Below are 72,089 nucleotides of genomic sequence, written 5' to 3'. Positions count from 1 at the left end.
AGTGGGACGTTACAGGTTCAAAACCCCAGTGGTAAGTTGAATGATAACTGGTGGTGGTCTGCCTAACCCCAGCTTGCCTTTCAAAAAAAACTTTGTGAATGTCACCAAGTTGAGGGGACATCACAAATTCGAAACCAACAGGTGGCATCCCTTGCCATAAGATCGAAGGTGGGTGTACTCTCCTCTGATAGAGGGACCTCAAGGGTTTTACGGAGACCAGCCAATGTGTGGTTGGTGGTTCGTGATGGGGGATCTTCCCTTGGATTATTCCACAAACAAAACATCTCTTGAGAGGGGGGAACAAAGCAAAGCATCACCGATGGACTCGCACACGACAGTGAAATATGGGATTGCTAGCTTGCCAGTACCTCTGGTAGTTTGTCTTCATGACAGAGAAATCTTATATATCACCAACAAAACCATGTTCCATTATTTGGGAACAGGTGCTTCATTTCTTTACCAACTAGAATTATAGTAAATATGTTCCCTAAATTGAAAGCAAGGTACAGGTCACTTATCCCTGTGATCCTACCATCAAGATCCAACTGGAGTTCAATTCAACCTTTTGGATCTTTATAATCCCTGGACTGTTTGAATTCTTATGGATCATTTCAGCAGCATTCAAAGAGAATTCCTGTGACAAAAATTATATCCAATGCCCAAAATTACAGTGTTTCAACTAGTACCGGAAATATAAGAATCTGGAAAGTATGAATTTCGATTGGTATTAAGATTATCAAAAAGAAGCGAACGGTACGGCTGGATGCAATTGCTATAAGCTGACCAATATCGGAAGATGAGTTAATGTTTTTTAATTTCTGTTCAATCCCCAAAGCGAAACAAATTCGATGATGCTCTTTCTCTCGATTTTGAAACTGAGTTGAAGAAATTTAACACATATTTCCATTGATAAATTCCAAGGTCAGCTCTTTCTTTGTAAACTTCAAGTCAAGGTAAGGAAATGAACTGAAAAATTGAAATGCGAGACTGATGCTAACCGAAAATTTCACATGTTCTGATGATGGGAGATGGTCACTTGAGTCATGGCAGTGATTAATAAGAAACAATGCTGCCAATTCTAGACTAGCTCTGGAAAACATTTAGACCGAGTGACCCTCCCTGTTAGATATGATGGATGGCCACTACACTACTGGCATCTTTGTGTTTGTGTGCCGCAGATGAAGCCTCTCATCGAAGTCAGGGAGGGCCCACAAGTTTGCATTGCCAATGGAATCCAGAGAAATGCATGGGGTCCCATGCTTTTCACAAACATACCCTACATGGCATAGTAAACATTTTCGCAATCATTCACCAACATAACAGGTAGTGCCAAAATGACATGAGGGCCGTGAGCCTCTAACTGAACCACTTACAAAGGCCAACCTGAATCATAACTTCCACCAAGGCCTAGTGTGATCTTGATCAATCAAACCTTTCTGACTGTTTGTTGGGTATGTCTCGCATAACATTTACGACTGAATTGAACTGATAAACATACATCCACATCATGCAACAATGATGCACAACGATCCATGCTGACAAGATCTTAATTAGTTGCTATCAAATAATCAGCCAATCTAGCTAAAAGAACAATATTCGATTTCAAAAGTTACATCTCCAAAAGCAACAACGAGTAGTTTACCGTAAAAGAGAAACAGAACAAATCGAAAAATTACAATATGAAGCTTCTGCAGCAAAAGTATAATCATAGACGGTAATTTCCATGATATAACATGGCCCTATGATGACAAGCTGGGCTAACCTGGCTATAGAACCACCAATTAGGATCATTATGAGAGATTAGAGGCTGGCCGAATGGCTTAGACTGCACATATTGTTGGACATCAGGTGCATCAGCAATACCCTCCAAGTAATTTCTGAGATCTCCTCCAGGCCCTATACATATTAAGAAGATTCAATTATTTTCGTTTGAACAATATTTAGAAGAAAATCATGGTAACAATGAGCCAAAAAACAACAATGAAGAAATGCCTCACCTAAACTAGAATCATTGTCATTATTAACATCGTACGCATGAGGGAATATTCCTGTGAATGGCTGCAGAAAAATGGCAGGCCCTTCTGATGTCATGTTCATGATGATGATGATGATGATGATGATGATGATAATAATGATGAACAGTGGCATCGATCTCAATAATCACAAATCGTAAACATATTAACTGCTCCCAACAGATAAAGTGACATCAATGACATGAGATAATACCAAGAATATCATAAGCACATCAAGTGAATGATCAATGATCATGAATGGCAGAGATGAGGATCAATAAAAAGATTCTAAGATAAAGATTGGATAAATTACAGGATTATTAAGTGCCTTGTAAGGTGAATCATCTATCAATAACGTGTTTTCACACGAGTAATAACCCCTGGGCCATGGCAATCTCTCATTGTTCCATAGTTTGTGCAGTTCCTTTAGAAAAAGAGGCTTATTGCTCTTGTCTAAAGTGCGCATCCCAGTATCAGTGCACTCGGACTGGTCCTGCAACATTCAACAGTTAAATGCAATCAATGTATGCAAAAGAACTAGATAAGTCAGTCTAAGCTTAGAAAATTGCATTTCATGTTCCCTTCACAAAATCAACACATCCTTTCCAGATTCTAACAGCCAGCACAAATGTCTATTATGTACCAGCCATTAGTTATTTTGATGTTTAATTAATTCTCGAGTGTTAGATCCACGGGGTTGTCCAGTTGTTAGTCAGGATGTTCAGAGGCCCCAGACATCACAAGTTCGATTCCCTCAAGATCAAACCTGCAACAGGTATAAAGTGCTATGGGGATGGTCCACTCTCTTGTCATAAAAAAGGAAAGAGCTCTAGTGCTAAGTTTTATTGAACACAAATTAACAGCAGCTTCCTCATACAACAGTTTATCAAGTACTGCCATTCTATACCAATTCTATTATAAAAGCAGGCAGATGATTGGCATATACAACTCTGGGGCCCTATCACTTACCTAATTTGGAGATTATTATGGTTCTTGGGCAATTTACTTGGCATTATTTACTTCGCTGACATAATTCAGTCCTTGGCACTTCTATGTGTGTGTGTGCACGCCATATGTCACTTCACTGAGTTACAAACTGTTGCTGAAAGGGAGACCACCCACCTTATCACTACAAACTTAGCAACAATCCAGGTTTCAAGGCCCACCTCTCTTGCATGACGATAGCAGCAATGCAAGTTTAGCAATACTGGATAAATTGGGTAACTAGCCCACCTCACTGGCATGCACTTACAAAGACATTCATATTTTCGAACCCCTATCAACTAGAGAGTCCCAATGAACCGAGTCAACATCTCTCTAGTGTTTTAAGATGTGAAACAATTCAAAGATAATACACAAGCATTACTTATTCATCAAATATCATCAAACTGAAGTCCAGGCCCAGAGTGTGGGCACACACACACAAGTTTATATATTATATCAAAAGAAGTCCAATTTTAATATATCCCATTCTGAACATTATCTAAATCCCAAGTTCAGAGAGGGAATGCCATATTCGGATAGGAATGTTGCTGGAAGTGAGAGCAAGATTGACATGGACAAAATGCACAGGCATTCAATCCCATGTCTTTAATGTTACCTGGAGTGTTCCCAGCCTTTTAAAGGCCATAGCCTGAAAGGGGGTGACTTTGTAAGCAAATCACACCAAATATTGATATGCGGTCCAAAACCACTAGCAACTACTAGTGATTTATATTTAAGGACAAATACTACACATAGAGAATTGCACAACAAAACAAATGAAGCATGAAAAATAGTGATATAAAGAGTTCGGTTTGGTTGTTATGTAGGTGTTGCCAAATCTAATCCAATCAAATATAGCATAAATAGATTTGGATTTGGAACCAATAGGAAGAACCCATAGAGTATGTGCATCCAAATTAGTTTTCTTTGTCCTTATCATATATGACAATCATGTTACTTTGATCTGAATTTTATTCAGATTTTAATTTTTTATCGAATTTGGATTTTGAAAATTCAATCCAGGCTATACAACAGGATCATGAAGGTGGTCGCTGTTTCTGGCTAATCGGCACACCATCAAATATCCAATCTGAACCTGATCTTTTGGCATCACAAATGAGCTAAACAATTGGAGGACATATGAATGTCACACATCAACATCCTCATAAGTTATTAGCAAATTAGTAACCAACACCACATATACACACGTGTGCTTATGTACATAATCAGCTCAGAAGTTGCACTAGCCAGTTTTGTACAACTTTGTCTTGCCGCTAAACAAATTTATAAACACAGAATAACTAAAATAAATAAATACAATATTACTGCAAAGAAATGAGGCAGACAAGAAATCAAACTGCGAAGCTTTTCGTTTCACAACGAATAATACTTGGATTGATACCAGTTCAAGAGTGCAAGTATTGGTGTTAGAATCAGTGTCCAATTGTCCATCATGAAATTACACTTCAAATTATTCTATAACCTTGTTATCCAACTTCATGAAATAATAAAATAGGGACAAGATGTTAAAATGTAAAACTGTACATATATGTATATATAATAATATTATATTATTATATATATATAAATACATTTTTCATTTCTTTCTTTTCTGTAATTTTTTCCTTTATTTTTATTTTTTGTCTTTATGTTATCTAGTTCAGTTTGAACTAGAATGATTGTTGCTAGTCAAGTCCTGTCCAGACTTGACTAGCAATAGAGCTGTTGGACTGACACAGCTCTATACTGTGCCCAACAGCTCTAAATAGAGCTGTTGGACTGTGCCCAACAGCTCTATTGAGTCCTCTTTCAGCTGTGTATGTAAAAGGGTGCAGCCCCTCTTGTATTTTACTCTTATGCTTCTTAAGCAATTGGTTTTTCATATCAATAAAGAATACATTTTTATTTTTATTTTGTTTCCAGTTATACCCTTTTTAAGGGTTATGCTTTAGTGTCATTCTTGACACTTGCTCTTGTTAATCTAAGCTCGTGTTTCGAAGATCCCCATTTCATTTCATGGTATCAGAGCCGCGGAAGTACTAAATCTTGAGGAAAAGCTGCCTCGGTTTCCGTGCCCGTTTGCAAAAGTGTTCGCCACTTGAAGAGAAGTGTTTTATCACTTCATTGGAGAAGATTTCACATCTTGTTGTATTGTTTTTTTTTCTTTCTTTTTCATTTTCCTTCTTGTTTCTCTTCTATCCCTATTCTTTCTCTCCTTGTAATCGATGGATGACAATGATAAAGTCACCATCATGCCTATGAAACTAAGCGATATGAACTATGTAACATGGGTTTCAATCATGAAGCACCATATATGGGGAAAAGGCTTATGGGGGATTGTGGATGGTTCCGATTCGGAACCTAAGCTATCTCTTACTAAAAAGGAGGGAGATAAAGAGGTCCCTCTATCGGAAGAAGAGAAAATCAAGGCTATTGCCTCATACGAGAAGAAATTGAAAGAATGAAGAATATCTCATGCGAAGATAATGTCATGGCTTATCAATAGCGTTGACATTAAAAAACGCTCAAGTCTTGCCAAATTTGATCATGCCGATAAGGCATGGGAATACCTTAAGAATATGTATTCCCTTAAAGATATTGCACACGTGTGCAACCTCTAAGAAAAAGTTCGAATGATGACACAAGGAGACAAAACTATTCGTGAATATTACAATGGGTTGTCCGAACTTTGGGAAGAACTTTTCCTTTTAGAACCAAAGTGGCATTGTGCCGAAGACATCGAGCTTCGTCAGAAACAACTCGATGCTGAACATTTTTACCAGTTTATCACTGGATTAAGGCCGGAATTTGAAACCACTAAATCGGCCCTACTTCACCGGGGAAAAATTCCTTCTATTGTTGAAACTATTGAAGAGTTAACAATGGAAGAAAATCGTCTCCGGAAAGGTTCTTTAAAAATTGAAGATGATTCCGTTTTAGCCGTGTCTAGACCAGGGAATCATGTTCGATCATATAGGCCTCCTCACTTTAACCGACAAAATGGTGACTATGATAAGAAGAAAGTTATTTGTCATCACTGTCATGAACTGGGACACTACAGGCCACAATGTCCCAAACTTAAGGAGCTGAGAGAAAAAAGAGCTGCAATTGCTGGATCGGAGCCTAAAGATCAGGATGCACCAGTTTCCCTGACCCAACTAATGGAGATTCTTCAGCCTCTCATCAAAGGTGCCTCTTCCTCATCTGAAGCTTCAACCGGCGCAGCAGCCTCATCTTTTTCTGATCTAGGTAAAATTTCTTGGCTTCTTGACTCTGGTGCATCTTTTCATATGACCCCAAATAATCAAAGTCTATCCAAATGTGTTAAAAATAAAACAAGTGTGTCAAAGGTCTTTACTGCTGATGGGACTTCTCTTGAAATAGAAGGAATAGGAAATTTTGAAAAAAATTATAAAACAAAAAAAAATTTTATTCCAGAAATTAGACATGTTCCCAAATTAAATTTAAATCTTTTATCTGTATCTCAAATTTCTGATTATGGGTGTAATATTTCTTTTTCTTCTCATGGTTGTTGGGTACAGGATCGCCAGTCAGGCAAGCTGATTGGGGAAGGCCATAGAGAAGGACTCTATTACATGAATTTTTTGGAAATGCCGAAGAAAACTTTTTGTTATAATATTCAAAAAATAGAGTTGGAACTGTGGCATAAGAGACTTGGTCACCCACATATAGCCAAAATCCAACATTTTCCAAATCTAGGAAAATTTTGTAACTCTGAATCATTTGATTGTAAAGATTGTATTCTCGGCAAAATGAAAAGATTACCATTTCAGAACAGAACCTTTTTCTCTTCAAGACCACTTGAATTAATACACTCGGATGTTTGGGGTCCTGCACCAGTAATTTCTAAAGGAGGATTTGTTTACTATGTTATTTTTGTAGATGATTTCTCCCGACATACGTGGATGTACTTTCTCAAACATAAGTCTGAAGTATTTTCATACTTTCAAACTTTTCATAATATGGTTAAAAACAAGTTTCAAAATGATATTACTATTTTTCGCACAGATTCAGGAGGAGAGTTTTTATCCACAGATTTTCAAAATTATCTTAAATTGCATGGCATCACACATCAAAGATCTTGTCCTTATACACCTCAACAAAATGGACTGGCAGAACGAAAACATCGTCATATTATAGAAACCACTAGGACTTTATTAATAGCAAATCAAGTCCCGAAAGACTTTTGGGCAGAAGCTGCCTTAACTGCCACCTATCTCATTAATAGGATGCCATCTTCTTCGTTACAAAATATCACTCCCATTGAAAAACTTATGAACATTTCTCCAGACTACTCTAGACTAAGAATATTTGGGTGCAAATGTTTCATATTTACTGACAAAAATGATAAACTTTCCCCTCGTGCGATTCCCTGTGCCTTTTTAGGATATGCTGAAAACCAGAAAGGTTATAGATGTTTTGACTTCAAAAATAATAAACTATATGTGTCTAGAAATGTTTCCTTTCTTGAAAAGGAGAGCTTCTTTGATTTTAGAAAATTAAAAGACGTCACTGAGTACTCCTTTTTGCTAGATCTAACATCAACATCTGATGAATATGACCTTGACTGTAACTTTGATGATGATCAAAGAATTATTGATCTTAATATTGAAAATGAAGAAGTTCATAGAGATACTAGTATTCAATATTTCAGGCGACGAGTCTAATCCTCCATGTGCACTTGAGAAATATTCTAACATTCCAACTAGACAATCATCCCGAATCTCGAAGCCTCCAAGAAAGTTTGTATCATACGAGTCTTTCTCACCCACATATAGGGCAGTTATTGCATTAATTCACTCATATGAAGAACCATCCACATATTTTCAAGCAAAAAATGATATCAAATGGATAGAAGCCATGAAAGCTGAATTAGATGCACTTGAAAAGGCTTCTACATGGAATATTCAAGATCTTCCTCCAAGGAAGAAAACTATAGGATGTCGATGGGTTTATAAAATTAAAACCAAGAGTGATGGTACTCTTGAAAGATATAAAGTCCGTTTAGTAGCCAAAGGTTATGCCCAAGAATATGGGATTGATTATGAAGAAACCTTTGCTCCGGTGGCTCGTATCACTGTTGTCCGAACCTTAATTGCCTTAGCTTCTATCAAAAAATGGTCTATTTTTCAAATGGATGTCAAAAATGCTTTTTTAAATGGAAAGCTAGTTGAAGAAGTATATATGGAACCCCCTCCTGGTCTAAGTATTCCTAAGGGTAAAGTCCTTCGCTTAGAAAAAGCTCTTTATGGACTTAAACAAGCACCAAAAGCTTGGTATGATAGGTTTAGTCGTGTTATGATTGATATTGGTTTTCAATTCTGTTTAACTGACACTGCTTTGTTTATTAAGAATTCTGATGCAGGGATCATTGTGCTTCTTCTCTATGTGGATGATATGATCATCACCGGAAGCGATTAACAGGGAGTTGAAACAATCAAAACACTTCTTAAATCTCATTTTGAAATGACTGATTTGGGCTTGTTGAGATATTTTTTAGGCATTGAAGTTGCTTATTCTCCTAGAGGATATTTATTATCTCAGACTAAATTTGCTTTTGATATTGTTTTCAGGGCTGGTATTACTGATGATAAGAAAGTTGACACTCCAGAAGTTGTTAATGTTAAAATGAAGATTGATGATGGAGAACTTCTTGCAGACCCTACTCCTTACAGACAGCTTGTCGGGGCACTTTCCTATCTATCCATTACCAGACCAAATATAGCACATGCTGTTCATACAGCAAGTCAATTTCAACATGCTCCTACTTCTGTTCATATGGGAGCAGTCATGCGTATTATCAGATACATCAAGTCCTCTCTTTCACGAGGACTTTTCTTATCTTCCTCCTCTTCTCTTGATTTAATTGCATATACTGATGCTGATTGGGGAGGTGATCCCAATAACAGACACTCAACCACTGGCTTTTGTGTCTTTTTAGGGGAATCATTAATCTCGTGGAGGTGTAAAAAGCAGCAGAAGGTATCTCTCTCATCCACCGAAGCTGAATACAAAGCCATGGCAACCACGACCATGGAAGTAGTTTGGCTCCGACGACTGCTTGCTGACATGGGAGTTGAAGCAACAAAGGCTTCACAAATGTGTTGTGACAACAAAAGTGCGATCTACATTGCCAGTAACAAAACATTCCACGAACGCACCAAACACATCGAAATGGATTGTCACTACGTCAGAGAGGAATATCTACACGGGATAATTGATTTGCCATATGTCACTTCAGAATATCAGTTAGCAGACTTCTTTACAAAGCCTCTCGCTGCTCCCCGATTTCACTTTCTCTTAGACAAACTTTCGCTCATTGTACCGTAAGTTTGAGAGGGAGTGTTAAAATGTAAAACTGTACATATATGTATATATAATAATATTATATTATTATATATATATAAATACATTTTTCATTTCTTTCTTTTCTGTAATTTTTTTCCTTTATTTTTTGTCTTTATGTCATCTAGTTCAGTTTGAACTAGAATGACTGTTGCTAGTCAAGTCCTGTCCAGACTTGACTAGCAATAGAGCTGTTGGACTGACACATTCCAACAGCTCTAAATAGAGCTGTTGGACTGTGCCCAACAGCTCTATTGAGTCCTCTTTCAGCTGTGTATATAAAGGGGTGCAGCCCCTCTTGTATTTTACTCCTATGCTTCTTAAGCAATTGGTTTTTCATATCAATAAAGAATACATTTTTATTTTTATTTTGTTTCCAGTTATACCCTTTTTAAGGGTTATGCTTTAGTGTCATTCTTGACACTTGCTCTTGTTAATCTAAGCTCGTGTTTCGAAGATCCCCATTTCATTTCACAAGAAACATCCAAACAAAAATCAGCAATATGAACAATAAGGATGCATCTCATTTTACACTTTGATCACTTAAGTTTAAACACAGAACTCATGTAGATAACAGGAGATGATAAAACAGCATTCATTAGATGCAACAGTATGATAGATAATGGGAATTTAGAAATAAGTTACTCATGCTGCAATTTTTTTTTCAATGGAGCCACTTATAACAACTACGCAATATACATTAACAGAGGCACACACTAAAATCAGACATATTACAAATCAAGAACACAACTAGCAAGAAATCAGTATTGAGAATACTAAGGATATCAGAAAAATTAAGGAATTGATGCTGGAAACATAGTGCATGAGGGGAACAATGCAGGGATTATGTCTATTCAAGTAGGTTTTATCCATTTTAAGTTCAAATACCAGATCCCTTTCACAGAGTTCCAATCCAATAGAGGCCCGGAATAAATCATAAACCAGTGGAATAACTGTACTAGATGGTAACCAGGATTTCCATTAAATTCAGACTCTATTCCAATTGTTGGCTGATGTCCTGAAGAAAAGAAGCATATCGTCCCCATTGAAAACTCGACGAGTCATCTCAGTGACTCAGCCATTCACTGAGTCAACCCAGTGAATGACCCAGCATTTGCACAAGACTCAACCGAATCAATCAAGTTTTCATACAACTCAGCCATGACTTGGCTAAGTCATAAGTTGACTCAGTTGAGTCATGTATATTTGCGTTATAATGGTATATGGTGACATAATAAAACATTCATATAAATTTATAAAAACTTTATGTAGATACGTATGTTGTAATGTTTATACACACACATGCACACAATATGATTTAATCAAATCATTGTATATGAATGTATAAATATGTAATGTATATAGTTTACATAAAACATATGTACTTATACAGTTGTGTATTGCATATATATATATATATATATATATATATATATATATATATATATGCAAATGGTGTATCATCGGATGCCAGAGGCATCGGACGAGGTTGGACACGTGGTAAAAAAAAAAGGTTTTTAGCAGCTTGACCGCCGCTAAAAACAGTCAAAAGTGCAATTTTTTGTGCCGCTGATCGCGTGCATGATCAGCAGCCCAAAAAGTGTCCGATTTGCATCGGACGAGATGGGTGTTTGACGATACACCCATCTCTCTCTCTCTATATATATATATATGTATATATATATGTATATATACATATACATATATATATATATATATAGCTGTCTACACTGATCCATGCCTACCACAGCCTACGGTGCTTTTGAAGGGTTCTTTTCCATGTTTTTCTTGAATCTGTCTGTGCAGATGTGTTTTACGTGTTTGATTTTATAGGAACGGACTCTTGCATCATTCGATTTTGACGTGCAGATAGATTTTTATAAGTCTTGAAAATCGATGGGGTAAATTTTTTATAAATATCATAAATATTCAAGGCTTAAAAATTTATGTTTTTCTATTGAAAAAACAATATCCAAGTGTCATTTCGTAGCAAATCAACCATGCCAAGCACATCTGTGTGGTCAGATTTGAGAGAAACAACTCATAAACCCCCCTTCGCTCGTGGTAGGCTGCCGTAGGCAGCTACTCCCTACTCTCTCTCCATATATATAATTAGCTATATATCCATAAATTTAAAAGTTGTCATGACCTTTCCCAGCAAAATAATCCTGTCAGGGTCATAAGAAGATGTCTTTGCCAATAACTCTTCAATCATGAAGATCCCAGGAAGTATTTTGCACACTAATAAAATTCCCATAATTGTTAAATACAGTAAAATTTGGCCTAGAGGCATTTAATTGTATACATATCTACATTACACGGAAAGAGCTAGATGGTTAACTTCATAGCGCCTGTAGCTAATTGTTCCCTAAACAATTATCTAACTTCTGTATCATTACTATTAATATTTTTTATTTTTTTTCTTTTAAACCGTTCAGACATCTCTCTCGTGAAACACTTACAGGTTTACAATGCTGACGTCTGCAATTAATGTTACACTCATTTATGATACTGAGTATTAATCAACCACATTTCCATTTTGTGCACCAATACTATGTCAACAGGATCATCAATCCTCAAAACATCGGACAATGATCGAACCATATGCTAACTGAAAAAGAAGGGAACAAAAAAACATCTCAATTCAATCAATATAACAATCATTAAACCACAGACTTTGAGCTTTTCATTTCGGATTATGAAGTTTTGTCACTTCCCCTCCTCTTGTTCCATAAATAAATTTGGTATCAATATCCTTCAATTTCAGAATTTCTGGTATTGCAAAGATAACTAATAAGCATAGCACAGAGAGTATGGTCTGACATATTTACCCAGCAAAACAACAGTCTCTGTCTCAAATCTCCCAACAGAAGAAGAATGACCCCCTCCACGTTGTTCCTTCAACAGTGACAATTGAGACTTAGTAAAAAGAAAAAAGAAAAGAAAAAACCTATGTAAATTCTTACATAGCAGCTCAAATAGGAAGACAGAGGAAAATTACACCCTGATCTCAAATTAGGGAGCACAGGCAGAGCACTTACTTCCTAGCAGAAGACCAAATTCCCACATCAAATCTTTCAAAACAGAACCTCAAGAAATCATCACAGAAGGGCCTCTTGAAAACTGAAACAAAAACAGAAACAATAAATCTCACCAACATGGTAAAAGATAAAGCACCTCCGAACAAAAGAACCAGAAACCTTCACAAAGAGAAAGAGCAGAAGAAACCCGAAATTCCTTCACAAATAATGCGATACCTCACCTAATTTTTTACCAACAAGGCCGTCGGGCGGCCGATTTATCGGCATGGCCGCGACATTCGTTTCAAAGACCGTATGCGCCAGCAAGCCATTGACATCGAGAACAAGCAGCTTCCTCTCTGAACGACCAACCAACTGATGGTTGTACAAACCGGGCTCGTAGAAGTACCTCTTTGAGTAACCATCCTCAGTCGTCTTTTCTTTTATTCCTCCCTTCGGACAGAGGGATCGACCGGAACTCGAACTCATGGTGACACAGGGCACCCCAAACAACACCAATCTAGCATCACCCAAGAACCTAAAGTTTCGCTTACTCCCTTTATACGAACAAAGGGGTCACAAACTATCAAAATTCAGAGAAAAACTCACCACCAAAAGTCGTGAAACCGTCTCAGCACGAGAAGAAGCCACTACTCTCTCTCTCCCCCTCTCATTGCGATGTGGGTGGTCCAATGGTTGGATGGGAGTTGGAAGATGATGGCCTTCATTATTACATCTCGATTTGAAGGTGAGAACCGACGCTTTCTTTGGAGAGATGGGGATCTTTCTGGGGAAGGAGAAAAGCAAAAAGAGAGAGCAAACCAAAGCGTCTCTCTCTCTCATCCAATCCCTTCATCTCTCCACCTCAAAAGGGACTCTTAGGTTGTTCGGGTACGGTCCGGATCAAAACTATGACTACCCTCGTACAACTGGATCCGTTTATAACAGTTTGCCGCATTGGGATTCATACTTTTGGGTGAGAGGATCAGGTCCAAGGGAGTGACATCACATGGTACACGTACACTTTGAGTGTGCCCTCATCAGTTATGAGCCCAAAAAGAAGATGGAGGGAAGTTATGTGATGAAGCACACTCAAAGTGTGCCATGTGATGGCACCTGATCCCGGCTCATTAGGGGCGGATCCCTACAGTGACACTGACACAGCCTGTGGCATCTTAGTTATAAACAGCATCCAAGATCCACCTTTTACAACAACTCGACATTTCGGATGCCGTTCATCTGAAGATGAATGACATATGTTTAATTTATTTTTTAATCGCTATTTATTATGAAAAATCATGTATCTCTATTTGTAAATATATTTTATTTGTATTTCTTAATAAACATTTTTTTATTATTTCTTTTTTATTAGTTTACTATTGCTTACCATTCTCTACCTAATTAGGGTATTATTACACATGGAAAAAAAAATCAGTTAAGCAGACCACGTGGAGATTACTTTCGAGACAGAGAGAATGCACGGATCAAGTCGAGGAGCACGGATCACCGAAAACGTCCAAGGCACATTGGATGCCCTTCATCTGCAAGTGCAACGCATAAAAAAAGTCTTGTGGGGCCCAGTCCTTTTTTTGGGAGTCTCACTTTAGCCGGGATCAGATGCCATCACATGGCACACTTTCTGTCTCTGCACCCGGCTGCCCTCCATCTGCTTTTGGGCTCAGCAACTGACAGACTGTCAGCCAAAGATGAAGGGCACCAGGTGCAGCGGCACACTCAAAGTGTGCCAAGTGAACCTGATCCGGGCTCGCCACTAATTTGATCCGGGCCATTTTGACTGAACAGATTAGTTAAGGCCGTGTCAGCGGGTTGGGTTTGATACCCGAGCATGGCCTTGTAAACTTCTAACGTGAATGTTGTGCAATTGACCGGAGCAACCTGTGGGTCAGGTTTGGGAAATAAATTTTATTTGGATATTCAACCTGACTTGGCTGACCGAAATACTTTACATGCACCTTTTAGTGTAATTATGCATTTTAAATACTCTTTTAGCCTATGCAGGTCGGGTTTTGGATTCATTTTGATAACTTGACATTATCGGGTACAAACAGGTCGGATTAGAGCCGGATCTGCTAAATGTGAATATGAAGTATGAATAATAAATCTATGTCCAAATTCGAATCTGAGTCAGATCTGATGCTGGTAAAGTTGAATCCGAATCTAAAATACATGTGGTAATACTAGATCCGAAAAATATAAAGAAAAACAAGCTATTTACATGTAAAAAATACAATCAGGTCAGATTTTGATTTTAATCAATTTAGGGTCTGACTTGAAGTGCTGGTCCAAATCAAACACGAATCTGAAAATAATCCTATTGAACAAATCCGAATTCACATTCAATTTTTTACTGAAAGGATCCAAATGAACAACTCAGAAGACGGGAAAAAATGCTCAGAGGAAGCAGGAAAGTCTGGAAAATTCGGACAAGTCAACTTGTCCAAATGCTCTCAATTGTCGTCAGAAGGGTTCAACAAAAGGAAAACTTTCCTGAAAAACTGACTTGTCGTCAAACAACTTTGGCTGGAAATGAATTGTTCTCAAACTTGTAGTCCAACAGAAATAAAAAAAAATTTCCCGAATGAACAGCATCTTCCGAATTTATAACTGACGACATGGCAACTCTCATCCCACCTGGGCCAATTGTCGTCCGACCAAGTCCCACCTTGTCGTTAGACTTGGCTTGTGGAACATGTTTGGCACTCTTTTGTCCTGCATTTTAGGTCTTTTCACATGCATTGCATGCATCTCTTATGTATTTATAAATTTTCATGTCACTAACTTATTCTTGGTGTAACGCCCTAAAATTTTAAACTTGCAAACCTTTCACAATTTATAAGGCAACTGTCGTCCCACCTGGGCCAAATGTCGTCAGAAGACGAGGATGAATTGCCGTCCGACCAAGTCCCACCTTGTCATTAGACTTGGCTTGTGGAAGATGTTTGGCACTCTTTTGTCATGCATTTTAGGTCTTTTCACATGCATTACATGCATCTCCTAGTATAAATTTTCATGTGATTCCTATGTCACTAACTTATTCTTGCATCTGACATACTCAATAAAAAGCCTACCCAGACTCATCTTAAGACTATCCTATTAGATAGATGAAAGTGGTTCATAGGTTGTTTCACAAATTGATGGAGCAATTTAAAACCCATGATATTATTCAAAATGAGCGCATTCCTTACCTATTACCTCAGGGCTTTTCTAAGTTTCCCTCATTATTCATGAAAAAATGACTTTTTGAAAGATTTTTTTCTTATATGCCATCTCCTTTCCAAAACGAGTTATATTATTCAAAATCGTCTATTGTTCCAGCTGCAATGCTATACGATAAGGCACTTGTTTTGTCTCTTACCAACTTATACTCATCAGAGACCTCCATTCATTTACAGAGTTCAAGGGTGGCCCTCGCATGAAACAAGATATTAGTTTAGTCTCTAGCCTAATGTCGTTTGGCCTAGACCTCTCTACTTATATAGAAAGTCACCATAGAGACTCTTGCATTCAATTACGTACATGCCTTAAGCTACATATTTGCACTTTTATCATCACCTTTGTCAAAAAGAAATTTTAAAAATGGATTTGGTTTTGGAGTCAATCTTATCATTTTTAAAATTGGTGTGTCTACTTCTTTGTCATCGATTGAGCTGCGCATGCTCGATAACAAAGAATGGGCAATTTTTGGACAACTCAATTTTAACCTAGTAGTCCTATGTCAAAGGTTGCCTTTCGAAAAGCCAATTGCCGTGAATCTTTTTTGACATATTTCAACTATCACTGTATTTTTAGCATACACAACAATGTTCTAAAGGTTTTTCTCCAAAAAATAGTTAAAACTAGAGAGTATTAGCTTTCGAATGTGACAAAAATCAAGTCATTTTGATACCAGAGTGCAAGGTTATGACAAAAAAAACCTATTTTATATAAGGTCTACTTTGATTCTAATTTCGGCCACTAAATCAATCAAATTTGGTTTTTTACTAAAAGATAAATTAAATTAGAGGATGTTAGCTTTTAGATTCAACAAACCACACCTCAAAAGGATGCATGGTTAGAGTTAACCTATCGAAGTATACTCAACATATTTATCTGACGATAAGTCACATGTCGGTAGACCATTTATCTATTTCTTTGACGAAAAGTCAATTGTTATTAGACAACTTTTTGTTAGACCTCAATTGTCATAAGATCTAGACCAAAAACTTCACTTGTCGTCAGACAAATTTATTCGGTTTGACCTAAGACGTATAGGAATGACGATAAACCTTATCACCTTTCTAAACTCAAAACCTATCCTCTTAGCTTGTCAAAAACCTCATTTCTTAACTCTTACCAAACCTAACAACCAATCAGAGCCTGCCACCTCAAATCATTAGCCAATAAGAATGAGACAATAGGCAGATCTAGATATTCAGATCCAGAATCCCACCATTTAGCATTCAGATTCAATAGAAAACCTATAAATAAGGGTCCTCTCTACCCTTCTCAGCATCTAGAATCTAGCATCAAGAGTTTAGAGCCTACCTATAAGAGTGCTATTGCTGAAAGAAATCATCCTAGTCCTGACCCTCACCATATTCAGTCAACTAGTCATCTTCTACATCTAGATCCATTACCCCACAGAATCCACTTGCTGGGTCCAAACCCCTTTAGACTCGATAAGCTTCTCCTTCTATTTATTTTTATTTTATCTTATTTATCAAGGTGTGTTTATCTTTAATTTTTGCATTTATGTCATTTTTCATGTTTTTCGAGTGTTGGTGGTGCCCCCACACCATCAACCTGATGTACGTCGCATGCCAGGAATCATAAGTCAAAAAGTTACACCCCTAAATCGATTGATCCTTGCTCACAGAAGGAAGAAAGACTCATGTTCTTAAAGAACGAAACCATTGTCTCTCAATCAAATATTTGAATCCATCTTCAAAAAACCCATTTAAAAAATATTTTGAAAAATAGGGATCAGGAATGCCCTACAAATTTAGTGGCTAAAATGAAAGGTTTAACTGAATAATATTTGGCTTAATATTTTTATGCCCAAATCTGAAAATTCATATTTGGGTTGAGTTGAATACTTGAACAAATCAATCCATATCTGGCCCTAGTTCTAGGTAGGACTATCAACGAGTCCAGTTTGTATGGGGTACACAACTTGACCCCGAACCTGCATTTCTGGGTTTGGGCATGGAAAGTACTGAACCGAATAATATTTGGGTCAACCCAAAACCAGCCGGCATAAAAATCGACCCGAGCAATATGGAGGCTGGTTTGAGTCATGATTTTTGTCAGGCGCCCTACAGACCTGGCTTTTTTGTGGGGTACTTGACATGACCCCAGTATATATATATATATATATATATATATATATATATATATATATATATATATATATATATATATGTGGGTCCATGTTTGAGATTCTATTTTTGTGACTTGACAAAACCAAACCTGGTTATTAGTTATATGGGCTGGTCCGGTAACCCATTTACAACCCTAGTTCTAGGGTTGCAAAGAGGTTGGATGTGGGCTAACCAAAGATGGGCATCGAGTTGGTACATATCATATCTATATAAGAAGTCATCCACTAGATCTGACTCATTATATGAATATATGGAAAAAGTGTGTAAATGTTTAAGTGTAAATATGAGTTAGTTGTTGGATTTGGACTTGGGTTAAATAAAACTGATAAACATCTTTCGGATTTAAGCCATTTCTGGCTGAGGATGCATAGGGATTCAACGGCTCAAATATAGTATGAATCCAATTATGTTTGATATGGGGAAAATGGTAGTTGGAAAAGGTTACCTCTTTTCACGTATGGAAAGTAGATAAAAAAATATTTGATTAGACAAATCTAAGGATGGAACGAGATATATATTCACATGGATCCTATTTTAGGGCACGTTTGGAAGCAAGAAAATATCTCATAGGAAAAAAATTTGCCTATGAAAAGTTTTGATATTATAAGTTTTTTAAAAGAAAATTTTCTATTTGTCTATGTAGCATGAAAAAAATGGGCTGAAAAAGTACGATTTTTTTTTGCTTGTTTGTGTGTTAAATTTTTTTCCTAAAATATTGTTAACAAAATAAAATATGCACTGATAAAATTTTGATGGCATATGGAACTTTGGCTTTTGGTACGCACAGAAGAAAGTAGGATGACCATTTGTTACGGATCACTAGAACTGACCAAGAGAAGTTGTCCCAGATCCGATCTAGAGGAGGTGTCCAGCCTAAAGTCCCATCTAGGCTGGGTAGGGGTGGCAATCGGGTTGGATTGGCGGGTCGGGTCAGCGGGTCAGCATACCTCAACACAAACCCAACCCGTTTATTAAACGGGTCGGCTATGGCAAACACGAACCCGACCCATTTATTAAACGGGTAACCCGACACAACACAGTTAACCCATTTAATAAATGGGTCGGGACGGGTAAACGGGTTGGCGGGTCGGATTCGGGTAAACGGGTTGGCAGGTCGGGTTCGGGTAAACGGGTTGACCTGCCCGCTTGACCTGTTTATTAAACGGGTCAGCCGGGTTGGCATACCCCTAACACGAACCCAACCCATTTAATAAACGGGTTAGGCAGGTCGACCCGTTTATGACACGAACCCGTTTAAGCCAAACCCGAACCCGACTAAGAAGCGGGTTGGCAGGTCAGGTTGGTGGGTCGTGTCAGATTTTGCCACCCCTAAAGCTGGGGTTGTGGGAGTAGTCTAGCTAAGCTTGGGACTGTGGGAGACATCTAGCCTAGAGTCCCATCTAGGCTTGAACATCCCTTGAGCTTTTACCCATTTTCCCCTTTTGAATTCTATAAATAGATATGTACATTGCTTAATTATTTTTTAATAAAGTTTATTGAGTGAATCTCTATTCTTTATTATTATTTTCAGGTCCTAGATATCGAAATTCTATCTCCACACGCCCCTACCTTCGTCCCTATGCAGGATGTTGACCTAGAGAGATCAATATTCTCCTTATGCCCCTTATTGAGACTCATGCCTATAGCCCTCTCCCACACATAGACCTACCCAAACTGCCTCTCCCTAAAGTCGGGTTATCACATTTAATATAAGCCCAAGGCCTTCTGTGGAATTAAGATCGACCATATTAGACTCTTTTGCATATCAACAAGGGCTCACACCCTTCATATATTCTGACCAGGTGCGATCTATACCCTTTCTTGTGAATCTTGTTGGGTCTAGACCTTAGGCATCACCTGATATTCATATTCATATTCATTTTTAGTATCGATCAATCTTTTTTGGCGACGTGCTAGGTGTGAGGATGATTTTTTTTGCAGCCCGCACCAATATCGAATTCTTGGAATGCTAGTGGATTAGTCAAAGCTGTTAGAAGGGTGCTAAATTCAACATAAGGCCCTAACGATCAATCTTGCGTGCATAAGCCTTGCACCTAGCAGGTCATACGGGTGAGGTGTTTTTGCTTGGTTAAGAGTTATCATTACTCATTTCTTGAATCTGGATCTGCCATGAAAATTTCAAGCATGACATGGGCTCAAGATCAGATTGGCGACCTTATGGATCTTCGTCATGCTCACCTTTTGAAGAATTGTTTGTCATGGAAAGCATCTTTCATTGGGCATGATGGCTTTGGTTTGTTTGTAAAGGGGTCTAAGCTCTTTCGCTTATTGTTGGGATAAGGGCTTTATTGGCAATAAAGTCCTCTTAAAAATTTGGTTCTATAAGCACATCACTAATCTTTGACCTTCTCAAGTCCTCTCAACGGGAAACTTGCGCCATAGAAATACACTGATTTCACGGGATCCTTGAAACATCGATCTATGAAAGTTCATTGCAAAGAGCTTGAAAATTGGTCAGAAGATTGTTGATCTTGAACAAGTGGTTCCCATGGAAGGAGTGGAAATTAAAGCCAACATCTACAATTCTAATTTGGATCAGGCTCCCTGATTTATCTACTAAACTATGGAGTCATGCTTTTTTAGAGGTATAGCTAAATCTCAGAGTGGGAAACTGTTGGAGATTGATAAGATCACAAAACCAGAATACTCTTTGCAAGGTTATGTATTGATTTTCACATATCAAGGAAATTGATATAATGGTAGGGAACAATAAAAAGTTATGCCAAACAATGGAATATGAATCTTTGATTTCCTTATGTTCGGTTTGTGGGTCGACGTACCATAGAGATGGTGGATGCATAAGGAGAGAATCTAATAAGCAGGATCTAGAGAAGGAGCCTCATCATGGCTGGCAAAAACCAAAAACTAAGGTGTGGAAGATGAAAAATGAAGAGATGATGGATAATGAAAATCAGTTTAAGGTCCTAGAAATTGAAGAGATGGAGATCGAGTGTACCTTGCAGAAGATGCAAAGCCAAATTCAACATGTAAAATCTATTGCAAGCGCAATGTTGGATGGTGAATATCACGCTGGTGATAAAGTATGCATGGAGGGTGATTCCAAAAAATCTAGTGCTACAAGAATGGTGAACAATGAAATAGAGATTCAAGCTGCAGATGAAATAAAGTTGAAGACGTCTATAGAGGTCAGGGTTTCTGACAGAAGGCTATCAAAATCCGATAGGGAAGTTGCCATATTTGCTGCTAAGAGTCCAGCCATGATGGATGGAACAGATAAATGAAGTTTACTTAAAAATAGAGATGGTGTTGGAAAGCACATCTCTCAAAAAGCTATCTCTAATGAAGTTGCTATCAAGAAATCACGTTCTTCCAAGAATAAAGTCTCACTCAGAGTTATCTAAAATGCCTAGCCAAGTAGGGAAGCGTGCTTTCTCGAAGCCCATTTCGAAAGCACGAAACATCGCGCTTCCGAAACGCGCGCTGGGAAGCACCAATTTTTTTTGAGAGGGAGCTTCCCTCTTCCTTCTCTCCTTTTTTATTTATTTATTTATTTATTTTTATTTTTTTCTCTTTTTCGCTTCCTCCTCGCTTTTTAGGTCGCTTTCGAGACTATTCTTGATTCGCTTCTAAGTCGTCCTCCGCTTCTCGCTTCCTAAAATTTTGAAAGTGTCTCGCTTTTTGCTTCTGCTTCTTGTATCGTTTCTCGCTTCTTCGATTGGCAACCATGGTCTCACTCTGCTTGGGACCCAGCATAGAAGGTGGAGATCCTAATGGAGAGGGTTCAAAGCTGGCCCTGATAGAATCACCTGGAGCAGGTAAGCCAAATGGATCTCCTTTGGATCACGATTCCAATGGGAGGAGTAGGAGACACAAAATGAATCTGAAAATTCAGAAACTTGTACAATTTTTTTAGATGAGTTTCATACACCTCAAAGTAAGAAGGTAAAGTTGTGATGAAGGACGTTGGGGTGATGCCTAGTACAAATGAAGATGAGAAAATGAAAGAGGCCCCAGGTATGAATTAAGAGACTACATTTTTGAAGTTTTTATTATCTTCCTCTATCGTTAATTATCAATGAAAATTTTATCATGAAACTTTAGAGGCTTTGGCCGTGATTGGGCAAAGAAAAAGATTTGTGATTTGATGCTGAAAAAACAAGCATATATTGTTTTCTTGTTAGAAGTGAAAATAGTGTTGAGTCCAATGGATAGAATAATGAAGACTTTTAAGAAATTCAATTTTGTTGATTTTTTTTTAGTCTCCTCTATGCAGAATTATGCGTCTTTAGATGAAGAATGTGATTAATGTTAATGTTTTATGCATAAAAGACCAGTTTATCACTATCCTTCTGCATGTTTCCTTGCGACTTACAATGTACAATTGTGCTTAGAGACTGTTTTGCTTTTGTTGAGTCTGATGTGAGCTGCCCGGTTCAGGTGAATCAATACCCCGAAGGGGCAGCTCGTATACTTGAACTGTAATGGCCTGCGGGCAAAATTGTGAATGAAGTAAATGCGTTGAGATTTCTTTTGTTCACCCTCGTTGTGATTGCTTCTTGTGATTGCAATTTCTCTCCCTCTATTCTCTCTTGCTCTCTTGCACTCTGATTACAAGCTTCCGTGATCGGCAAGCGAGCTGACGAGTAGGCTTGCGGCAGTGAGAAAAGACTATCGCACCGCGCTGGCCCATTGAAGGAAATAGGCCTGTGACAAGTGGTACCAGAGCCCGTTCTCGTGCTGGAGAAGGGACTCTAGAGTCGGTGTCGACAAACACGCCGATAGGCTGCGATTTGTGAGCAAGACATCGTGGCGCCTTATCAAAACTTGCGCAACACCAAAGGCAAGGCAGTTGCTGAAGCTGAGGAGATGGGTTCACCTCAGGGCCAAGAAGAGTTGGCTGCAACTGTTAACAAGCTGGTGGAAGAGGTGACTTCGCATAAGGAAGAGATTTCACGCGCATGTGAATCATTCAATGAACCGAATGATGTGGTGGCGAGTCTGCAAGAGCAGGTAATATTATTAATGGGGCAGGTCACTTCGTTGACGACTATAGTGACCGACTTGCAGACTGAAGTAGGGGAGCTTCAGTTAAAGAACCGTACGTTGCAGTGGACGGTGACCCTAAATGGCGGAAATGGTGAGAGGCCATCAAGGATTGATGTGCCAAGATCCACAAAATTCAATGGTTCTCATGACAACAAAGCCATTGAGAACTTCTTGTTCCAAGTAGAAGACTACTTGGATATCCAGAATGTGACCCTCGAAGATCTGAGGATTAAGGCTGCAACGACCTTACTTGATGGAGATGCTATCGCTTGGTGGAGGCGGAAGCGCAATGACATGGAGATGGGTCAATGTGTGATAGACACCTTTGATGACTTCAAAATGGAGTTGCGCAACTATTTCATGCCAAGAAATGCGCAGAGACAGGCTTATCGGATGATTCACGAGCTCAAACACACTGGTTCATTGCAGGACTATGTCAGAACGTTTCAGAAGCTTATGCTGGAGATACCTAACATGCCAGAAGACGACATGCTCAACTGGTTCATTGTGAGACTTCAGCCATGGGCACAATCTGAAGTGAAAAGAAGCAACCCCCGTATTTTGGAAGATGCATATATGGCGGCTCAGCGCTTAGTTGACACTCAACGCAAGCCTTTCACCCCATCAACCAAAGTTGGGAAGAAGACTGACCACAGAGGCAAGAAGGATAAGCAGCGCAATGATAAAGGTGAAGCGTCGATACACCATCAATCCGAAAAGAAGCAGAACTTCACAAAGCATAACAACAACAATAAGGGTGTGGTTGTGACATGTTGGTTATGCGGCGATAGACATATCACCAGGCAGTGCACAAAGCGCCTTGTAAAGGACGACAGGCAAGCCAATGCTGCACAGGAAGAATGCAACGATACTGAATACAGTGACACTGAAACCATGCAACCAAGGATGGGGGCGATGTGATCAATTAACGCAGCTAGAAGTTGCGCAACTAAGAACATGCAGGCCAGTAAGAAACTTATGTACGTAGAAGTCATTATGAATGGAAAGTCTACTTCAGCAATGATAGACTTCGGGGCCACACACAACTTTGTCTCGCAAGAAGAAGCAGAGCGGTTGGGCTTGAAAATTGGGCCAAAGCAGAGGACTATTAAAACAGTAAACTCTGAGGCCAAGCTCATCCTTGGTGAAGCAAGAGATGTGGCTACTCAAGTGGGGAGTTGGGTCGGCAAAGCCAACTTCTCTGTGGTGCCCCTGGACGATTTCAAGGTGATTCTGGGTATGGAGTTTCTGCGAAGCCATAATGTTATAATGTTGCCAAAGTTCAACATGTTGACGATCATGGGGTCAGACCTGTCCCATACAGTACAATGCCTTATGCAGAAAGACAAGCCTTCAGTGTTATCGACAATGCAACTGAAGAAGGGTGTCAAGCATGGAGAGTAGACATTCTTAGTTACAATGCGTGCAGATGAAGGGAAGGTAGAAGCAGCAGTGCCGCCAACCCTAGCCCCACTATTGAAGGAGTTTCAGGGAAGTGATGCCTCCAGAATTGCTAAAGCGTCTTCCGCCAAGACGTGAGGTCGACCACAAGATTGAGTTGACCCCGGGAGCGAAGCCTCCCGCAATGGTTTCATACCGTATGGGGCCAGCTGAACTGAAGGAGCTGCGCAGGCAGCTAGACGAGATGTTGGATGCAGACATTGTTTGTCATTCAAAAGCTCCATTTGGTGCCCCAGTCCTTTTCCAGATGAAACATAATGACTCTAAACGGTTATGTGTGGATTACCGTGCTCTGAACAAGGTCACGGTGAAGAACAAGTACCCATTGCCATTGATAGCAGACTTGTTCGATCAGCTAGGCAGTGCCCGTATCTTTTTCAAGCTAGATCTGCGATCAGGTTACTGGCAGGTGAGGATTGCCGAAGGTGATGAGCCAAAAACAACTTGCGTCACCCGCTATGGTGCTTACGAATTTCTAGTAATGTCATTCGGGTTGAAAAATGCTCCAACCACATTCACGACTTTAATGAACCAGATTTTCTACCCTTACTTAGACAAGTTTGTGGTAGTCTACCTGGATGATATCGTGATCTACAACAGCAACATGGAGGAACATGTCGAGCACTTGCGAACAGTGTTTCAGGTGCTGAAGGAGAATGACCTCTGTGTCAAACGAGAGAAGTGTCTCTTCGGGCAGGAGAAGATCAACTTCCTTGGCCATATTGTGGGGCGTAGTGTGTTGCGTATGGATGGGCAGAAGATAAGGGCCATCTAGGAATGAGTTCCGCCAAGCAAAGTGCCAGAATTGCGGTCATTCCTCGGTTTGGAAAACTATTATCGACGTTTCATCGAAGGCTATTCCCTCATTGTTGCGCCCCTCACAGATTTGTTAAAGAAGAATCAGGTATGGCTCTAGACAGGAGCGTGCCAAGATGCCTTCGATGGCTTGAAGAAAGCCTTAGTGAGGGAGCCAGTGCTGTGACTGCCTGATCATTCGAGACCCTTTAAAGTCCACATGGATGCCTCAGACTTTGCCATTGGCGGAGTTATTATGCAAGATGGTCATCCAATCGCATATGAGAGTCGCAAGCTGAAAGATGCAGAGAAGCGTTACACAGTGCATGAACGTGCAATGACCGCCATTGTTTATTGCCTCAGGACCCGGCGACACTATTTTTTGGGTGCTGAGTTGGTCGTCAAGACAGACAATGTAGCCACGAGCTATTTTCAGACGCAGAAGAAGTTAACGCCTAAACAAGCTCGATGACAGATGTTTTTGGCTGAGTTTGACTTTGCCTTGGAGTACAAGGTTGAAAAGACCAATATTGTGGCAGATGCCTTGAGCCGTAGGGCTGAACTGGCAGCTGTGTGCGTGGAGCCTTTTGAAGTGCACTTGGAGGGCGCATTGCGGAGCCACATTCGTGAAGGTACGCAACAGGATCCGACCACACATCTTATTTATCTGGCGCAGGCAGGGAAGACTCGACGATTTTGGCTACAGGATGGCCTCCTCGTAACAAAAGGGGGACACATCTTCGTACCGCGGTGGGGAAGCCTCCGCCGAGAATTGCTTAAGGAGTGCCATGATACACTATGGGCCGACCATCCTAATCAGGAGCGGACCTTAGCACTTCTTGAGCGTGGCTATTATTGGCCGTAGATGAGGGACGATGTTGAGGGGTATGTGCGAACATGCCTCATCTGCCAGCAAGATAAGGGGACAAACCAGAAGGTTGTCGATCTCCTTGAGCCTCTACCAATTCCAGAACGTCCTTGAGAAAGCATCTCTATGGACTTTATTGTTAGTCTGCCAAAGGTAGAGGGCCTCAGTTCTATTTTGGTCGTGGTGGATCGTTTCTCAAAGTATGCCACCTTCATCCCAGCTTTCAAGGAGTGCCCTGCAGAGTTGTTCGTAAAGCATGTGGTGAAACACTGTGGCATACCAAAGAGCATTTTGAGTGATCGCGATGCTCGCTTCACGGGCAAGTTCTGGCGTGAAGTATTTCGGCTACTTGGCTCTGATTTCTTGTTTTCAACAAGCTTTCATCCGCAAACAGATGGACATACAGAGCACATCAACAGGATACTGGAGCAGTACCTTAGGCACTTTGTTAGTGCCAATCAAAAAAATTGGGTGAAGCTCCTTGATGTGACACAATTTTGTTATAATTTGCAGAAGAGCGAGTCTTCAGACCACAACCCGTTTGAGATAGCCACGGGGCAACAACCACTGACCCCGCACACTTTTGCCGCACAAGAAAAGGGAAGGTCATCTTTCGCCTATCAGTTTGTTCGCGACTGGCACAAACAAAATGAGTTGGCGAAGGCATTCTTACACAAAGTGGCAAAGAGAATGAAGAAGTGGGCGGACAAACACCGTCGGCTCGCAGGGTTCCAAGTTGGGGACCAAGTGTTGGTGAAGCTATATCCTGGTCACACAGGCATCTTCCGCGGGCGGCACCGTGGACTACTCAGAAAGTATGAGGGACCCTTCACCATCACAAAGAAGGCGGGCAAGCTGGCATACAAGCTGGAGTTGCCCCCAGACTTCAAGGTGCACCCGATGTTCCACGTGTGCAGCCTCAAGCAGTTTCATCCAAATGATCGAGACTCGGAACACAGTGTGCCACAACGCGCTCCCATCATGTAGAGGGCCCCAACAGCACAACGGGCCGAAAAACACCTCAGTCAGATCCTTCGCCACATGGTCAACTACTTGGGGCAAGCGAAGAAATACTTGGTGCAGTGGGAGGAAACAACGAAACCAACGTGGGAGCCTGCATTTCGAATGAGCAGCCGCTACTCGGCTGAAGTCAGGGCTTACCACGAAACAGATGGCGCCGAGGGCGACGTATGATTTAAAGGGGGGGGGGCATGTTCCCTTGCGACTTACAGTGTACAATTGTGCTTAGAGACTGTTTTGCTTTTGTTGAGTCTGATGTGAGCTGCCCGGTTCAGGTGAATCAATACCCCGAAGGGGCAGCTCGTATACTTGAACTGTAATGGCCTGCGGGCAAAATTGTGAATGAAGTAAATGCGTTGAGATTTCTTTTGTTCACCCTCGTTGTGATTGCTTCTTGTGATTGCAATTTCTCTCCCTCTATTCTCTCTTGCTCTCTTGCACTCTGATTACAAGCTCCGCGATCGGCAAGCGAGCTGACGAGTAGGCTTGCGGTGGTGAGGAAGGACCGTTGCGCCGCGCTGACCCGTTGAAGGAAATAGGCCCGTGACAGTGCATGCCTATGGGAAATGTATAATAATCACTAGGGTTTATGGCCATAATTAATATATGGACATGTGTAGCTTATGAGTGACCTGAATAATCATGTTTTAGACTCTCCATGGTTGTTAGTGGGAGATTGGAATGTGATCAGCGACCCTTGTAAGCGGAAGGGTGGCAATGTGTTGCAAGTGAAAATGGATGATTTTAACGAGATGATACACAAGTGTGGTCATACAAAAATTCCTACTACTTGTCACCTATTTACTTTGCACAATTGCCAAAAGGGCCAGACTTTCAGAGCAAGACACATAGATTGAGCATTGTGCAATGCCTATATGATACATGGAAATCTAGAGATGTGGTTGGACGTCCTTTTGAAGTTGTGTTCACACCATAATGCTCTTTTCATTAACATTGACCTGACTAAGGTGAAATGCCAAGTTTCATTTAGACTCTTCAAAATGTGGACCCATGTTAATCGATGCAGAGAGATCATCAATGAATGCAGGAGCATGAGAGTGGGTGGGTGTGCCATGTTTAGAGTCACATCCAAACTGGAGGAGTTGAAGATACGTCTAAAATGATGGAATAAAAATGAAGTGGGCAATATCCAAGAGGGGATTAAGGTATGCCAAGGAAAGTTGCAGATAATTCATGAGAGGGCTAACCAGGGGGACTGGATAACAACTAGCTAGGAAGTTGAGTTGAGGAACAAGTTGGTGGATCTAAGGTGATTAGAAGAAGCTTTCTTGAGACAGAAATCAAGATGAAAATGGGATAAGGATGGAGATCATAAGACAACATATATTTCATGCTAAATTTAAGAGTAATGTGTTAAAGAATAGCATCATGGTCCTTCATCAACAGGATGGTTAGCAGATTACATATCAGAAGAAGATCATGAAGGAAGCTACTATGTACTTTAAGAATATTTTCAAGAAAGAATATATCAATGAAGAGGTCCTTAAAGGCGTGTATCTGCCCAAAGTGAATCAGGTGTAGAATAAGTGTCTTACAGATAAAGTCACCAGAGAAGCAGTTAGAAGGGCAGTCTTTCAGATAAAAGGGAGATGGTGCTCCGAGTCCAGATGGATTCTTAGGTATGTTCTTTCATGCTTACATGGACATTGTTGTAGAGGACGTTAGCAAAGTTGTTATTAATTTTTTTGATACTGGCAAGATTTTGAGGAGAATAAACACCACCAATATTGTACTCATCCCTAAATCCTCTCAGGCAAATAAGCTTTTCGAGTATAGGCTCAATAGTTTATATACTCCATTCTGATTATTCAGAGGATCATCTCGCACAATCAGAGAGCTTTCTTAAAAGGGAGGAACATTCAAGAGACCATCATCATTGCTCATGAGTTAATTGAATACGTGGCACAAAGCAAAAAGAAAAACATTCTTTTTAAAACTGATTTAGTTAAAGCTTATGACCTAATAGATTGGTGTTTTTTAGAGGAATCCTTATAATTTTTTGGCTTTGATAAATCACGGATACAGAGGATCATGGTGTGTGTTAAGTCTTCTAGTTTTTCCATGCTCATCAATGAGCATCCAAGTCCCATGTTCTCCGGTTCCAGGAGTATAAAACAAGGCGACCCTCTTTTTCTGTATCTATTTTTGGTAGTGATGGAGAGGCTGACACATAGAATCCAAGTTGAAGAAAAGCAGCGTAAACTCCAATCATGTAAAATAAGAAATTTTCAATGGAGTCATAACCTCTATGTAGACGATGCATTGTTTTTCATTAGAGATGAAAAAATATTAATATCTTTTTTGACATAATCTTTGATTTTGAAAGCAAGTCAGGTATATTGGTCAGTATTGAGAAGTCGATATTCATCCTTTTTAATTTGTCTCAAGATAGATGTTTGTATATTCACAGCGTATGTCAATAGCAAAGAGGAATCCTCCCACTAAATATCTCCCATATTCACAAGGAGATTTAGATCAAATTTCTGCAACAATCTGATTGAAAAATTTCAGAAGCGTGGAGTGGCCATTCCTTGTTAAAAGCAAGTAAAAGAGTGTTAATTAAGGTGGTTTTTTCCTCTTTTTTCATTTATTGGATGATGAATTTTCGACTTCCAATTATTAAGGTTATCAATTAGATAGAGAAAATCATGAGGATTTATTTGAGGAGACTCCAATTCAGGAAAGCACATTCATTTACTCAGTTGGAACTCAGTGTGTCACCCTCATAAAGAAGGTAGTTTGGGTATTAGAAGCTTACTGGAGGTCAATAGAGATCTTCTCTTGAAGATGGGATGGTTACTGGCTAGCAAAAGAAGTAACTCATGGGTAGAGTGTTACACCAACCTTGTGAAAATGGATTTCAGAAAAGAGATCTCAAGCCTAGAGGCACGTTCTTAAGATCGCTATCTTTAGAACTTCAATCGCCCCACTCTGGGAAGACCGAAGATGCGAAAAGGGGTTTGATGCGACTGAGTTCCCAGGATACAACTAGGCTTGAACCTCCAGAGAGTCACTGCTTCGCAAGGACAGATGATCTTTACCACACTTGTACTTTGCAAGCCAAATCGAGAAGAAGGAAGAAGAAGATTTTGGAGAGTCGGAAAATTCTTGTCCTTTTCAAAAGACGAAAATAGAAGATATTTATAGACTTTTAGAGAAGCCAAAACGTTTTGTGATAAATGAGATTAATGGCCATAAATTTGACGGTTTGAAAATAGGACGAAAAAGTACCTGAACGGTCACCCACCTTTGACTGTCAATCAAAGGCCTCCAAAACCGCCCAACAGTCACAATGTTACATTAACTCGATATGCATGCAACTTAAAGCTTTTCAAACGGCCAAATAACTCAAACCGAAAAGCAAAACGGATATTTTCACCTCATAAGCACCTCGCACAAAGTGCAAAGTGCAACATTACGCCTCAAGCGCCCTTGCGCACGCACGCGCGTGTGTGCGAACGACACATCCGTTTCTGCACGATGCGCATCAACGTCCGCAATCCACTTAAAGAATCAAGGCTTACCAAAGTAAAGAATAGATAACAAATTCTCTATTTAAACCTCTTGAAAAACTTTTCTCTTAGATATGGGACTAAACTTTTTCAAAACTCTTTTGGTAGTAACCATTAATATTTTAAAACTTTCCTAACATAGAGTTGTTTTAGAACAAGTATTTATACTTTAACTCGGTATGGATTGAGTGAAAGAGCATAACTGGATCTTGGGGTTGAAAATCATTCAAGTATGGCTATTATATCATCAAGGGAAATGCAATCTAGCTAGTTGGATAACATAATTCCATTGAATTCTGTTTTGAACCATGGGTTGGTCAGATGTCCCTCATAAGTCTCCTACATTTTGCATTATTTATCATTGTTTGATGTGCAGGTACCTATGGATATTCAACAGATGTGTACATAACTTTTATTGATTCTGACAAAATTACATGGAACTCAAAATACGAGTTTGATTCAAGAGTTTTTTTTTATAATCAAGCTGGGAGATTAAGGCCCCCTCCTATACCTATAATAGACGTCCTACTATGGTTGAAAATAAAAACTCAATCTGGCAGTCTATCTTTCCACATTACAATTTGAAACAAAGTTTAAATGTAAACACACGTTCAGATCAGGATCTCTGAATCAAAAGACACACACTAGCCCATGATGGTGTTCAAAGTTCTCGCATGGTCCAGGGATCTGATTCTACCTTCCTGCACAACCTTTATGCGAGTTACCCATGTTTTGTTGTTTGAGTTAATCCAGATTCTGTAACATGTGCCTTGCACCAACTGGATTAACTCCTCTAGAATCGAACTTTTTTGGAAACCAGCAGACCTGCTGATTATTGAGTGGCCCCTATGGCCAAGTGATGGTTCGTGGGATCCCGCATGGCACAAGCAACTCTAGTACTATCGTCCTATATGTAGGAGAGTAATTGAAGGTCTATGACATCGTCGGGAGGTGGAATCCAACGAATAGGGATAAAGTTATATTGCACCCAACATAAAATGAGAGATCATATGTCATCATCCCACTGCATTTTCAGGAAGTTTTCCTTGCGTGAATACCATAATGTATATAGCTAGGCCGACTCAGATAATGTCTCCTCATTATGAACAATCTGGTTCTTCAAACTTCTAAATATGCCACACCACTCTATGTGAAAGGTTTGTCTCCATTAAGTCTGCAACCAATCCTGTTTGAATTTCACTTGGAACCACCGTCGAAGCTCATGGACTAAAGTGATGTGTTAGAAAAAGTTTCAAAATATAGCATATTTGTAAAGTTTTGGTGATTTATTGTTTCTCACCAAAAAGTGTTTTGAAAATGTTTAGTCCATATGTAACAGAGAGAAATTTTCCTGGTGGTTTAAATAGAGTGTTCTCTATTCTTAACTTTAGTAAACCTTGTGTGTTAGGGTGACTTGAAGATGTTGCTACGCGCAATGTGGCATATTGATAGCGCACTTTGCACTCTCGCAACAGTGCAAGGCGCATATGAGGTACTGAGGACCGCTTTGATCAAGCCATTTTTTTACTTTCATTTTTTGAAAGGTCTGGCCATTTGAAAGACTTTAAAAATACATTTATATAACGTTTATGGGGCATTGTGATTGTTGGACGGTTTTGAAAGTCCTTGATCATTAGTCAAAACGGGTGATCATTCAAGGTCATTTTCATCCAATTTTCAAACTGTTAGATTTATGGCCTTTAATCTCATTTATCACAAAACGTTTTGGCCTTCCTAAAGTCTATAAATTTCTTTATTTTTTTGCCTTTTGGATCATAAGAATTTTTTATTCTCAAGCTTTCTCTTTCTATTCTTTTTGTTTTCGATTTGGTTTGCCAAGTTCAAGTGTGAAAGAGGTTACCTGATCTTGCGAAGTAGTGACTCTCTTGAGATTCAAGCCTAGCTAGTTGTATCCTGGAAACTTAGTCGTAACAAACCCTTTTCGCATCTTCAAAATTCCCGAAGTGGGGTGATTGAAGATCTAAAGATAGCGATCTTAAGAACATGTCTCGAGTCTTGGGATCTCGATTTTTCTAAATCTTGTTTTTGGTCACTGATTGTACCAACAATTTTAGAACTTCAATATGGCTTCTGGTTCGACATCTAACTCCATCAATCTACTTAGCCGTGACCTTGAGAAACCCGATCGATTTGATGGGTCAAACTTCAAACAGTGGCAATAGAATGTCTCTTTCTTCTTATCTGAGTTGCACATCAACTATGACCTAAAAAAGTCCTGTCTCACTATTGTTGTTGGAGAACTTGCGACGGAAGAACAGAAGAAAGAGTGAGAGAAGTGATACATAGACAACTATCAATGCAAAGGGCATATCCTGAACACTTTAACCGATTCTCTCTTTGACTTGTATTCTCCTTTGGAGTCAGCTAGAGAATTGTGGAATGCTTTGGAGATCAAGTACAATACATAAGACGCTGGTAATAAAAAGTTTATTATAAACCAGTATGTTAATTTTTTTATTGTTGATGATAAACCTATACTTGCTCAAATTCATAAGATGCAAATATTGACTTACAAGATCAAGGAAGAAGGTATGTATCTTGATGATGACTTTTATGTTGATGTAATCATTGGAAAAATACTTGATTTCTAGAAAGAATATAAGAATCACCTAAAGCATAAAAATGAGAAAATCACTTTAGATGGTCTTCTTAAGGACATCCGAATTGAGGAAGAGACTCGTCTTTGTGATAAAAAGAATTCGAGTCCTAAAGAAGGTTATCCTAAAGTAAATATTTTTGAAGAGTATAGTGATGCAAGCTGAAATACTCAATTTGAAGATTACAAATCTAAGAGTGGTTGAGTTTTTACCCTTAGTGGAGGAGCGGGTCTAAGAAACAAACCTGCATAACTCATTTTACAATAGAATCTGAGTTTATTGTTTTGGCATCTACTTGTAGAGAAGCTGAATGGCTTAAGAATATGCTAATGGATATTCCACTAGGTGAGAAGCTCATATATGCTATTTCAATGTTTTGTGATAGCCAATCAACTATATATAAATCAGGTAATATGAAATACCATGAAAAGTCTAGACATATTAGTCTAAGATACAATTTTATAAGACAAATGATTGATGATAATATTATATCATTAAAATATGTGAAGTCATGTCAAAACTCGGTAGACCCATTTACAAAAGGTCTTTCGAGAGATGTCAACAGTAAAACATCGAGGGAATGTGAATTAAGCCAATTAAGTCATCGTTTAAGGATACCCAACCTAGAGAATTGGAGATCCCACATGCCTAGGTTCAATGAGAAACAAATTAATGAATGACAGATATTGAGCATATTTATGTGAACCTATTACTGATGTATGCTTATGAGTTGTAACTAATGTGAGGGTTCAACTAATAGCTCTTAATGAGTTTGTAGGCCTTAAGGCTATGATGTGTGTTACAGTATACCTAAACAAACTCACCTATGTGAGTATAGAAGCATGAGCCGCTTCTTATAAGAATTGGCAATTCTCTAGGGAACTCATAAATCCATGCAAGTGCAAGGCTCTAAATGTGTCAAGTTGAAATCCACACAATTAAACTTTTGAAAACCTATGTGTGATTAAAAACTCAGTTAACAATATAAGGAACTAAGTTCAAAGTGAGTTCACTTAGCACCTTGGTTAATTTAGGTTTTCTTTCATTAAGTGGGGGTTCAAGTCCTGTAGACACTCTCACTAATATATAAGTTTTTCATGCAAGCCAAATATATTTTGAAACTAATGAGAGATTGTCAGAAAAAGTTTTAAAATATAGCATAATTGTAAAGTTTTGGTGATTTATTGTTTCCCACCAAAAGTGCTTTGAAAATGTTTAGTTCCATATCTAAGAGAGAGAAAATTTTTTGGTGGTTTAAATAGAGTGTTACTTCTCTATTATTTACTATGGTAAACCTTATGTGTTAGGGTGACTTGCGGTTGTTGTTGTGCTTCACACAAGAACAGGCATGCTCGCCGTTCGCACACACTGCATGCGTGTATGCGCAAGGGCGCTTGAGGTATAATGTGGCCTTTTGATGGCGCACTTTGCACTTCGCACACTCGCAGCGACACGAGGCACATATGAGGTGCTGAGGTCTTCTTTGACCAAGCCATTTTTTGAATTTTCATTTTTCAAAAGGTCTATCAGTTTGAAAGACTTTAAAAATGCATTTATATAACGTTTATGGGGCATTGTGATTGTTGGATGGTTTTACAGGTCCTTGATTATTAGTCAAAGGCAGGTGATCGTTCAGTGTTATTTTTGTCCAATTTTCAAACCATTGGATTTATGGCCTTTAATCTCATTTATCACAAAATGTTTTGGCCTTCCTAAAGTCTATAAATTTCTTCATTTTTTGGTCTTTTGGATCATCAAAATTTATGATTCTCAAGCTTTCTCTTTCTATTCTTTTGTTCTCAATTTGGCATGCCAAGTTCAAGTGTAGGAGAGGTCACCTGATCTTGTGAAGCAGTGACTCTTTTGAGGTTCAAGCCTAGTTGTATCCTAGGAACTCAGTCGTAAGAAACCCTTTTCGCATCTTCAAAATGCTCGAAGTGGGGCGATTGAGGTTCTAAAGATAACAATCTTAAGAACGTGCCTCTCAGCTTGGGATCTTGATTTTCCTAAATCCTGTTTTGGGTCACCGATTATACCTGCACTATAAGAAAAATGTGACGTAGCGATGGGTTTTTTCTGTTGCAACTTTGCGTTGGATTAGTGAGAGAATCTAATCTGCCACTAAGATTTGTAATATTGACGGATGTAGCGACCAAAAACCTTTCGTCGCTAAGTAGAGACGAATTAGCGACGAAAGGTTTTTGTCGCAAGATACACGACGATTGGCGACGGAAGATTTCTGTCGCTACTTAGCTACAACGTCAGCGACAAAAATATTCCATCGCTACAGGCTCCTGTAAATTTACGATGGCTTGGTGACGGAATAATTCCATCACCAAAGCCGTCGCTAATTTTTGCGTAAATCCCTAACTAAAGCCCTTTTTCCTTTTTCTTGTTTCCTCTCTCCCGCCCTCCCGACGCCGCCCTTTGCCGCTCGACGCCTTCCTCCGCCGCCCGACCCGTCGCCCCTCGTTCCGCCCGGCCCGTCACCCCGCCGACCGACGCACTCCCCGGCCCGCCGCCCGTCGTTCCCCCGGTCTGCCGCTCGTCACCCCCCGTTTCGCCGCCCGTCGCACCCCGCTCGCCGCAGGTAATTTTTTTTCCCAGCAGGGGGGTCGCCCCCCGTCTGCCCCTTCTATTTTTTTCCGGCAGAGGGGTCGCCCGTCGCACCCCGCCTGCCCCTTCTATTTTTTTCGGCAAGGGGTAGCCCCCTGCCGCGTTCATTTTATTTTTTCTGGCAAGGGGGTTGCCCCCTGTCCCTTCTATTTTTTTCTGACAGGGGGGTCGCCCGTCGCACCCCGCCTGCCCCTTCTATTTTTTTTTTCTGGCAGGGGGGTTGCCCCCTGCCGCGTTCTATTTTTTTGGCAGGGGGTCGACCCTCCTGCCTCGTTTGTTTTTTTCCGGCAGGGGGGCAACCCTTGCCGCATTTTATTTTTCTCGGCAGGGGGTGTGGACCCCCTGCCTCGTTGTTTTATTCGGGCAGGGGGTGTGGTCCACCTGCCTCATTGTTTTATTCGGGCAGGGGGGCGACCCCCTGCCTCATTTTTTTTTTCGGCAGAGGGTCGTCTTCTGCCTCATTTTTTTATTCGGGCGGAGGGTCGCCCCCGTGCCTCATTTTTTTTTCTGGAAGGGGGTCGCCCTTCTGCCTCATTTTTTTATTCGAGCAGAGGGTCACCCCCTTGCCTCTTTTTTTTTCGGCAGGGGAGCGACCCCTGCCTCGTTTGTTTTTTTCGGTAGGGGTCGCTCTCATGCCTCATTTTTTTATTCGGTAGGGGGACGCCCTCCTGCCGTTTTTTTATTCGGGTAGGGGGTTGCCCCCCAACCCCCTGCTTTTCCGGCAGGAGGGCGACCTTGCCTCGGTTTTTTTTTTGGACAGGTGGTGACTTCATTTTAACACAGTATCTCTTGCAAATTTCTCAATGGAACCCGCTTGAGCTCTGCCACCCGTGGTAAGTAAGTGACAAAAATAATGCAAATCGGGTAAATACCTGTGGTGAGTAAGTGATGCAAGCGCATCACATGTTATTTAATTTATTGGATGTAACACTTTACTGTTCAAACACTCACTTAGTTATTGATATCTAAGACTGCTTTGTTGGCGTTTGAAGATCATGTTGAGCATGATTTTAATGTATGAGAATAAAAGTGTTCTTATTTTTGGAGTACGGATTTCATGCTAGACATGATAGTAGTTAGCGGGATATTGAAATGTATTTGCTGCAGGTACATGTTTGACGTTTGTTTGATATGAATGCTTTCGATGTATTGCAATGTTTGATGTGATTGTATTCATGCTTGCATGTAGTTACTTTCAATTTGATTATGACTTTCATGTTAAATTGTATAATGAAAGCATGCTTCAAATGAATGTATTATGTCATGAATAGTTTGCACATGAAAATATTAAGTTATCAATGCATGTGTCATAATTCTTGTGATTGTATGACATCATATATTGCATGATAAATTTGATATTTTCTTCATCATAGCATTCTGATGGTTCTCTTTTAACTGATTAGAATACTATTCTTAACTTCATACAACAAAATGACTGCAAACCGTGAATGGATGTACCGTAGGATAGTTGACAATGAGTTATCGCATGAATATATGGATGGTGTTGAAAGTTTTATTGAATTTGCAATGGCAAGTGTCAGTACAGTGGATCCCACAGGTTGAATTAGGTGTCCCTACAAGATTTGTAAGAATAATCGATTTGTAGAACCTCATGATGTTAGACATCACCTATACAAGAAGGGTTTTTGAGTGATTATTAGAATTAGACGTTTCATGAAGAAGAATTTAGAAATAATTTTGATGCATGGGTGAATGTGGTGCACGATAATCCATATATGAATTTGATATTTGATGTCTCAGGAACAGAACTGGGTTCTGCTATGAGTCCTAGTGATGTAAGAACTGTAGTAGATGAAGAATCACCAAATGATGCAGCTAGTAGATTTTATGATTTACTTAGAGATGCTAATGAGCCACTTTGGAACAGTTGCAAGAGTCACACTATCTTGTATGCAATTCTTCAACTAATGAATTTGAAGTCCGAGTATAATTTGAGTCAATCATGTTTTGACTGTTTGTGCATGATTGTGAAGAGTATGTTGCCCAAAGATGAGAAATTGCCATAAAATTTCTATCGTGCGAAAGTTATGATCAACGCTCTAGGTATGGGGTATAAAAAAATTGATGCTTGTCCAAATCACTGCATGTTGTATTTCAAGGATAAAAAAAAGAACATATCATGCTCGTCATGTGGGCATTCTCGGTTCAAGCCAAAGACAAGAGGCAATGGTAGCATGAGATCAAAGGAAGTTTCATACAAGTCGCTCTGCTACTTTCCTATCACTTCTAGATTGCAACAATTGTATATGTCTTCAAGGACAGCTAAACACATGAGATGACATGCAAATAAAGTTTGACACGATAAAGATAAGATCACGCATCCTGTTGACGCTAAAGCTTGGAAGCACTTTGATCGTACTAATCAGAACTTTGCAATGGAAGTGAGAAATGTTAGACTCGGTCTATGTACAAGTGGATTTAATCTATTTGGAGGTAGATCAACTCCATACTCATGCTGGCCAGTATTTGTAACTTCATACAACCTTTCACTAAGCTTGTGTATGAAGCGTCCAAATCTTTTTTGTCTCTGTTGATCCCTGGTCTGACCTCACTTGGCCAAAATCTTTATGTATATTTAAGGTCATTGATTGATGAACTAAAAAGATGAAGAAGAAGAAGAAGAAGAAGAAGAAGAAGAAGAAGAAGAAGAAGAAGAAGAAGAAGAAGAAGAAGAATATGAAAGTCAAACAAATGATGAGAAAGAATTCTCAAGCTAGTGAGCAAAATCTTGTAATACAAACCTCTATTTGAATGTATTGCAATACTTGATGTGAATGATTTGAATATATTGTAATACTTGATGCGAATGAATGAGTTGTATTGCAATACTTGATGTTCTTACATTTGAATTATTTGAATATATTGTAATACTTGATGTGAATGAATGAGTTGTATTGCAATACTTGATGTTCTTATATTTGAATTATTTGAATATATTGTAATACTTGATGCAAATGATTTGAATGTATTGCAATACTTGACGTGAATGATTTGAATCATTTGAATGTATTGTAATACTTGATGTGAATGATTTAAATGTATTGCAATACTTGATGTGAATGATTTGAATTATTTGAATGTATTGTAATACTTGATGCGAATGATTTGAATGTATTGCAATACTTGATGTGAATGATTTGAATGTATTGCAATGATGCGAATGATTTGCAAGTATTCCAATGATTTGAATTATTTGAATGTATTGTAATACTTGATGCGAATTATTTGAATATATTGCGTGACATTTTTTATTTGTTAGAATATGGTTCGTGGAGGTTACAGTGGTCGTTCATCCAGTGGTAGCCAGGCTCAACCTTCATCTTCACGGGCTCCTTTGATAGGTATATCATTTAACTAATTGAATGCTTGATCAGTTGAAATGTGCATTCTGAGAATTTCTAACATATTTTTTTACAAATGATATTTCTCCTGTACATGACCCACCTACACCAGTTGATCATACAAGTCAAGAGCCAACACAGAATGCAGAGTCTTCTCAGTCTGGCATAAGAGGACTCATTTAAATAGTGTATATCGATAATCGACCGTAAGTATTTTGTTTTCACTTATTGCATATCTTATAAATATTTTTATATTGATATTTACTGTGTACCAATTCATGTGCAGTACGAGGTTTGAGCTACAAGAAGTAGTACACGAGATTAAGAATTCACTTCTTCAACATCTACTAGGACCGGTCGCTCAATGGAAAGAGTATCCAAAAGAGGTGATAGACAGATTGTGGTCCTCATTCACGTTATACAGTTGTTTGTCATAGTTAATGTGTTTCATATTTTTTTTATAGTCATGTCTACTAACTTTCTGAAAATATATATAGGCTTCTAATCGCTTCGCGACTACGGTGGAGGAACATGATGCAAGGAAGGTGTGGCAGAGGGTGACTGCCAATCGATTTGCAGACATGTTGTACAATATGAAGACTGCAACAAAAAAAGCATCTGGCGGAATAGATGATCCATTACAGTGGAAGGGCCATGGCCCTATTATTATCAGGAGAGATTATTGGGAGAGAATGTGCGACAAGTGGGTGGGGGATGCATTTAAAAATCGCTCTGCGAAGGCTGCATAAAATCGAGCGAAAATGCCTGAAGCACATCTACACACAGATGGATCTAAGACTTTTGGGAGCCACCTAAAGAAAATGTATCAATTTTATAAGTATTGTTGCAAACCTGTTAACTAAATCTTTTATCATTTAACTTCGCAGAAAGTAGAAAAAGAATGCATTGTACCATATAAGGATGTGTTTGTTGAAATACATAAACGGAAGACCACGATAGACTTTGTATCAAAGAAGGCGAAAACGAAAATGGTATATATTTATTCTATTAATAATCATTGTAATATACACGTTATCATAAATATTGTAATTCTTAATTATTAATGCATATTGTAAACATTATTTTGTAGGAGGCATATGAGCAACAAATGATAGAGCGATATGACGATGACTCTACTCAGCATCCATCATTTGATCCTGCAACATGGGTGACTGCAGCAGGTGAACCCAAAAAGGGTCGTGTGTTCGGGTTTGGGAGTAATATGAACACCTCACCTGTCGTTGCTTCCTCCAGTCATGGCTCACAAACTTCTTCCGTCGATATAAGCTCCAAGCATCCTATTTTTTTCGGTGATGATGTACGCCAGATCGTTAAGGACACAATGCGTGACTACTTCCAAGCATCCTATTTTTTCTGGTCGGGGTCTACCTGACCCCAGCTTACTAATAAAAAAAATCAAGTTTATATGAGTTTTTATCCATCTCGATCTCAATAACTATCCAAAATCATTTAGCAAATATCTTATTAATTGGATCTGGTGGCCAAATTCAACTAGAATCTCAATTCTTTGCATCAATTTTCGGTTCCAACTAGGAGATGTTAATCGATTAGGTTTGACTTGGACCTGACCTATATAAGATCCTATAAGATTAGGGTTTATTGACAATAAAGGAGGTTCAATTAGAAACCAGATCAATGTACAAAAAACAGAAAACTAGAGTTTGAGACTCTGGGATTCCTTTAAGATTAGAGTTTTCTTTATTAGGGTTCTTAAAAAACTGGGGTTTTTTGGACGATCCAAAATTAGAATTTTCTTCAGGTTTTAAAATCTGATCGAAATTAGGGCTGCCTCTAAATTTCAAGATTCTAGATTCAAAATTGAGATTTTGGGCTAGAGTTTTTGTGATGAGTCAGAATTATGGGAAATCTGAGAGGAAAAGAAGAAATTAGAGTTTCACTTGAAGGTTTTTAGGGAATATTTTCAAGGTCAGGTTCCAACTGGTTTGCATCAAGAAATGAAGGCCATGGTTTCTAGAACTTGAGATGTGTTTATAATGCTTTGTTATATACCTATAGGCATATATTGTAAAAGAATTTATTATATGCTTGTTTAATTTACAATACCTTTTAAACGTATGTATATGAAATTTTGGACTATTATGTTGCAGAAAAAAATAATAGATTGTTTAGAGGAAAACATGAACTACACAACATGAATCTTGTGGAGTACTAGTTTATTATTGCATTCATTGTTATTTATAAAATTAGTTATATCTATAAATTAACAATGATGCCATATGACGGTTTCCTGCAATATATTATTTTTTATATGTTTTTGTTATAACTATTTTTCTCATGTTATTCATATATTTGCATATTATAAATATGAAAATAGGGATGATTGAAGATATATTTAACATTGATGAGAGTATATATACCTGAGACACAACGCTCTCAAAAGAAAGAGAACAATACATAGACTAAAGCACACGATAATGTTATTATTCAAGCAATGAAAGACCAAGTAGCTAATGGAAGGAAGACACCCAATGGATTCACAAGTAAAGGATATACTGATATGGAGAATCAATGCATAACAATTTTTGGTCCAAAGTACAACAAAGATAGCATAAGAAATAAGATGAAGACTTTGAAGGCCAACTATAAGATTATAAATTAGATTAAAAATTTGAGTAGTGTGGTATAAACCCTAACACAAAGCAAATTGATGTTAATGATGATGTATGAACTAAATACGTTATGGTAAGCAATGAAAAAATAAATTGATTTTGATTTGTATTATGTCTTAATTTATAATTTGATTGACTAATAGATTTTTGCACTCATATGTAGGCATATCTCAAGCCTAAGAAGTTTAGGTATACATCATTTGGTGAGTACGAGTATATAGCTCTTTGTTTCCGTACTTCATCTGTGATGGGGTCCTAATCTTTTACAGTGTGTGCTCGTAAAGTTCTACCATCGACAAATCTAATGCAAGAGCAAGTGAAACAAGATATTCCTATCATATTTGATAATGATGACTTTATTTTCTTATCTTCTAAAGCAACAACTCAGGTTGATATACCATCTAATTTTGATAATGTTCTTGAGAAGGATGCTAGGATTGAGGGACAAAAGAGAAAAAGAAAATATGAAGATTTCATTATATATGCAGTTAACAATGTTGATGAAGTTGTGCGAGAGTTAATTAGAGTGCGGATGACATCAAAGATAGAAAAACACATTGAAATTTTGGAAACTATGAGTTTTGACAATGTAACCTTTTGTAAGGCAGTTAGGTTATTTAAAAATGAAGGGAAGGATCATGTTTTTTTTGCCATAAAGAAAGAATACATGTTCTTTTTGTTGTTTAACGAGTTAGGTGAGTGAACCCATTGTTTGAATGAGTTAGAAGACATTCTCATCATTTTGCACCTAGCTATTAAGATGAAAGAACTTGTCTGTTTTTATATTAGTCAGGGTGAAAATGAAAAACATTTATATATATTTTGTATTATGGAAGGCACTTCCCTTCATTTTGCATATTTGATGACTCATATTATGTGTATGATTCAATGCAATCTATACATGTTTTCTTTGCTATTATCTTTCAAATGTATGTGTATGCTCTTTTTTCATCATAAGAAATTGATTTATTTGTATGTTTGGCAAACAATTATGTTTTCTTTCATTAGGGAAAATGAGACATGAAGATAAAGACATTATACTTGTATTATTATTATGGATTATGCTACTTCTTCTTGTGATCTAATACAAAAAGAATTATATGAAAAATGTTGTTCATGATTTCATTTATAAGGGAGTGGATGTTGTATAAGACTTGTTATATGAAAATCATCGAAATTGCTTTTATTTACTATGTATGGAGCCCGAGATATTTCAAGAATTATGTAATATATTACGAACAAAGGGTTTGTTACATGATCGACAATATGTAATGGTTGAAGAATAAGTTGCCATTTTCTTGTTAACATTGGCACATAATGAATGCAATCGAGCTATTAAATATGTATTTCAGCATTTTGGTGAAACTATTAGTAGATATTTTAATAAAGTATTATATGCAACTTGTGTACTTGGATCAGAGTAAATTTAAATGCCAAGCACTAGAATTCTACAAAAAATAAGTGTGACTCTCGATTCTACCCATATTTTAAGGTAAACATAGAAGAGATAACCCGTTCTGAGTACCTCAAGGTATATTTTCAAATCTAAAAAAGTTGGTATACTGACATGATTTTTTATATGTTTTCATATGTATAGGAAAGTACTACATTGTAGATGAAGGTTATCCCGATATAATAGGATTCCTAGTATCGTTTAGAAAAACGCAATACCATTTGCAAGAATACACAAATCTTGGAGCTCATCCACCCAAAAAAAAAATTCAAGTATTGTCATCATCATTGAGGAATGATGTGAAACATATTTGGTTTATTGAAATATCATTTTCCTATGCTTAAAACACCTCAATGATACAAGTATGATACACAAGTAAATATTGTGTCTGTAGTGTGTGTGCTTCATAATTTTATTCTTGGATAAGACCAAAATACTGACTAGTTTGAACCAAATAATGTTACAAGTAACAGAAACTTAAGTTCATCTTGACAAAGAAACTGAATCCATCTCTTGAAGTGCCGAGAGAGGAAGTAATAAAGATCTTTGTTTACAAATTGCAAACATGCTTTGGAGAGAATACTATCGTACTTGATTTATAAGAAAAACTATAATTATAATAATAAGAGTATGGATATTACATTTTTATTTGTTTAAGTTTGTATGATTATGATTTTAATGCTCGTACTATGTATGTGTTATGGAATGAATTTGATTTTTTCTTCTGTTTTTCTTTCACTTGATTAGTGGGGTGAATTTTTGGATGATGGGTGATAGAGTTTCATTATTGCATGCAGTCATCAAAATTTTATTAGTGTATATTTTGTTTTGTTAGCAATATTGTAGGAAAAGAACTACCATTTTTTACCACTTGATATGAGGATTTTTTTTTAAGCACAGATAAACGAACAAAATTTTTTCTTATACTATTTTTCTGATACTTAATGTATGCATGAGATGCATTTTCCTAGGTATAATGCATGTACCAAATGAAGAGTGCACATGCATACACTAATAAAAATGCATATAGAAGAAGCTTGTTAAACAAAAAGAAAAATGCCTATGTGAATATACATGCAATGTAGAAATGCACAGGAGGATGCCTTCATTTTCAATGATGAGATCTATGAAAAGGGACTTATGCAATGCCAATGCTAATAAAGATATATACATGAGAGTGTATGTGAGATGCTGACATGGACTAATATGTAGATGAAGATTAGCAAATGAAAGGTAATGACATGATACACATGATATAATGCAGAGATGATTTGAATGAGTCTAATGAATCCAATGAGTAACAATGGATAACACCTAGATGCATAAACTATACCTTGCCTAAATGCTTAAATTGTAAAAGACTTGATTGTCAGGTCATGTCAGCAAATTTCACCATACCGGACAAATGTGAATGAGCTTTTGCCTTAAGCAATTACCTTTATCAGGTTGAGACCCCACAACTAGCATTGCTGTAACTTGATTTCACGCAACAAGTGTTCAGATACTGATAGTTAGCAGATTGATGCGAGAATAAACATGGGATGGATACACAGGGAATGGAACAAGTGATAGGTTGTGGCTGCAGAGGTGGATGTGTGTGAAAGTGTAACAACAGTGTAGGGGACGAAGGTGTAATGAAATGCTAATGAAGCCACATCAATGTAATGAAGTGCTAATGAATGTATTAAGTGATATGTGAGTTGCAACAGTGAGATGGAGTGTTGTGCACAGGGGAGGGGCGAGTGTTATAGTGCAGGTGAGATTGAGTGTGCAACAAGGTGAAGATGGTGTGCTGTTGTAGGTGCTGCAGATGTGATGATTTAGCAGGTGAGTGCGCAATGATGGGAAAATGATGTGAAGAGCAGAGGATGTTGTGTAAATTACAGTAGATATTGTTGTGAAGGAAGCTGCAAATGTTAGTGAAGTGCAGGTGGATGGTTAGGGCATGTGTAAAAGTGTTGTGGTGAAGATGCAACAAGAGTGTAGTGAGGTGCATAACACTATAAGTGCAGTTGGGCGTGAAGCACATGGTGCTATGTGCTGGAGGTTGTTGTGGGTGATGGTGGCAAGAGTGTAGTGAGTTGCGCACAGGGTGCTGTGTGCTGGAGGTTGCTATGGGTGATGGTGGCAAGAGTGTAGTGAGGTGCATAACAATATAAGTGCAGCTCAGCGTGAAGCACAGGGTGCTGTGTGTTGGAGGTTGCTGTGGGTGATGGTGGCAAGTGCAAGTGTGAGTTGCAAAGGGGTGTGTGTGAAAGTGATGTTGTAGATGCGCACATAATGAAATGTATTTCATGAATGTGCACTTAGCACATATATATGGTGTACACGCGTATGGTGCATGTGTTGTGGCAGTGAAGAAATGTGAACTGACATTGCATAATAGGTGAATATGCACTCAATGAAGTGAATCGGGTGAGTGTGCTTTGAAGGTTCCGTGGAGAAATGCAGGGTGTTGCAGCATGTGAGGAAGGGTGCAAGTACTGTCAGTGGGAATGTTGCAGCTAGCCGCAGCAGCCCACAGGGCTGCTATGTTATGATAACACAACAACAAAACATGAAGTAATGGTTTTGACTATTGTGGAATGCAAAACAAGAAGCCATGTAGAGGTAATGTGTTGTGAAAGTGCAGAAGAGTGAGGGCCAAGGGATGTTGTGCGCATGTGAGTGTTGTGTAGCAGGTGCAAGTGGTAAGTGGAGTGATGTACTGAGGTGTGCTGAGTGCAGGGGTAAGCACTATTGTAGTGCAGTGAGGTGGTGAGATTGGGTAAGAAGTGGAAGGATGTAGGGGTGTAGAAGTGATAAGTGGTGATGTAGGTGTTGTAGGTGATGGGAAGCAAGTGAAGAAGTGGCAAGTGGAGAAGGTGCTGGTGGAATATTGAGATTTTGTAAGAAACATGATGTTGTAGAATGAGGTGCTACAAACTATCAAACAATTGATCACAAGGCAAATTTTATCAAGGCAACACCATGACATGATGACAGAATGGAAGGATCTTATGCTTCAGCGCCCCACATAAATTACCTATCACGCCACTGGTAACAACACAGATTTCAGGATCTTCAAATTTTTGAAGACCGATTTCCAGAAAATGGGTTGAGGTCCTGTATACAATTTATGAAGCCCGCACCTATTAGGTATGTCAATATCCTAATGGCAAGCATTGCATATCAGAACTTCTGCATGAAGGAATTTTGATGAAAGGACTTATGAACCAAATTATATTTGACATCAACAAGGGTTGTTAACTTCTGGACCACAACCTGTAAACGCCCACATATGAAGCCTTACAACTCATTTTGGGTTTCTCCTTCTTCAAAAAATAACTTTTGCAGGTTGGGAAACACCTCTGAACTGAATGCCAGACACTGAAACTAATTGCATGACCACTGATGTAGGCGATGCAAATGTTCCATTAAGCAACCTCAAAGGATGGGATTGGAGTAGTAATTGGTGATGAGGATGGAACTGGGTTTATTAACATATTTCCAGCTAATAATCCAATTCAATTTGCAAGGGTAACTATTAACCACACTATATTACAGATAACATTGGGAAATATATGACAAAAGGAGAGGGTTTTCTCAATATAATGTATACTACATAAATTACAAGCAAATAGTCCTAAGAAAAATAACTACATAGCTAAGGCAAAGATTCAAACACATTAGATTTTGAGAAATGCTTCAGAATTTTTGGATTTTTCCAAGTGATTTCGAAAATAGATTTGAAAACCTCTTTGAAGAAATGGTTCAGAGATTGAACTTGTTTTGAAAAATTGGAATTTGAATCCAAAACTTGGAATTTGCAGTGAATTGAAGATTTAAAAAAGGAAACTTTGAAACTCTGAAATTGAAATCATAATTAAAATCAAAGATTGAAATAGATTAAAACTTGAATTGAAGAAGGAAGATTTGTAAAAATGAAATTTGGAACTTGAAGTGAAATGGAAATTGAAAATGGGAGTTGAATTTGGAATTGATATTAAAATTGAGATTTGAACTTTGAAATGGAAATGGAAATTGGGATTAGAAATAAAATTTGAAATGGAAATTGAATAGAAATTCAAACTGAAACTTTAATTGATTTTGAAATTGAAATTTAATTTTGGTCTTGGAAATGAATTTAGAAATTGAAATTGAATTTAGACTTTGAATTTAAAGTGAAAATTGGATTTTGAAATTGAGAATAGGTTTTGAATTCAAACTTGAAATTCAAAATCGGACTGGGAAGAATTGGATTGGATTTCAAAGTAAATCTCAAAATTTTTGATTTGGAATCTTAAAATGAATTTCAAAACTTTGATTTGAAGTTTGAATTAAAACTCAGGATTTGAAATAGAATTCAAAATGGAAATAATGAATTTGAATGAAATTCAAAATATGAAATTCAGAAAGGTGACGTTCAGAATTAAGAATTGAAAGTTAGAATTTTGAAATAAGATTTAAAACTAAATTAAAAATAAAAGATGAATTTAAATTTGTAAATGAAAGTTAAAAATGATTTTGAATTTAGAAATGGGAACTAGGTTTTTGAAAGTTTATTTCAAAATCACTTAGATTTTGAAGATAATTTGAAATGATTTGAAAAAGAATGCAATTCTACCCTAAATGATGAAATGCTTTGAAATTTATTCAAAGATTAAAGTTTTTAAAAGCATATTTTATTCTTTAATAGAATTAAAATAAGATTAAATCGTAATACATTCATGACTATGGTCACAAATGTATTATAATATAATCTATATTTAAATTCTAATAAAGAATAAAATAATTTTTTGTGCCTTTATAGGTTTTAAAATGAAATTAAATTTTAATATATCCATGACTATGGCCACAAATATATCTTAAGTTAATTCACATATTAAATTCTGATAAAGGGAGAAAAGAATATTTCAGAAAAAATATGATGATTTTCAAAAGAGACCTAAGTGGAGGTCAAATGTTATTCCATAAAAGATAAAAATCCTAAGTATTGGTCACATTTTGACTATGGCCATAAATGTGAATCATTTACCTAGAATTATTTACCTCTTATTAGAAAGGTGCACGTGCCAATCGTATTCCACCATTGTAAATTTTGAAATAAAAATAAACATAAAATGAGATGTCACAGGCAATTATGAGATTTAAAGCATAACTACATGATCATATGTTCTATTCTAAGCTAAACAGTAAAAATTCTCATTAATATCAAATTATTACAAACTTTAAATTGAATTTGAAATAATAAAATCCCTAATCTAAGAAGGGAAATAAGAATTTTCCATGTTTTTTCTGTAGAAACTGAATCAGTACAAAGCCAAATGCAAAACATAGAAGCAAATGGAAGATGTCATGGCAGAATCAATATGCATATGGCTACACCTAAACTATAATGGAAATGCTCATATTAATGAAGATATGATACTTAATGTATGCATGAGATGCATTTTCCTAGGTATAATGCATGTACCAAATGATGAGTGCACATGCATACATTAATAAAAATGCACGTAGAAGAAGCTTGTTGAACGGAAAGAAAAATGCCTATGTGAATATACATGCAATGGAAAAATGCACAGAAGGATGCCTTCATTTTCAATGATGAGATGTATGAAAAGAGACTTATGCAATGTTAATGCTAATGCTAATAAAGGTATATACATGAGAGTGTATGTGAGATGGTGACATGGACTAATATGTAGATGAAGATTAGCAAATGAAAGGTAATGCCATGATACACATGCTGTAATGCAGAGATGATTTGAATCAGTCTAGTGAATCCAATGAGTAACAATGGATAACACCTAGATGCAGAAACTATACCTTGCCTAAATGCTTAAATTGTAAAAGACTTGAATGGCAGATCATGTCAACAAATTTCACCATACCGGACGAATGTGAATGAACTTTTACCATAAGCAATTACCTTCAGCAGGTTGAGACCCCACAACTAGCACTGTTGTAACTTGATTTCATGCAGCAAGTGTTCAGATACTGACAATTAGCAGATTGATGTGGGAATAAACATGGGATGGATACACAAAGAATGGAACAAGTGATGGGTTGTGGCTGCAGAGGTGGCTGTGTGTGAAAGTGTAACAACAGTGTAGGAGATGAAGATGTAATGAAATGCTAATAAAGCCATAATGAAGTGCTAATGAATGTATTAAGTGATATGTGAGTTGCAGCAGTGAGATGGAGTGTTGTGCACATGGGAGGGGCGAGTGTTATAGTGCAGGTGAGATTGAGTGTACAACAAGGTGAAGATGGTGTGCGGTTGTAGGTGCTCCAGGTGTGATGATTTAGCGAGTGCGCAGTGATGGGAAAATGTTGTGAAGAGCAGAGGATATTGTGTAAATTACAACAGATAGTGTTGTGAAGGAAGCTGTAAATGTTAGTGAAGTGTAGGTGGATGGTTAGGGCAAGTGTAAAGGTGTTGTGGTGAAGATGCAACAAGAGTGTAGTGAGGTGCATAACAGTATAAGTGCAACTGGGCGTGAAGCACAGGGTGCTGTGTGCTGGAGGTTGCTGTGGGTGATGGTGGCAAGTGCAAGTGTGAGTTGCAAAAGGGTGTGTGTGAAAGTGTTGTTGTAGATGCGCACATAATGAAATGTCTTTCATGAATGTGCACTTAGCACACATATATATGGTGTACATGCATATGGTGCATGTGTTGTGGCAGTGAAGAAATGTGAACAAACATTGCACAATAGGTGAATATGCACTCAATGAAGTGAACCAAGTGAGTGTGCTTTGAAGGTTTCGTGGAGAAATGCAGGGTGTTGCAGCATGTGAGGAAGAGTGCAAGTACTGTTAGTGGGAATGTTGCAGCAAGCCACAACAGCCCACATGGCTGCTGTGTTACGATAAATCAATAACAAAACAGGAAGTAATGGTTTTGACTACTGTGGAATGCAAAACATAAAGCCATGTGGAGGTAATGTGTCGTGAAAGTGCAGAAGAGTGAGGGTGAAGGGATGTTGTGCACAGGTGAGTGTTGTGTAGCAGGTGCAAGTGGTAAGTGGAGTGATGTACTGAGGTGTGCTGAGTGCAGGTAAGCACTGCTGCACTGCAGTGAGGTGGTGAGATTGGGTAAGAAGTGGAAGGCTGCAGGGGTGCGGAAGTGATAAGTGGTGATGTAGGTGCTGCAGATGGGCAGCAAGTGAAGAAGTGGCAAGTGGAGAAGGTGCTGGTGGAATATTGAGATTTTGTAAGAAACGGGATGTTGTAGAATGAGGTGCTGTAAACTATCAAACAATTGATCACAAGGCAGATTTTATCATGACAACACCATGACATGATGACAAAATGAAAGGATCTTATGCTTCAGCGCCCCACATAAATTACCTATCACGCCACCGGTAACAACAAAGATTTCAGGATCTTTAAATTTTCGAAGACCCATTTCCAGAAAATGGGCTGAGGTCCTATATACAATTTATGGAGCCCTATCGGGTATGTCGATATCCTAATGGCAAGCATTGCATATCAGAACTTCTGTATGAAGGAATTTTGATGAAAGGACTTATGAACCAAATTATATTTGACATCAACAAGGGCTGTTAACTTCTGGACCACAACCTGTAAACACCCACATATGAAGCCTTACAGCTCATATTGGGTTTCTCCTTCTTCAAGTGATAACTTTTGCAGGTTGAGAAACACCTCTGGACGGAATGCCAAACATTGAAACTAATTGCATGACCACTGATGTAGGTGATGCAGATGTTCCATTAAGCAACCTCAAAGGATGGGATTGGAGTAGTAGTTGGTGATGAGGATGGAACTGGGTTTGCTAACAGACTTCCAACTAATAATCCAATTCAATTTGCAAGGGTAACTATTAACCACACTAGATTACAGACAACATTGGGAAATATATGACAAAAGCAGAGGGTTTTCTCAATATAATGTATACTACGCATGAGATAACAATTTCGTTTGAGGATATCTGAATAACCCTCTTTTCTTTTCTTTTTTTTTAGCCAGACCATTATTATAACAAGATATTTTACCCAAATCGCCAATTGATAGCAGATCAACTAATGTTGATGTCCATCCGTGAGATGAAAATGGGGACAAGCTCTGTATGTATGAGAGCTGACATCTACACAAGGGAATCAAAGTTTTTTTTTCCTTTTCTTCATGAACTGCTACTACAAACACCAACTGACCAAATTCTACCATATGCATGTACGCAAGAGATCGAGTCTAACACAGGGTCAGATCTGATCTTGTTGTGAATGTAATGGCAACAGGGGAATGCAATGAATGCATGGTGCTGCAAATAAGCTTTACAAAGTTCTGGAAGAAAGTGATTAAAGTTTCAGCTGAACCTTTGCTTGATTGTTTCTCTATACTTCTGGATATATAACACAACATCACTGATGCTTACTTTCTTGGAAAACGCATGCAGCAGACCCTGCATCAGTGATTTCCTGAACCTGTGAATCACAATTTACCCCCGTTCGATTTTTAGTATGACAGCTATGACAAGAACCTTCTGCGCCATCTACTTTTCAGCCATGGAGGATTCGTTGCTATGTTCATTGGGAGGCTATCTCGTCTGGCATGTTTATGTTTGCAGGGTCGACCCCAATTATCAAACAAATGAGAAGATTTGGATCTGTCTGAATCATTTATAAACCAGGATTGCCTTACAGAGGCAAAGGGGATCCTACGTATTCCAAAGCCCCTTTTGACAAAGGGTTTTAATGATCATGTTGGTGAAACAGGGATGAAACCTTGAGACATAATGAACATTGTGAATGGTTTTGTACATAACTTACTACAACAAGGCAACATGTGATATGTAATGCATGTGATGAGGTACCAATGAACTGTAACACATATGTAGATTCCATATAAACAGAGTGAAAATAATTATAGAAAGAACAAAATTTAGTGATGCAAGAACTTGCGTGATGCAAAAATATGAGAAACTAATGATGCAAGTAGATAGAATGAACATAGATAAGATGCATATCAGAAACCTTTTGAAATGCAAGTGCAAATACCAATCAGATGAGAAAAGTAATTCCAAAATCGAATCAAATTGTAAAAAGACGTTAGATGGGTATGATACAACGACAAAATGAATGCAACACTATGCATAGAACCAATGTTGTGAAGACAAATGCAACGGCTATTTATGAAGTAAAAGCAAAGTGCAGATGCTGGAAATGAGTTATAATTTAAATGTAGATAGATCTATGATGCAGAGGAGATGAACATGATGAGGTTGAATTAAAACATGAAATAACATACACAAATGAAATGACAACAAAGAACGACATACTAGAATATAAAACATAAAAATGAAAAATAAAGAAAATGATACGATAAACTGCAAAGGAGTATTGAACCTAAAATAACATAAATAGATATTTAAACTTATATAAACTGAAGAAATTCAACAAAATAAATTGTAAAAACAGAAAGTAAATGTTGGAATCTGATCCTTCCATTGATATTGCACATATGTGGATTGATATTGTTGTAAGCAAATCAATACCACAAGGAGTGCTTTAATGGGGCGATGAGAAAAAAAAACCAAGAAAAACCGAATAAAAAAAAGAGGAGGAACTCTTACCGTGGCTGGGCTTCACTTGAGAAGAAGGAGACGTTGTTTGAGCCGATTTGGGAAGAGGACCAGAGAAATCAAGAGGAGAAGGAATGAGAAGAAGGAGAAAGGGGAAGAAGCAGGTGGGGGGGGGGGGGGGGGGGAGAAGCGATGATCGAGAGAAGACTTGGTGGGGTGAAAAATGGGTGGATCATCGACTCCCCTACGACTTGATTTTATAACAGAAGGCCGTTAGAGTTTTTTCGAATCGGGTCCTCTAAGTTTTTGAAAAAATTCAAAAAGGTGGTTCTTTTTTACAAGGATTTTCAGAAAAAGGGGATGAAGCCTTTTTTATAAAATTTTTCTTTTGCAATTTTTTTAAAAGAAAGACCTAAATCTATGAGGGATTTAAAATATTTTGTTTTACAATTTAGAGGTTTTTACAAAAAAAAAGGGTTTTGAATATAGTGAAATTGATTTAAAAATTGGGTTTCAAAACAGATCTGGATCCGAGATTTTTGAGAAAATATCGAATTTGGATCTCGAATTAAGGAAAAGAAAGGAGTGGATCCAGATGGATATTGGATCTGGACAAAATGTCTGAGCTTTTCAGAAAATTAATTTTGTATTTTTAAATTTTGAAAAACAGAGAAGCAAGCTCAGAACTGGATTTGGATATCAGGATTCAAAATTGGGTCAGATATGGAAATTGAATTTGGATTTCGGATTTTCAATCAGTGAATCCAAGAAATGAATGAAAATTTACATAATTGCCCTTCTGAATATCTCAGAAGGTGAATGCTAGGGGCAAAAAAAGAATTTTTGAATTTTTGAAAAATTTGGGGTGTTCACACTCATGTTATACAAATAAGCGAAAAAAATTTTAAATGAAAAAGTTACATATCAAAACTTCTCTTAGGCAAATTTTTCTTTTTCTATGAAAGTTCTTCTCACTTTCAAACGTGCCCTTAGAATTAATATGTATTATATTTTAGTAATCTAAACTTTAATTCATTTTTCAATATACCTCATATTGTCCTTTTATCGTAGAAATTGTGGAATTAAAGTGAATACCAGAATAACACTCAAGAACTTGTTTAATTTGATACCGTTTTATTTGATAGTCTAAAGGGAAACCCCCCTTCCATCGTCAACCTCACATTTGCTGCCCAGGTTGGTAAAACTCTTGAAGTGCTCCATGCCTACTAGAGAGTACACCCAGCTTCGACTTTGCGGCAAGGGATGCCACCCATGGGTTTCAAACTTGTGACATCATGCCAACTTGGTGATATTTGAATATAATATATCATTGTTTTTTTGTTTCAACTTAACATGTTTGGTTGGCATGGATATATTATTCTTATATTCAAATTTTAACATTATTTAGACTAGTTATTAACCTTCTATTTTGTTACCATATAATATTTTAAATAAACAATTGAATCAATGTGGAATAAGATATCGGGTGGCATGAGAAAAGTGGCTAAGGAGGTATTGGGTGAGTCTAAAGGCGGTGCACCACTAGGTAAGGATACATCATGGTAGAACGAGGATGTCAAATTAGCTATTAAGGTTAAAAGAGAGTGTTATAGAAATCTAAGTAAGAGTCGTGATAATGAGAATTTGGAGAAGTATATGATAGCAAAGAAGGAAGCTAAAAAAGTTGTTCGAAACGCGAGGGCTAAGGTATATAAGGAGGTTTATGACAAGTTGGATACCAAAGAAGGCGAGAAGGATATTTATAAGCTTGCAAAGATGAGAGATAGGAAATCGAAGGATTTGGGTATGGTTAGATGTATCAAAGATGAAACACAAAGGGTTTTAGTCAAAGATGAGGAGATTAAGGAGAGATGGAAAGATTATTTTGATAAGCTATTTAATGATAGTCATGCTCAAGATCTTGGAGACTTCTCCATTCCTTTTCATGAGATTAATCGTGACTTCATGCGCAAGATTCAAAAGAAAGAAATTGCAGAGGCTTTGAAGAAAATGAAATCAAGAAGGGCAGTTGGCCCAGATGGTATACCTATCGAGGCTTGAAAATGCTTGGGAGATAAAGGTTTAGAATGGTTGACAAATCTTTTTAACTTGATTTGGCGAACAAATAAGATGCCTAATGAGTGGAGGAAGAGTACTTTGGTGCCTTTATATAAGAATAAGGGTGATATACAAGATTGCACAAACTATCGTGGTATAAAACTCATGAGTCATACTATGAAACTTTGGGAGAGGGTGATTGAGTCTAGGTTGAGGAAGGTTGTCATGATATCGGAGAATCAATTTGGTTTTATGCCTGGAAGATCAACTATGAAAGCTATACATCTTCTTAGACAACTTATTGAAAGATATAGAGAGAGGAACAAAGATTTGCATATGGTTTTTATTGATTTAGAGAAGGCATACGATAGAGTACCTAGGGATGTTCTCTGGTAAACAATGATGAAGAAAGGTGTTTCTCTCAAGTACATTAGTATAATTAAAGATATGTATGAAGGAGTAGTAACCAATGCCTGCATTTGTAGAGGGGTGACAACCAATTTTCCAATAACGGTTGGGTTACATCAAGGATCTGCTTTAAGCCCTTTCCTATTTGCGATAGTGATGGATGAGCTTACGAGATCAATTCAAGAAAATGTACCATGGTGTATGTTGTTTGCTGATGATATTGTTTTGATTGATGAGTCTAGAGTTGGGGTTAATGCTAAGTTAGAATTATGAAGACAAACATTGGAAGCTAGAGGTTTTAAGTTGAGTAAGAGTAAGACTGAATATATGGAATGTCAGTTTAGTAAGCAACGAAGTAGTGATGGGAGTGTAGTGAAGCTTGGTGAGCAAGAAATACCGGTGAATTATTATTTCAAATATTTGGGATCCATCATTCAAAAGTATGGAGAAATTGATGGAGATGTAAATCATAGGATAAAGGTTGGGTGGATGAAATGGAAAAGTGCAACTGGAGTGCTGTGCGATCGTAGAATGCCATTGCGGTTGAAGGGAAAGTTTTATAGGACGACTATTAGACCTGCTTTACTATATGGTACAAAATGTTGGGCTGCCAAGAGACATCATATTCAAAAAATGAGTGTAGCTGAGATGCAGATGCTTAGATGGATGTGTGGAAATACAATAAAAGATAAGATTCGGAACGAGGAGATACGTAAGAAGGTAGGTGTTGCACTCATTGAAAATAAGATGCGAGAGAATCATTTACGGTGGTTTGGACATATTCGGCGAATGCCTAATGATGCTCCAGTTAGAAGGTTGGAGAAATGTGAAAATATATTAGTTAAAAGAGGTCGGGGTAGGCCTAGGAAGACTTAGATGGAGATGATAGGAAAGGATATGAATGCTTTGAACCTCACTGAGGACATGGCATTGGATAGAAATGATTGGAGGAAAAGGATTCATGTGGAAGACCCAAAATGAATTTCTTTTTTGGTTCATATCGCTGACCCCAATTGTTTTGGGATGAAGGCGTAGTTGTTGTTGTAATTGATTTTATTAATTTATATATTTTTTATTAGTGGGTAATTAGGTCTACAATACCGATCATATCAAGACCTTAGCTCAAACCCTAACGCATTAAGACCCGAACTTGTTAACCTATATGGATCTGCTTTTTTTAGTCATACCCAAACCCAAACCCTACTTGAATCAAAGCAAGCCTACTAAGATCAGACCCGGTTATACACAAACTCGTTAACCCATATGGTTCCAACTATACCCCAACCCCAACCCCAATTAGGTTGGATTGGGTTTGGGTCTTATTTTTAGACCTGATTCATAATCGGGTCTGATAAGACCCGACCCGGTTACACCCCTGGACCAGCGCTCAAAATAAATCATTTTTCTGAAAAAATAATCGTTTTCAAAATATGGCGATATTTTCCCTCGCTGACATTTTCTGGAAACGAGATTTCCGACGTCGGTTTAATGGCGGAAGAACGATGAAATGAGAGGACTGTTTTACCCTTATATCTCCATCCAGACGGTGAATCGATGGGGGTAAGAACTAAGAAATGGAGGGTTTCCGAAACTCTAGAGACTTCCATAAACCCTGTTAAAACCCTAACGACCATGGGCGCTTCGAGAGGAGGAATCGACGACGAGAGAGAGGGCGAGAGAGAGAGGGAGAGAGTGGGGGAGTGTAGGGCAGAATGTACAGGGCTTCGAGGCGTTCCATCTCGGCCGCTCTGCTCTCGAGCGCTCAGCTACGAAGCAGCTCCATTCTTCCCTCCGCCATTGCCTATCGGAACTCTGTAAACCCTAAAAACCTCTTCTCCCTTTCTCTGATTGGTCTCATTGTTAGGGAAATCGAACTCGACGATCTGAATTCTGAATTCCTGTTTTTTGGCGACTTAATCTTTATGAACTTCATCTACCGATTTTGTTCTTCCCGCGAAGTCTTTTTCTTTTTTTTTTCTTTACATTTTTCTGTAAGTAGAAATAGTGGAGTAAGTAGAACGTAGTGGAAATGCTGGCCCTTAGTTTTTGATAAAGATTATCGACGATATGTTGGGTACTTGGTGAATTATTAACAAATTCTTTTATTTATTTTGTATCCATCGATAAATACTTGTTTACTTGCGGTAAATATGTTATTTTACTAGTGAGAGGGACCATTTTGTGTGCTTCTTGATGTTGTTTTTATGTAGATATGCATGTCAGGTTGTTTTTTCTTATGCGTATAAAATTGGGGCAATGTAGTGCTTGTTGTCATGAATTTTGCTCCAAATTTGATCTTCTATTTTGTCATCACCGTCAATACGAGTACGAAATGCCAAACTCTGGTGTTTCTTTTTTCCCCTCCTGCTATGTAGTATGTATGAAATTCGGGCCATTGAAAGATTTTCTTTGGCAGAATTCTGGCTTCAGGAATTGTTGTTGCCGTTGAATTTTTTACGAGTTCCAAGCTTTTACTGATGTTTAATTGTTGCATTTCCGGTTTATTCACGTGCGAGTATACACACACACATACCCTTTTCTTATGCATGGTTCGTCGCTTTTCAAATGATCGTGAACTAGTGTTTTGTATCGTCTGTTTGTGCTTATGCATTTTTTGGTGTTCGGATGTTCCTTCTGTAGGTGTCAGAACACGACGACAATCCCTCAAAGTTTCCGTCTAGATGGTATTCTGCATTAACTGGTATTAGTGGAGATGGGACTAACCGTATGCAGAAAACTGCCTTCTGGGTACCTATTTCTACTTCTAATTTAAGTGCGAGGAATGGCTGTCTTGGTAGCATCCGATATGAGTCGACTGCGGCAGCGTCTAATGCTTCAGAACTGCCAGTTGAGAAATTTGAATATCAAGCTGAGGTGTGTTTCTTAAATCAAAATACAACTACATTGCTTTGGAATTTAGGGGCAGTGCATACATTTTGATGAGACATAATTTTAGGAGTGGCACATGCTTTTTGATCAAAAATAGTTTTGGAGCTTCGAATTTGACCTGTCAAGATTTCATTTGTTAACCTTCACTTGCTCTTTCATATTTTACGAGGCAGGTTAGTCGGCTTATGGACTTGATAGTTCATAGTTTGTACAGCAACAAGGAGGTCTTTCTTCGGGAGCTGATTAGGTATTCGTTTCGTTTGAGTCCTTCCTTTTTTTGCTTTCATGCTTACAGCCTGTTTTCAGCAATAAAGGTTGTGGCATGGATGTAATATTGCATTGGAATCAGACTATTACTGAATTTCTTGTTTCTTTTTTTTCACGTTTTGACTTTTAGTCTATAAAGCATGTAACAAATAGGGCTAACGTTTGATGGATTTGACTCCTTTGTAACTTGCAATAAGCAAGAAAGCATAAGGATTTTGAAATTGGTCCCACAGAAATCATCCTGCGTTCAATTGAAACAGTTCTTTCAATTTTTGGTTTTGTTACAGCATGATGATTATATGTGTTATTTCCATTTGAAGTGATAGCGTGCTTATTGTTATCATTTCTTAAGGGGATCGTGGTGTCTGTTTTCTGATGTATGTCATCATTATGCTTTTCTTCCAGCAACGCTAGTGATGCACTGGATAAACTGCGATTTCTGAGTGTCACAGATCCAGAACTTCTCCAGGCTGCTGTTGAATTAGACATACACATCCAGTCAGATAAAGACAATGGGATAATTATGATTACGTAAGCCCCTGTATATTCTTCTGTAATTTGGAAGTTACCCTCAATGGCTTATCTTGTTAAGTTCTTCACATGCTTTTGTTGTCCATGCAGGGATACTGGAATTGGAATGACCAGGGAAGAGTTGGTTGAATGTCTTGGAACTATTGCACAAAGCGGAACAGCCAAGTTCTTAAGGGCTCTAAAGGTACTGCATAGCTACAGGAATGCCTTTTCCACCTCCTTCATTATTTTCTCTTATCCCTTTTCCATAGTTGGCAAACTCGTGACTCGGGCTTGGATCGGAACCCTATTGGGTCACCAAGTCAACGGGTTGACTGGGACGAGTCAGGACTCTATATTTTATAGTGTAAGCACATGAATAAGACATGAAAATACCTAAACTTCAAGCTAATATGTCAATAGATAAGTTGCAAAAATATATAATTATACTTAAGTCACACGGACTCGGCTATAAGGTCGACGCACCCGCGTCGACACGCCCCGACACGGGTGCGGCTTCGGACACGGTCAACGAAGTGTCGGACTCTGTCAACACACCGGGGCAAGTCCGTCCACATTTTAGACTCGGTCAACTTTGACAGAGTCTATTTTTGTCCATTTTAGGGCAAAAGATGTATAAAAAAAATTGATCTTTTTATGTATTTAAAAAAAAAATATATATATATATATATTTATATATATTTATTTTAAAAAAAATATATATACATATATATAGCCGTGTCCCCGTGTCCAAAATTTTTGAAATTGACCTGCACCCGTACCCGCACCCATGTGACATAGAATTATACATGATTATTAACTTTTTTCATTGAACAATATTAGATTCTTCATAACAAGTGACTTTATATAAGAATTATGCTTTAAAATAATAAAATACATATTGAAAATTTTTATTTAATGGGTTGGATCGGCAGTCCTGAATCGTGACTCAGATGAGGTCCGATCCGGGTCGACTCAGGCGATTCCCGAGTCGACTCACCGGGTTTGCCAACTATGCCCTTTTCCATTCTTTTCCTGATTGTTAATTTTTGTGTTGCTTAATTTTACCATAATTCTTATCATTCTGTAGGATAGCAAAGAAGCTGGTGCTGACAATAACTTAATTGGTCAGTTTGGTGTTGGATTCTACTCGGCATTCCTTGTGTCAGATAAGGTGCACCCGTGGTTCCCTTTATGTTCTTATTTGTCACTCCCTCTTCCGTGCTTGATCACTGTTTTATCAAAAACTTGTGAAAATGCTGTTTGGAGCCAAGTCAGCAAGCTTATTTGTGTAACAAAGTTCAGAGCCACTCAGATATTGTTGACATTTTGGGAAAAAAAACTTTCATCTTCAAAAGAAATCTATTGCTAATGGGTGATGTATGTACCTTATTTTGTGGGTTTTTATTCTGCTATTAAGGAGTATGTAACTAATGAGGCATCTCCATCCCTATAAAAAAAACTGAAAGAACTGTATTGACCAATTTGATATATCTTGCCACAAGAGTCAGAGTTCAAATTGCATGTCTCCCTAAATGCTATAGATATCTCAGTCTATTAAGAGCAGTGTTTTGTTTGTCAAGGATGTGTTCTTAGAGAGGAATTTCTTCTCGAGTCCAATCAGTAAGCACTTATTTTGTCTATGTTTCCCAATCATTTGGGAACATTAAGGTTTTCACTTTTGCAAGAAGTCATTCCTAGGAAGCAGACTCCAGGACAGAATTGACCATTACTGTTCAGCTCATCACCTTCTGTGACTGTCAGCCGTTGGATCAGGGTAAGCGGAGCTGCAGAAAAAGAAAAAGTTTTTTCTTTCTGGCTAGAAATGTTTAGCATAAAGACTATGATCTTTGTGAGTGGAGAACCTCCTCTAGGTAGATCAGAGTTACCGGAAGCTTAGGTAGGTGGGAAGCGCACTTCCCGGAAACTCGCTTTGGAAGCGCGATACTCCTCACTTCTGAAACTTCATGGGAATCTCGATTCCCCCACGCTTCTTCTATGCTTCCTATATGCTTTTTTCACGTTTCTTTTCATGTTTTTCATGTATTTCCTCTCACGCTTCCACTCACTTCCCACGTACTTTTTTCTAAATTAGTAACCATCATTATTAGGTTTTAATAATTTTTTTTTTCTTTTACTGAAAATCATAAAATATAAGAATAATCAATTTTATTTTATTTTTTTACTGGCTTCTTGTTCGGTTCCTATTCAGTTACCATATTGCTTCATTTTTTATTCCTATTTCGCTTTCACATTGATACTTCGCTTCCCGTTTCCTATAAATTTTAAAATGCCTCGCTTCCCGCTTTTGCTTCCCGTATCGTTTCCCGCTTTTGCTTCTTAGTTTGGCAACCTTGAGGTAGATACATATTTCAGTCTGTCGTCAAGCTTTCCTCGTTGATTTCCTGAAAGTCATTTTCTGTTTGTTGTCCTCAAACTTGCACAATAATATGTTTTTCTTAAGTATTTATGCTTTTCTGTTCCACTTTGTCTAAATTATTTCTATCTAAAAATTTTAAATAATGTCCACTGATTCATAGGTGTTATCAAGGTAAAATCTTCTCATGCAGCATCTTGTATAATTGAATCAAGAGAGTTCATGATTGTATGTTATCTGTATGATGCTTCTTTTTGGAGTATTATAACAATTTTTGTTCTTACTGCTGAGCCTCCTTTTGCTGTTTTACTCAGGGTTTGCTGTCTCATTTTCCATAATCTATTTTAAAGACGTAAACCCTTTTGTTTCCAGGTGGTTGTCTCAACAAAAAGCCCCAAATCTGATAGGCAGTATGTGTGGGAAGGAGAGGCTAATAAAAGCTTCTTCACCATCCGAGAAGAGACAGATCCAGAAAAACTTATCCCAAGAGGCACTCGTCTTACACTTTATTTGAAGGTATATATCATGCAATTCTTTATTTGGCATGCCATGTTATGTTATGTAGTTTTCCCCTGCTGTGTTATTCTGATGGCCAAAGCCTTGTTGTCTATCCTCTTACAGCGGGATGATAAGGACTTTGCACACCCTGAAAGGATTCAGAGGCTTGTGAAGAATTACTCACAGTTTGTCTCATTCCCAATATACACCTGGCAGGAGAAGGGATATACAAAAGAGGTATACTGAGTGCTCCATATTCCGGTTTAAAGTTCTGTGAGCTTGAATCTCAGCAACTCAGTTGCTTCATGTAGTTTGACTTTTGAAGCATAAACAAATAGAAAATAGATAAGAACTGGGCAGGACATAAGACTAAAAAAAAGTAATGGTATATGTGCAGTTTGGTTCAAGCCTTGAGGTAGATAGTCTATGTTACTGGGAGCACATTCAAGCTTAGTTGTCAAAGGCACTAGGCGGAGCCTAGGCGGTGAGCCCTTAAAGAGACTAGGCGGGGCATGGACTAGTCGGTATCCCAAATAAAAAAATTAAAAACACTCAAAATATGTAAACAAACTGCTAAAGTTAATAACAAACATGTATACGACATAAAATCAATCAGCAATAAGCAATAGACAAAACATAACATGTCGTCGAACACTGTAAAGCAATGATATTAAATAATCTGCTAAAAAATGAAGAATAAATAAACAATTGAATAAACAAACCATACAACTAACTATGTGAATGAACAATATACAAAAAATAAAATCATGTATACAAAAAAATTAACAAGTCAACAATAGACATAATATAAGCAATAGACAAATAAGAAAAAAAATGAACAATTGAATAAGCAAACCATGCAACTGATAACCTACTCAAAAAAATTACAATGTGAATAAAACAAGTCATATGAAGTACACATAGATGTATAACTCACAATGACACAAACATAACTCAAAAACAGTCATCCAGAAATATAACTCACAAACATTACATCAGAACTCGTCAACCACAAAATTAGCTAAGAAATATAACTTAGAAACAGTCAAACAGATTATATATAAACAGATTATTTATATTATAAATTACATTACATAGATACAATATTATATATAAACAAATTATATTAAATTACAAACAGGTTATATATAAATTACAGTACATACACTGATATTCATATATAAATGCAGGATATGTAATATATAATATGCAGAAATTCAATATTGTATGTGCTAAAATACAGCACATATAATATATATATATATATATATACAATATAATTGATACAGTATAATGTCACGAAATAGTGCGGATTCCAATGCACTCCAAGATGATCTCCAAGACTCAAAACATTATACAAAACTTAAGAATTAAAAGACACATCAAAAATGTAAAAAGATAATTTTATTTATAATAGACATTAAAAGAAATACAAAAATAAAATTACTTTCAAGCTTCACTACAATGCACTCAACGAAAAACAATACAAAACCCTAATACTACCCATCACTCTCTCAACCTTACACATTCACACACACCCATTATTTATAGAGGAGAGGAGGAGAAAAAAGTAGGGAAAAGAAGCCAAGGAGAAGCCTCCCAACAGCTAGAATTTCTAGCCATTGGGACTAAGTCAACTTGTCCCCAATATATATATATATATTGTAAATGTATATATATTTTAATAAATATATATATACATATTGTACGTATATAGAAATATATACATATACATGTGAATGTTTACGTATATTCTATATTATATATATATATATATATATACAAATAGTCAATATATATATATATATATATATATATATATAGATACACACACAAAAAAAAAGATACATTTAATCTTAACATATAATTAATAGGAAGGAAAAAAAGGAAGAGGAAGAAAAACAGGAAGAAGAAAAAAAATGAAGAGCAAGAGCAAGAGAGAGAGAGAGAGAGAGAGAGAGAGAGAGAGAGAGAGAGAGAGAGAGAGAGAGAGTACCTTGGTTGGATCGTCTTCTTCTTCATGAAAAAAAAACCCACAGAGAGAGAGAGAGAGTACCTTGGTTGGATCGTCTTCTTCTTCATGAAAAAAAAACACAGTGAGTGAGTGAGAGAGAGAGAGAGAAAGAGAGAGAGAGAGAGAGAGTACCTTGGTTGGATCGTCTTCTTCTTCGTGAAAAAAAACCCACAGTGAGAGAGAGAGAGTACCTTGGTTGGATCGTCTTCTTCTTCGTGAAAAAAAAACAGAGAGAGAGAGAGAGAGAGAGAGAGAGAGAGAGAGAGAGAGAGAGAGAGAGAGAGAGAGAGAGAGTACCTTGGGTCGTCCTCTTCTTTCGAAAACCAAGAGAGGAGAGAGGGAAAGAGTGCGAAAAGGGGTCCCTAATATATGACCCATATGAGTCAACTGAAAAAAGGACTGATTTAGGCTTACTCCTAGATGGTCCCAGCCTAGGCAAGCTAGGCGATGCCTAGGTGCTAAATTAGGTCCCCATCGCCCAAGCCTAGTCGCCTAGGCGGTGGGGCTTCGCCTAAGCCACTAGGCGCCACTGTTGACAACCTAGCATTCAAGTTAGCTATTTATTCATGGCATCCAGCAGTCTCTGTTACAATAATATTGTTTTTAGCAACTGTTTGAATATGACAAATTGGGCAGGTCGAGGTTGATGAAGATCCAGCAGATGTGAAAAAGGATGGGGAAGATGACAAGACTGAGGTGACTTGTCAAGCAGTTGTATTTGTTACTGGAATTTTAGATCCCTTAATGTGAGAATTACCATTTACATTGCCTTGTGCATGTTTTTGCTTACAGAAAAAGAAGAAGACAAAGACTGTGGTTGAGAGGTATTGGGACTGGGAATTGACAAATGAGACCAAACCTATATGGGTAAGATGTTTTTTCTGTGGGATCTGTTGATTCAGTTCTATTTTGACATGTCGGCTACGGAATGTGAAAAAGTGCTAAATGCCTTTATGTACTATGTCATTGCAGTTACAGAATCCAAAAGATGTCACCACAGAGGATTACAATGAGTTCTACAAGAAAACTTTTAATGAATATTTGGATCCACTATCATCATCGCACTTTACAACGGAGGTAGCAACTTGCCTATGTTAGACAATTTTTCTTGATTTGTTTTTGTTTTGCTTACCTTTTTATATTAACGATGTTTGTTTGCAGGGCGAAGTGGAATTTAGATCCATTCTTTTTGTGCCTGCTATTGCTCCTTCAGGCCGAGAAGACGTACTTAATCGTAAGACAAAGAACATTAGGCTCTACGTTAAACGTGTGTTCATATCCGACGACTTTGACGGAGAACTAGTATGTGATTGAAATTATTCTTGTGCTTATTTTTATGCTTTTTGGAGTTATATGAGGGATTAATATGTACAATAGCTTCTCAGATGTTATGTTTTGACTGTAGTTCCCAAGGTATCTGAGTTTTTTGAAGGGTGTTGTGGACTCAAATGATCTTCCTCTCAATGTCTCCCGAGAAATTCTTCAGGAGAGTCGTATCGTAAGTTGCATCTATTTCTTTTTGTTTCATGTGCTCTAGGCATATTCGTAGTGTTTGAAAATTGTATTATAATCATGCTTTCTCATCTTCTACACAGGTGCGTATAATGAGAAAGAGGCTAGTTAGGAAGGCTTTTGATATGATCTTGGGCATATCTCAGAGTGAGAACAAAGATGTATGTCCTTTCTTTGCTTAAAAGATCCTTTTTGTCTTCATACTTGTGTGGGAGCCACACATCTCTGTTCATTCTTGACCATGCAAAGTCTCAGAAAGTTCTGTTAGAAAATGATATTGTGCATCAGGCAGTTTGGACTTCCCAAATGTTTAACATCTTATTTGACTTCATTCATCTTTCCTGTATTTCTGTTCTGCTGCAGGACTATGACAAGTTCTGGGAGAATTTTGGTAAGAACCTAAAATTAGGCTGTATTGAAGATCATCCGAATCACAAACGTATTGCACCACTTCTTCGATTCTTCTCATCTCAAAGTGAGGAAGAACTCATCAGCCTGGATGAGTATGTGGAGAACATGAAGGCAGATCAAAAGGATATCAACTATATTGCTACAGACAGTGTTGCAAGTGCAAGGAACATGCCATTCCTGGAAAAGCTTCTTGAGAAAGATTTTGAGGTGAATCTTGTTTTCTGCCTTGAGGAAGAAAACTTTTACAATAGGTTTGACATGGTATAGTGATAAGGTGTTTTAGAGTGCACAAGGCATCGTTGGTCTTGGTCCACCTACCATAAATTTCATTTATGGATGAATATATATTTACCTCGGGTGACAGATGGTTGGATTTTGAATCTTCAGCATTCTAAGTTGAAAAAAGGAGTTTCTTTATGATATACAATTATGAATGGTGATCTAGGCTGCCTTCCTCTATCAATAATCAGTTTTGGAGATATGGTCCTTTGGTTTCCAGTTCTAGTTTTCATTAGTTTCTAACAGAGTTTCAATTTCATGCATTGTCATTGTGGGGAAATCCTTTTCATAGGAGACAGAGCCCATAGGTTGTTTCCGTTTTTCTTGTCTCCCCTAGGATTCTTAGTTCTGGATAACAATGTTCTCTGTTCTTTATGTTCCTTTCTTCTAGCTGTATGACAGTGATGTGGTGCCTCTGTATTTGATTTTGTTGCCTCTTAAGCAATTTTGCAGGTGCTGTTTTTGATTGACCCCATTGATGAAGTTGCCATCCAAAACCTTAAAACCTACAAGGAAAAAAAATTTGTAGATATCAGCAAAGAGGACCTTGATCTGGGTATGTTTATTTTTCATCTAATTCCTCCTGTTTTACTCTGATTTTAGCTCTTTATCATTGATACTTTCTGGCAGGTGATAAGAATGAGGAAAAAGAGAAAGAAATCAAGCAGGAGTTTGGTAAAACATGTGATTGGATTAAAAAGAGGCTGGGTGATAAGGTTGCCAGTGTTCAAATCTCTAACCGCCTGAGCACGTCACCCTGTGTTCTTGTTTCTGGTAAATTTGGTTGGTCTGCTAACATGGAGAGGTAATTTTTTCTCTTCTGCTTGTAGAAGATTGAATCTGGAAAATTGTGGCTGCTACCATTTCACCAACATAGAAATATCTGAGCCTATCTGAGTTAAATGTGTGGTGAAAGAACTGGATGTGAGATGTCAACTGTGTGCCGGTCATGACATATAATTCATGCTGTACATAGTTGTGTTGGGTTGAACAATCGGTCCATCTAGGGGACTTTGCCACTAAGAGTCATCAATATTTTGAAAAAATTGCGATTTTAAAGATATTTTCAATGTGTGGAGAAAGAACTAATTGTGTGATGTCCTTTGTCTGCCAATCATGACATAATTCATGCTGTACGTAGTTGCTCTGAGGTTGAGCTCTCAATTCATCTTGGGGGCTGACAAAGATCACTGATATATTGGAAATGTCACAATTTGAACAAGATATTTTCAAAGAATGATATTTTTCCCAAAATAGCATGATATTTTGAAATAACACCTATATTGAAAATTTCATGGATTTAATGTGGACTTGGCCCATTATTAAACAGTTTTTACAATATTTTGATATTACCTGTATGTGTACCATATTTTACATATATTATATGTTTATGTGTACTGATATTTATCTGGGATATTCCCAAGAAAACTAGATTTTTCAAATTATCATGAGATTTTCCCTCACCAAGATTTTCCCGAGGATAGAGATTTGTGACTATGCTTGGACGGTGCTGGTTCATGGATGATACTAGCATGCTAGATGCTGAATGATCTTGTATATGGAAAATAGCATGCTAGATGATGAATGATCTTGTATATGGAAAATGGCTGAACGATAATCCTATTATTCTTCACGTTATCAATTAGATTACAGAAAGCTTTAGCAGCAATTGATCTAAATGCAAGGCCGTTTGTGAACTCTACTGATGGGACATCTCTGCAGATTGATGAAGGCACAAACCCTGGGTGATGCATCTAGCTTGGAATTCATGCGAAGTAGGAGAGTTTTCGAGATAAATCCTGAGCATCCAATCATCAAAGATTTGAACGTAAGCTAAGGATGCTCTTAAGTTTTTGCTTTTGATATAAATTATCTGCTTGATACGTGAAACGTTTTCCTTCACTTCTCTGGTGATGTAGGTTGCTTGTATAAGCTCTCCAGATAACCCCGATGCGCTAAGAGCAGTTGATGTTTTGTATGATACTGCTTTGATATCCAGTGGATTCACGGTGAGTCGTTTGGTTACTTTTGATGTGTTGGACAATTCGATTTTATATTGTTATATATATTTCTCATTGCTTTTGTTGCATTTTTGCATATATGAACCATAAATTTTTGCCTTAACATTTTTTTTAATTGTTTGGTGTTTGTGTAATTGCAGCCGGATAATCCATCGGCGCTAGGCTCAAAGATATATGAGATGATGAGCGTGGCACTTGCTGGGAAATGGACGGCCTCAAGCGCTGAGGTTCAGCAGCCACTGGATCGTTCTCAAAGATTAGAGAGCCCGGACCCCGTCGAGGCCGAGGTTGTGGAGCCTATGAAGGCTGGTGGTGAGAAATAAAAGGAACGAATGATGATGGTCTCATTTTTTCTTAGTTGAAAGGAGAGAGAGAGAGAGAGAGAGAGAGAGAGAGAGAGAGAGAGAGAGGTCAAATATCAATACGGGTAATTGTAAGAACGTTTGAGAGAGGGAGAGTGAAATTTTGTGCTTAATGCTTTGCCTGGTCTAAGGCTTTAAGCAATGCTACTGTCTTTGATGCTCATCTAGTTATGGCTCTGTTTTGACCAACGTTGACAAAAAGGGTAACAGAAACGGAAAACATCTTGAGAAACAGAAATGGGAACGAGGTTTTTATGACCAGAATGAATTGAAAAACACTAAAAACAAATCAAGGAACAGAACGGAAATCAAATCGGGAAACGGCTTGGGAACAAATGGAAAATGTTTGAAAGAAGACCCTTGAGGACGTAACGTAGCGTCTTATGAGATTGAGACTCGTACAAATGAGAATGAATCTCATTGGTATTGTCTAACAAAACATCAGAAAACGAATGATGAGAAACTAACTATTTTCTTTCAATAGGGGAGAAGCCAAATTCTCTTCTAGGCAAATGAAGCTGTTTCCTCGTTTGCATGAGAATCACAATCATAAGGGTCGTGATTCTGATTATGACTCCAAATCGAATTTGATTTGGAGTCACATGTGGCCCAGCAAACAGTACTCACAAATGAGAAAGGAACCCACTTCGTGCTTTTCATCCAAATGAGAGAAAAGCCATTGTCCTTCAATGAGAATACAAAGAATCTATAAAGCCTTTTAATGTCAAAAGTGCATTTCTTTTACATTTTCAAGAAAATGTATTAAAAAAATTATTAATACCAAAGCTTTCAAGTATGCCTACTGCAGAGAAACGCGTTTCTCAAAAATGAGAAACCCTTATCTCATGAAAGGGTTTCCTTAAAAGGAAATGGGCTCCCCAAGTTGTCATGCCTAGCAATCGATTCATATATGATACGTATCCTTCGAAAAAACATACATCCCTTTATGAGCCCACAAGCCGACTTAAACTGAGTCAAGTCGTGCAACCCTTCTTCAAGCTTGGCTTGTTAACTATATTGAATGGTTAAATGTAGAGTAACTTTACAAGTTCAAACTAGAATACTATGAGGCCAGTTATCGGTGGTTTAGTTAATCTCACTGCCTCAATCTTAGGAGCATAGTTGACAAATATGCGAATTGACTTCTTATTGCGATAGAATTGTATCACCCATCGGCTAGTGCAAACACACACTTAAATCTAAAATCACACATTTTCTTATAAATTTATTTACAAATTTTTAGTGAAACTGAAACCACCAAAATCATAACCACCAAAATCATAAATATCCTACCTTTTCACATATACGTTAATATTTTAAAAATATATTTGCGAAACTTCAATTACAAATATTCTATCTTTTCACGTATACTTCACGAATTCACATAAATATATGTTTAAAACTACACTCAAAGGGAAACAACAAAATCACAAATGTCTTACTTAAATATTTGAAAATTTATACATAAAGACTCCAAGTGGCTCATAACAAGGACATAAAAAGAGACAACTTGCCGAAGACCCTTTACCTTACCTCGTATTTCTCTCTGAGTCCGAAAAGTGATGTATAAATTGTTTTACTTCTAATTAATAAAAACTAAGTCGTAAACATTGTCTCTTCACAACAAATGATCATAACTAAAGGGCAGCGAAGTGGGGCAGCTGACTGCTTGAAGAGCAACAACTTGCCATATCATTTCCTTGATGTCTACATGGCATGTTTTTACACAACTTTGCATATTTACAGATAAATTTTCACATGAACAACGATGTTAAATTAGATTTATGTTGCAACTCTTAATTCCTTTCAACTGGGACAACGAGCACAGAGTTTGTTGAAAAATGATCATGAAGAAAAATGACTTCAGACTGTACAATTTTACACCGAACACATAGTTAGCAGATAAAAGCCTCAAACAAATAGTATGATAACATAACTTACTCAATAATATACTCGCTTTGTTGTGCATGTTTGTTCTCTCCTTTTCATGCATATGTATTGCAAGTTTATTTTTTCAACATAATTTGGGTTTGATTGTTATATAAATTCGACGACGTAGACCATGGAGAGTATTTCTCAACAAGAGAATAAGTAATTACTTTGCATTTGTTTGTTAACTCATTTCATATATGTATAAAGAAGGCTATGAACTAGGAGAAAATGGAGCTCCGCACCACTTTGTCCCATTTGGACTGGGGATGGAGGATATAAAACATGGATGGAGGTTAAAATCAAAACCAGTGCGGGGATGGACTTACGCTTTTTCCTTCCCCGCCCCACTCTGCCCCCGATCCCCATTAGTAAACCTTCATCTCCTTCTTTAAGGAAGATAGTGGACCGAGGGAAAATGAGGCCCCACCTTGCCTCCTCCGTTTGGACTGAGGATGGAGGACATGAAATGGGAATGGAGGTTAAAATCAAAACCCATGCAGGGATAGAGGGCATAATTTTGAGATGGGGTGGGGATAGAGACCTTGTCCCCTGCCCCCGCCTCGGTCCACTGCCATCCCTATACATGTACATGTTTTTTATTTTGTATTTTCTCGTTTTACAGGTATAATTATGGTATATTTACCATAAAGTATATGTAGTATTTAGGCATAAATTGGGGTTTGAACTTCATGAAAGTATGTGTTTATATGTCAACTGTTTACTTCTTTAAGATGTTCGTTATAGTTAGTTATTTGCTAATAAAGGGTTATTTTCAGTAAGATGTCACAAATATAAGGAATCATATGATAAAGTTCTGCAACTACATGAATAACTGGGCTTTCAAGAGTACGAAGGACAATAAAAAGGTAGAGATATCAGTTAGAGAGGTGTCAGAAGAGTTTGTCTCGCTAGTTGAGCTGCGAACAATTATACACCAATTGCAACTTTGTAATTGTAAACTTCAAACATTAAGAATGTTTACACACTAATATCTTCTATGGGCAATGTCGCTGTAAATGAATGATGTTTTTTATAGTTTGGATGCTTACACACATATGTATGAATGATATGGACAATGTTGCTGTAAAATTAAGGATGTTTTTCGGTTTGTACAATGTCTCTATTGTGTTTAGATTAAAAAAAAAGTATATTTGCAATGCTGCGATGTGGAGGTTCGCAAATATGTTTATGCAATTTCAGAACATATATGCAAAATAGTCAGATTTTTGCAAATCAATAAGATTTTGATAAATATGTTTATGCAAATTTATAAATTATATGAAAAAAATATGACATATGCGATTTTAGTGGTTTAAGCAGTTATGCAAAACAATAAGATTTTAGTGAAACAATTGGCTTTTTCCGAATCAGTAGGATTTTTGCAAATATGTTTATGCGAATTCATGAATTATATGCAAATGATTTGGATATTGCGATTTTAGTTATTAAAGAGATTATACGAAACAATAACGTATATGTGAAAGAGTCAGCTTTTTGTGAATCAGTAGAATTTTTGAAAATATATTTATGCAAATTCATGAATTATATGCAAACGAGTTGGATATTTACGATTTTAGTTGTTAAAACGGTTATGTGAAATAGTAAGAATTTTGCAAAATAGTCAGATTTTTGTGAATCAAGAAGATTTTTGCAAATGAAGGGCATTAGTTGGATCTTTGTGAATATGGTTTTAGTTGTTTTAGTGGTTATGCGAATTCATGAATTATATGCGAAAATTATGATATATGCAATTTTTGTGATTTCAGTTTAAGTGGAGTTTCACATATATGTTTAAGAAAATTTATGAAGTATATGTGAAATAGTAGGATATTTGTGATTTTAGTGTTTAACAGAGAA

At 37.7% G+C, this 72,089-nt stretch overlaps 2 protein-coding genes across 3 annotated transcripts; one reads left to right on the top strand and one right to left on the bottom strand.

Moving 5' to 3' along the window:
- Positions 1-1,538: 1,538 nt before the first annotated feature.
- Positions 1,539-13,249, bottom strand: LOC149813093 (putative FCP1 homology domain-containing protein C1271.03c). Of its 2 annotated transcripts, XM_089991828.1 has the most exons (7): positions 12,992-13,249; positions 12,625-12,902; positions 12,404-12,485; positions 12,194-12,260; positions 2,326-2,505; positions 1,998-2,058; positions 1,539-1,896 (listed from the first exon to the last, which is right to left on the bottom strand). In XM_089991828.1, exons 2-7 carry the CDS (start codon positions 12,869-12,871, stop codon positions 1,706-1,708), a joined length of 828 nt encoding a protein of 275 aa, XP_089847954.1. In that variant the 5' UTR covers positions 12,872-12,902; positions 12,992-13,249; the 3' UTR covers positions 1,539-1,705. The 2 variants fall into 2 exon arrangements, with proteins under 2 accessions (XP_089847954.1, XP_089847955.1); XM_089991829.1 differs by lacking the exon at positions 12,992-13,249 and having other exon boundaries at positions 12,625-12,962.
- A 45,231-nt stretch (positions 13,250-58,480) lies between these two features.
- LOC149813092 (heat shock protein 90-6, mitochondrial-like) lies at positions 58,481-66,984 on the top strand. Its single transcript, XM_089991246.1, has 14 exons — positions 58,481-58,847; positions 58,938-59,031; positions 59,917-60,000; positions 61,576-61,719; positions 61,825-61,938; positions 64,352-64,411; positions 64,508-64,582; positions 64,688-64,792; positions 64,877-65,017; positions 65,121-65,213; positions 65,311-65,388; positions 65,591-65,845; positions 66,371-66,473; positions 66,548-66,984. The coding sequence occupies exons 1-14, from the start codon at positions 58,696-58,698 to the stop codon at positions 66,724-66,726; spliced, it is 1,677 nt and encodes a 558-aa protein (XP_089847372.1). The 5' UTR covers positions 58,481-58,695; the 3' UTR covers positions 66,727-66,984.
- Positions 66,985-72,089: the final 5,105 nt, after the last annotated feature.

The sequence above is a fragment of the Nuphar pumila genome, chromosome 16 (assembly GCF_984573655.1).
Source record: "Nuphar pumila chromosome 16, dmNupPumi1.hap1.1, whole genome shotgun sequence".
Taxonomy (NCBI): Eukaryota; Viridiplantae; Streptophyta; class Magnoliopsida; order Nymphaeales; family Nymphaeaceae; genus Nuphar; species Nuphar pumila.
The sequence above is the reverse complement of the archived record's forward strand: the minus strand, read 5'-3'. Positions and strand labels throughout refer to the sequence as shown.

What these genes read in the sequence shown, in the direction of transcription:
- LOC149813093 (XM_089991828.1), bottom strand. Translation starts at nt 12,871, where the DNA reads ATGAGTTCGAGTTCCGGTCGATCCCTCTGTCCGAAGGGAGGAATAAAA. An exon ending in CCTTGTTGGTAAAAAATTAG is followed by an intron (nt 12,486 to 12,624) that starts GTGAGGTATCGC and finishes TTTTTGTTTCAG; the next exon opens with TTTTCAAGAGGCCCTTCTGT. An exon ending in AGAGACTGTTGTTTTGCTGG is followed by an intron (nt 2,506 to 12,193) that starts GTAAATATGTCA and finishes TGAATGTTGCAG; the next exon opens with GACCAGTCCGAGTGCACTGA.
- LOC149813092 (XM_089991246.1), top strand. Translation starts at nt 58,696, where the DNA reads ATGTCATCATTATGCTTTTCTTCCAGCAACGCTAGTGATGCACTGGAT. An exon ending in AATGGGATAATTATGATTAC is followed by an intron (nt 58,848 to 58,937) that starts GTAAGCCCCTGT and finishes TTGTCCATGCAG; the next exon opens with GGATACTGGAATTGGAATGA. An exon ending in CATCGCACTTTACAACGGAG is followed by an intron (nt 64,793 to 64,876) that starts GTAGCAACTTGC and finishes GTTTGTTTGCAG; the next exon opens with GGCGAAGTGGAATTTAGATC.